Here is a 71,586-nt window from a genome sequence, read left to right on the forward strand (position 1 = left end):
ATTTTCTATTTTCTAGAGGGAAGAATTCTGATTAAGTTTTTAATGTGGGTAGTTATTGAGGGGATTCACCCAAGTTCATAACTAACATAATCATCTAGAGCAATATAATTGTCATAATGGAAACCTAATGAGGATTGCCTGTTAATGTCGACTGGAAAAAAATACGGTATTGAAAAAATGAATATTTCTCTCAAGTAAATGGATATTTGGCAAAAAATATTCTCACTATAAAGAAATGTCAAAAATCCGAAAGAATTATATTTCTGAAAAGCTTTGTTGGGGAAAAATAGAATGGTGTTTTTTCTTTCAATCTTGAGTAAGAGGTGAATTCACTCACAGACTCCCCATGCTCAAGATTGGGGAATAAACGTAGATTCCTCAATGGAATTGTATACTGCAAACACAAAAACTAAACCCCACCAATTGACATGGAAATCTTCGCCCAAATCTACCTTTAACGCAGAACTGAAGATTCTGCTGAATCAATTGTACTCAGAAATCCTTAAGAAATATTACTGTGCGGAGTAAATATCACGGCTATATTTACAAAAGAATGACAATCAAGAAAAAATGCCGCGGGGAAATGAGTAATCCCAGTGTACCCCAGTGTGCCAGGGTTAACAATCGATAACGAGGTCGTTAGGGATATCCTAACGAGCTCATAATTACGCATGATCTTTTCTGAGCGAAATAATTCATAAAACTATCTGTCACATTTTTTATGAAATTTTCCATGAGACAGGAAAACTTGGTCGTTTAGTGGCCAAGTGCCATTTTTTTTTTACTATTAACAAATGATTTCAAACAACTGAATGTTTAACTTTGCACAGTGAGAGAAAAAATTACTTCTGCCGAAAATTTATACGTTGCATGAAAGAGATCTATTATCGTATTGAATCGATCTAGTTGGAGGCGATGAAGAGAGTTTCCACCCATAAATGATCATTTCCGTTGTAGTAATTGTTTTCGTAAGACATTTGCATGTACACTTCTGGCGGACAAAACATGACTTTCTAGACTTGGTGCACAATATAGTATTCTTCTTAAATGTATTCGTTCTATGGTGTAATCCTGTGGGGTTCTCTCAGATCAAATGATTGTAGTACAATAAATTATTTTTTTTCCTGCCGACAGTTCGAATTCTTCTAGGGATATCTCTAATAGTCATGACAAAAATCTAATTTTTGTGAAAGATTTTAAATTTCTTTCTGTCAGGTAGGTTCATTTCCCTGAAGTATATTTCAGTAGTGAAGTGGTAAAAGGAGATAAGTCAATTTTGATTATTGACCAGTTTTCAATCAATATCTCGGAATCTAAGGGAGATGGCAAAATTTTTGTTAGAACCTTTTTTGTGGAGCCGATTGAGTGCTACAACAAATGTAATTACGAAAAAATCGATATCTCCCTTAGATTCCGAGATATTGATTGAAAACTGGACAATAGTCAAAATTGACTTATCTCCTTTTACCACTTCGCTACTGACTTGTTCCACATCATCAAATATTCGCAGATATAATTCGGGGAACAGATAATTTTTCGGCGGAATTGATTTTTCCTACCAGTGCAGAATGAGAACAGTTCCATTCAAATGCGAGAGCTTGAGTAAATGTCAAGAGAAGTATTTTAGGAGAGCCGCAATTTTCCGAACGATTTACTCTGAAAGTGCAATGGCTTTGTTCCTGGCACTCAATTTCCATGAGATTTGCACAACAAATGACTCCAAACGGCTTTTATCATCACCTTATTACTTCACGTGTTGAATTGATAATTGAATATTATTGATCCCACTATCTTTCAACCATTTTCCATCAGGGATTCTCTCTCTTCCCTTCCTTTACAGTAGACACCCGCTATAATCGCACGCCTGGGGCTGTAGGGGAAGTCGATTCGGCGCGACATTATTTCTGCACCCCCACCATTCCCCCGGTCTTTCCAAAATCTAATGTCAGAGTATTTTACATTTACGATCTCCCAGAAAGGCGGAACAATAGCGTATCTAAGAAATCATCGATGTGTTGACATTTGGGAATCGAGAGCGGCAGGGAGAGGGGAAAGTCTTCACGCTAGCAAAAAAGTGATCAAGGGAAAATAACAGGTGACTATAACAGTCGCGAATATAACGAGAGTCACACGGAAAAAACTCTCTAGAAAAATTCTAATGCTAACACGGGAAAAAACGCACAAATTGAAAATTTTATTGAGTAGCACGTGAATATTTCCCACTCTTATATGAAATTTTCAATTTGTGCGTAATACTCCGCGTGCCTCGGAATTGTCGAAAATTTTCCAAAAATTTTGTTGCATAACAACGAGGGGGGTATGTTTGGCAGCTCTGTGCGCTCGGGATTTTTTGCCACACTTGTCGCACTTGTTGATATGCAGGAAAACTTGAGGTAAATTTTAGACAAAGTTAAAGCACAAGGGGCATTCGGTTGGATTATTCCCCCCATCTGAATCGCCAACCATAGGAAGGCAGTATTTGAGGTTTTTGCGGAATAAGCAACGATATTTTTATTCAAATTTAAAGTATTGCTGAACAAAATGAGGAATGAGAGGAGGAAAATTATTTTTTCATCGATAAATTTGAGCAATTGAAAGTACAATTCAGTAGTGAAGTGGTCAATCAGTTTAACCCTGGTGGGAGATGAGGAATGGGGGGAAATTGGCCGAGAGTGGCCAATGTTGGCTGGCGCTGGGCGACTCTCGGCCCACTCTCGGGCATTCCTCATCTCCTACCAGGGAAGACGACTTAGCTCTCAGTTGAGTTTTTGTTGAATAACTCAGAATTTAAGAAAGATAGCGAAATTTTTGTTAAATCTTTTTCGATAGTCTTCACTCACTGAGAGAAAAATCTGAAGTTCGATTTGCAATAAGAAAATAGTTGAGGCAGTTTTGGTGAACGATACGATTTTTTTTGTATGCGGCACATAACATTATAGTAACTTCACAAGCGCAATTTTTGCAAATCAAAATGCAGTTAAGGATGTATTACACTCTTTTCGCCAAAATTTACGTTTTTTAAATTTTTCTGGTAAATTATTGATCGGATTGATGTGAAAAAATATACCGTTTTTGCGTTTTATCATTACTTAATGACTCACGAAATTTCATGATCGTGCAATCGTTTTTCTGCGTTTTTTCTAAAAATTTTCGGAAATTCACAAAACTTGAGAAAAAATGCAGGAAAAATGATTGCACTACCATGAAACTGCGTGAGTCAGTCAATAATGATAAAACCCAAACACGGTATACTATTTTGCGTCAATCCGATTAATAATTTGCCAGAAAAATGAAAAAAACGTGAATTTTGGCCGAAAGGGTGTAGTACATCCTTAAACTAACCAAAGTTCAAAAGTAACCACGACAAATCTATCGTGAGTAGAACTATAAAATAGTTGCAATGACTACATTCCATTGTACTAATCACTTCTCCGGCCATAGTTACCGTAACCCATGCGAAATTGTTGAGGACTTTTTGACTATAATTCGATGGTGATGGAATATAGTCAGAAGAATCATATTTTTCTCTCAGTGCTATTCTCTACAAAAACGATTTTTAGGAAAATTTTGCCAATTCCTTTAGAATGTGAGATATTCATCGAGAACTGGCACTAGAATGGACTTGACTTAAACCGTTTGACCACTTTACTACCGAATTATTGTAAATGAATGTGGTGTGATCTGAGGAAGTGACGTCAGCAGTGTTTTGAGGGATGAGACTGGAAGACGTCGACGGCGGTGATTGTTCATCGGAAATGCACGGTCCATCCATTCTCACCTTTTTTATTAGAGAGCCGTGATGTTCAGTATCCAGTTGCACGTTGTTATTAACAAAAATATGTTGTGACGTTCTCACACTTTACCGTATTATTTTGGACAATTCTTTACATTGTAGTCAATAATATCGAGATATTCTCCGTCAAATCTATCCATTTTAAAACTTGAGTTTCGTACACGTGAACTTGACCAGATTATTACCGATTTCATTCGGGTTTTCCTTTGTTTATCGATAATTCTGGTTACCATGCAACGAATTGGGAATTACCAAAAAATTGTCGAAATAATGCTACCCCCACTCCACCGCAAAACGTCAAATACTGCACTTCTAGTAAGTGGCAATTCGATTGACGGGAATAATCGTAGAAGTCCTCGGAAATTTTATCAGAAAAATACCTAGAAATTTAACGTTAACAGCACTAGAATTTTTTGTAGCCAGTGGATTGGGATTTTTTTCAGTGCCAGCACTAGAATTATTCTAAAGAATTTCCGATGAAGATGAAGTGTATCGAATTCTTATCGCCGACTAATTTAATTTGTTTCGCCAGTATAATAGAAAGTTGCTGTTTCACCTGTCGAAATCGCATCATTATCCAATGCATGTTATCGATTTGAATATTATTCTGAACCTCTATAATGGATATTCGGACGAATTAAGTACCGCTCATGATGAAATATTTCAGGGAAATTTATTAATGCCAGATAGGATTTCGAATAATCTATCGTAAACAAATTTTTTCACATCTTTCGCAAGGATAAAATCAACGTGATTGAAGTTTTTCCATCTTACAATCTCGTAATATAAAGTTCTATTTGGAGGTAATTTGCTGATGAGGGCGACGTCGTCTTCTAGGGTTGAAAGTGGATCATTCGGAGCTTTGAAGAATACCATTGGAGCCACGATGTTTGTCAAATTGTAAGCTGGAGCCTTCGTCTGTCCATAATACCGGAGATTAGTTTCGTCGTTTTTGTGATTGAAGTAATCGAATTCCCCTGAAATATATTTATTCATTCCACACTGAGAAAAAAGTATAATTCGGTTTATAAATTGTATAAAGGGACATCTAAACAAATTTTTAAAGTCGTCATTTAATCAATTCAGAACATTTTTTTTAGTTATCATGGGACAACCGATTTTCAAAAAAATTCAGAAATTAAAAAAACTAATCGATGAATTGAATTTTAATTAAGGACGATGGACAGGGCTTAATAATACCTATATTTGGAAAAAAAGATTCAATTCCATCCATTCCCTAGCGAACAATTGAAGAAAAACTTTGCCACACACATACATACGGACACGTTCTAAAAATTGCGTTTTCGGACTTTTGGATTATAATGGATCGATATAACACAAAAAAATCAGAACTTAAATTTGAACGATTATACTGCTTCTGTTCGGAAACAAAAACTTGGAAAATTTGAGCCTAAGAAATTTTAAAGAAAATGTCTCAATAGAATAAGACTTATATAACAATCATGTTCTATTGACTTTTTCTATTGAATATTTTCTATCGAACACTTCAATAGAATCTATTAAATTTCTTTATTAAATCGTTCTATTAAATATTTTCGTGTGTGATGTCTCTTTCCTGAAAATTGTTACTGAACTGTCCATTAAATTTCAATAATATGAAAGAAATTTGCGATTGAATTAAATATTTGATATGGGACTGTGAATTTTCCATTGAGTGAATAATTCTAATTTCCTAAAAGGGATTCCCAATTAACCAAATAATTGGCAAACTTCCTGCCTAAATTATTGATTAATAAAATAGTTCAGAATTTGAATATTTAAATTGATGATTGCTAAAATAATTAAAAATATAAGAGTGATATTAATAAATGACAGCTCCAAAATTTAATGGTAATTATGAATATGACTATCCCTGGATGAATTCTCACCAGTTCTTACGAATTGAAAATAATGGAAGAAAACTTTGGCAGAGCATCCCGCTGGAAAGAACTGGACAATTTTCAGCAGCAAATCCTAGAAGAGGAGAGAACAATTTTAATGTAAATGTATGTGAAGAAAAATTTCTGCAGGAATCGTTTTTTAATTAGCGAAATTCATATACTCTACCCGTGACATAGCCAACTGCTCACGATCCTTGCCGACGAACGTGTCAACAAAGAATAAGCAGAACTCCACCATGAAAGAGTTTGCTAAACATACTGATTCCACAAATGAATATATAAATTTGTTCCGAGGAACAATCTCGAACGCTTTGTGAGGTCCTTCCAAAAAATCAGCTGCCATGGACAAAAGTTTTCTCGTTAAATTCGGTGTTTTGAAGAACATAACTGGTGCCATGTGAACCACTAGATTCAGTTTGCTATTGAAGTCTGTCCGATTTGATAGTAATATTGTGCTGATTGTGGTTCCAAGGGATATGCCAATGTAGGACAATGACGATCGCTTTGTCACGTCGAGGACGTAGTCCATCATTGCCGGTAGATCTTTGATTGCGTACTCGTCCAGACTTATGAAATATACACACAGAAAAACCTAAACGTAAACCCTTCCTGAAGTGTATTTTGTGCTTGAAGTTGAAGCATAAATTACGATTGTCTCAAAATCGCCGTAAATTACGATTACATAAACGTCATTTACGATCTCGTATTCGTTAATTACGTTCAAAATCGCCGTAAATTAGGATTACATAAACGTCATTTACGATTTCGTATTCACAAATTACGGTTATATAAACGTAATTTACGAATTCATATTCGTTTTTTTTCGTATTCACAAATTACGGTTATATCAACGTAATTTACGACTTGATCTTCGTAAATTACGATGATTTTTTCTGTATTTTACGTTTAATTATCCGTAATTAACAGCGAAGAAAAAAAACGTTATTTCAAGCGTAAAATACGATGTTCTTTTCATGAATTACACATCAGTGAATCCTCAAATACGTTTCTAATTAAGATGGTAATTTTCGATTTCTTAAGCATAGCCAACTAATTTGGTCATTTTTTCTACAATGAAATGCTTTTTTACTTTTGTAATCGAACATCAGAGCTTTCATTTGAGCCCCATTTGACCCCAAGTTTCCGGACATTGTACCATGATTTTATTGCTTAACTTTGCAGGTCTTTAAATTCCAATATTGAACCATTATAAAATAGAGAAGGGTAGGGCAAAACGGACTCCTACGGCAAAACAGACCACTCACAGAAAATTGGTCATTTTTGTTTTTTTTTCTTTGTTCAAATCAGGAACACTGAATGTCTTGAATTAAAAATAAGTTTCAGGATCATAATCATTACAGGGATTTTATAGACAACAAGTGTCGTTTAACCGCAATTTGATCAGATTTGCTAATCATCTAAAACCACAAATGATTTTGAATTTTTGATTTTGCTTCCATTCGAAAGCAAAAACTATTAAAAAAATTAAAAAATTATCAATTTTATGTCAGTCGTCCGTTTTGCCCTGCGGTCCGTTTTGCCCTACCCTCCCCTATTTTTTAAATCTAAAAAAAATTGAAAGTCTACTTTTGAAGGAAGATTGATGAAATAATTTGAAAATTGCGATTTTTGCAAATTACGAGCATTTTTTATGATTATTTTTCTCACTCGGATTTCAGCTAATCAGAGCGCAGTATATTTGAGGCTGTCAAACGGTTTTATTTCGGAAATCTCCAAAAAATTTCCGACGGAAATTCACTAGTAGCTTTTCAAATGTTTCTCATCTTTCAACGCATTTCACGTTTAATATTCTGTGTGACAGATAAACAAAAAAGTGGGTTGTAAATGTATGGCTGTGTAAATGTATCCGGATGCTGTTCATTGCACTCTGCTTGGCCGAAATCAGAGTGGAAAAATAATGCGTCAAATACCACTCGTTCTTTAAAACTAATCTGATATTTTCCTCAAGCTTCCCTGCCTAGGAACGAGTGTGTCAAATTTTGTAGAAAAATCGCACTCGGGATTTTAAACGTGCAAAATTTCGAAGTTATCGGAAAATATCCGATAATTTTAAAGGACTAGTGGTATCACTACTTAATAATTTATAAACAATCAATTATTCACCATAAAAATCATGAGCTCGAAATTGTAACAAATTTATTCATAGTCAGAATTTTACCAGAAATAGATTTAATGCCTAAAAAAATGAGGTTTCCGAAAGTGTAAACAATTTCAATTATTTATTTATAAACAACCAATAAGATTTTCATGACGGAGCAAAACCATCAGACCTCATATTAGAGTCGGACCTCATATTAAATTACGTTTAGCAAACCGTAAATTACACTTAGGAAAATGTAATTTACGTTCAGGTTTGTCTGTGTGTAATACAATTGAACTCACGACTCGTGAAAGACAAACATTGGGCAAAAATATCAGATAGGTATACTCGATGATATTTGCTCCTCGGTCAAGACCATGGATTTGTCGTTTAAGAACAATAATGCACGCGCCATTCAACTCCCTCAATTGATTTGTACCCACCTAAAATCCCAAAATTTGGAATCTTCTGGTGACAATGTTCTATGCTTGCGACTGTACGCACTTCCTCTCAAATTCCCCAGCCAAACATCATACCCAGCATCTGCTAGTAGAAATGCTGCACACAAATTTATAGTATTTGCAATCCAATTATCGATAAAAAAACAATACCGTAATTTTTGTTTTCCGCGAATCGTTGGAATTTGATTCTGCCAATTACCAATATTTCGTTCGCGCTGTAATATAACAAACATGTCTGCAGTCCCTGTTAATCCGTGCTGCAAGTAAATTGGAGGTCCGCAGTGGGAACTATTGCGGGGGTGATTCGGGAGGATCCTAAATATTGATAACATGTAGCCATCCTCCGTTGTGACGCTGTGCCACTCCGCCCGTCGTCCATGCTCCTCAACGAGTCTCATCTATATTCCATCAATATTTTAATATCTAGATCTACACGGAGAGGAAAGCTGAATAAACAATACTAGAAAATCGAGGCAAATTTTAGTATAGGAAGGGTAATCGGGGAGAGAAATTGAGGTTCAATAAAAAATACCTTCTGCGCAGGATATCTTACTATTCGCTCGATTAAAAAAGCACATCTGGATGCAAAGATTAGTGTTTCCTGTACAGTAAAATTTCCCAAATGGCAACCAATGCATTCCGATATTATCCTGGGTGAATTTATATTAATCTATAGAATTATTACTGAAGGTAGAGGGGAAAAAAACAGACAGGGTAACAGAGAAATACTTCCAATATGGGATTCAAGTTGTAATGTTGAATTTATTCCAAATGGTTAAGAGTGGAAGGGGTCGATTCAGTTCACTGGTCAAATATGTATGTTTCCGTGCAATGTAGAATAGAGTATGACAATGATTGGGGGATAGATAGAAAAGGTGACAAGTACAAGATTCTAAAAAATTTGTCGTCCTTAACACTCCGTGGGTCGCGCAAAAGTTATGAATGCCCATAAATCGACACAATGGTAAATTTGAAAGATCTAGAAAAATTCTGAAAAAATCCAGAGTGATCTAGATCGTATACGGGACTTGAGAAGTCCCGTAAGATTTTTCATGTTCAGTTAGCCTTAATTATATATTCAAACTCAAAGTCGCCATGTTTTTCTGAAAATCCTCCTTATACACAGTACAGGGCCCGACGCTTCGGAATAAAAATTTGAAAATCTAACTACTTATGATATTTTTGGAGGAGATTTTCATTGATAGAGCTTCTGGACTCTAAATCGCTATATCTCAGGAATTACTCAACCCATCAGGCTTAAATTTAGCACAGATTTTCATTAGTTTCCTCTATGAGCCAAAATTTCAGCTTTTTTGTAATTACTTTTTGGGATATATTAACACACTTCTGGACAAACACACACACATTCACACATACGCACAGGCGTGGTCTAAAAAACATCATATCTCGACGTTTCATCCACCCTCAGTCACGTCCGAGCAAAATTAGAGAATCGAAAAAAATGCATTTTCAAAGCTTCCATTTGGAAGCAAAAATCGGAAAAAGTTCCGCGCGGCGTCCATAACGCAACTACACTGTTAGAAATTTCTTGAAATTTCCGTCACAACGTCATCTCAATTTTCGATGTTATGAGGTTGAATTCAATTTCAACTGAAAGTGTTCACTAAATTTCTCATTCATCTTGAAAATTCAAGAAAATTGGGTTTTTCATGTTAAACAATCATTGATTTTTCAATGAAATCTTGAATTTTCAAACTCATCGAGAAAACTAAACATATCGCATACAATTCAATTTGCAATAGATTGAAAATTAAGAAGAGTTGTTACCTGAATTTTCAAAATTTTCAAGGTTTTTCAGTGTCGTATGGACCCGAAAATCGAGGATTGCTTGAATATTCAAGAAATTGATTCGAACTGATTCGTCTATGAGTAAAAATATAGACATTTCATGTAACTTTGTTGTTGTTAAAAATTTTAAGCTTTTTCACTTGAAATTTCAAAAGTAATTTTCTAACAGTGTAACGGAGTGTTAAAAAATGAATTTTCGAACTCCACGAAACCAAACATATTTGATGAGATCATTTTTTTGTTTGAGCCATTAAAAAATTAAATTATTGCCCGTAGGGCTGAATATTGATCGGAGGTGTTTAGGGAGCATGACAAAAAAGTCTAATGACGTTAAAAAAGAGACTTTGAAAATTCCGCGTACCAACTGCCGGAAAAGTCTTGGGGCATGAGACTTCATTTTTCTCAGGGAAATATTCGATTTTAAACTTTTTAATGTACCAACAAACATGTGAGACTGCATCAAGACTCGATCAAGACCACAATTTGAACACGAGAACTCGATCACTGTACTATTTCATCATTTACTTACGAAATCGAGAACGTAAAAGTCCGTATTTTTCGCCTCTTTCTGATGTCGAACTCGCGATATCAAACTAACTGGCGGGAGCAACCACGTGAGCATAAAAAAAAAGATCACTGTTCCCTCTTTTTCGAACATTTTAAATGATTTCTATGCAGAAATGTTGAAGCAAATCTGAACGCCTACCACTTCGAACGCGAAGTTATAACTTCATCTGTCCTAGTTACTCAACCTTCTTATGTTATATTTCCATCGTCCGTTTTTTTACGAACATTTGTTTTCTCGGCAAAAAATCGAAGGCAATGGCAAATGTCAAAGTTGCATAAACATTTGTTTTCGTTTTTGTTAAGTTACGTTTTTAGTCAAGTATACACTCATTAACTCTCATTTGTCGATATACAGAGAACAAAAGGTTCCAATGGATAAGTAAACATAAAATACGGAAAAAATCATCGTAATCTACGAATACGAAATCGTAAATTACGTTTACTCGCTTCGTTCGGGCCCAATGACATAAATTCTTGTATGTCACATGGTGATAAAAGTATTATCTAACTCAAATGATTATAATCCTCGCCTTCAGCTCGGATTATAAAGTCATTCTATAATACTTTTATCACCTGATGACATAATATACTATTATGTAATCGTTAATTACGCTTATCTAATGGTAATTTACGGCGATTTTGAGCGTAATTTACACTTCAAATTCACATGTAAAATACGACTTTTTAAACGTAATTTACGTTTAGGTTTTTCTGTGTGGATCTTTTTTTCACTTCTTTTTCTGATTAATGAAAAAGAGAAAAAAAAAGTTGTTTCAACGATGAATGAGAAGAGAAAAAAAAGAAATAAAAAATAGAATCTTAAAAAAAGTTCAATAAAAATCCAATAAAATTTTCTAGAAAATGCGATGGATTTCTCTATTAAGGATGCTTAGCCATTTTCAGCAAATCTTATTTTTTCATGTTCAAGAATAATTATATAATTTTTTTGGCTGATAGCAGAACATATGAGACTAACTTCTTTGATGTTAGAAAAAAATTAATCGCAATAGTCTCGCCAGAAATAAATAAACTAATTTTTCCTTATACACGGGCTTTCATGGGACTTAGGTTGAAATTTAAAATTCACCTACTATAATACTCTAAAAATAGAAATAAAAATAGAAGGTAATGTGCAAAACTATACTGAATCGATTTTTACTAAACATCCTTAAATAACTTCATACGAGTGTTCTTCCGAATATACTGGAATAATTCAATCAATGTACAAGTATAAATCAATCCTTTCCTTCATTCACGTAATCCCTATCTATTATTATTATTGACTCATCGATCCTGAAATAGAATTTCCACCTAGAAGTAACATAAAAAATCCATTCCACAGCCATCGACAACTTCCAATAACGAGGAATGACAAAAAAAATTCATTCTCGTATCACGATCATCCTCAATGACGTTCGACACGTATCAGTGTGCGTGAATGGCTGATTGGGACGCGAGTCACGCGCTTGTGCATCTTGGATGGGGACCTGCGGTATTCCAAAGGCGCCAGATCCAATGCTCCGAGTATTCGCGCACTGGCACACGCGCTTGAGGAAGGGCCGAACCGGTAGCGGGTCGATGCCTGCGAGATATTCTGGTTCATGCGAATTATTCTCCCCTGGCAAGGCCGCGCCAGTCTGGCGTCGAATATGTTTCTTTATGTGGTTCGTTTTATTTTTTTTTTCCATCGGGAAAACAGGAAGAAAATTCCAAAACAAATGCAGGAGATTTCAATGATTTTTTTTTGGAATTTTCATTTTGAAATTTCAATTTTTTGCGGAGGATTCTTCTTTTTCCATGAGTATGCTAGGTAGCATACCTAGAACGTAGACATGAAGGTGTGCGTTCTAGGGGTTATTGTAGTAGAAAAGAAAATTTTCTCAAACAAGCCAATTTTTCGGGGGGCAACTGACTCCATGCACTGTTAGAAATTTTTTGAAATTTCATGGAAGATATTATAGTAATTCTCACGAGAGTGACATTGCATCGGATTTCGGAAAAAAATGGTTATAAAATTTCAAGTTTTAAGAAGAATTCACGGAAATCGGAAGCTTGGTCCCCTCAAGCTTATAACTAACATGATTATCTTCTAGAGCAAAATAATTGTCAAAATTGAAACCTAATGAGGATTGACTGGGAATAAGTCGACGGGAGAAATACGGTATTGAAGAAAAAAATGCTTCTCTCAAATGGACATTTGGCAAAATAATTTTTCGTCACTCGGCCCGATAAACGGCGCTTACTCGGGCTCTGTCGAGAGGGGGTAAAGAGAGTTTACCGCGGCACTTGAATAATCGGTGCTCCAAGGAGGGTAAATGAGACGCTCGGTGCTCCAAGGAGGGTAAATCTCACTTACCCATCCTAGGAGCGATAAAGTGGGCGTCACCATGTGCCCTGACGTTCCCCCCACTTGGGCATGCGCTCTGCGTTCGGGTAAACGTATAGTCGGATGAGCTGTACAGCGCCTCTAGCGGCCTTCTCTACAACTTAACCCACTAGTGGTAGCCATGTTGTTGTGTGTCATTGAGAAGATTTATCATTAGAAAAAAGTCACTCTCCGAGTTTTTGTTCAATTTAAAGTTGATATTTTTGTTCAAAAAACAACAATTTCTAAAATATCAGTATTTATAACGTCGACTTCTGTTCTTAATAAAAGAAGAAAAATTGAACAGCTGAGTATCTTCTTTTATCTTTGATATCTGTTCTTATTTTCTATTTTTTATGCAATTTTCTTTTCACAGGTCCAAAATTACCGTCATCAACCTACTGTTTTTGGATATTTTGGCGGACTTTACTAGTTATTTATTTTCGCATCAACTGATATTGATTTTATTTCGATTTATTTTTTTCTATTGCTTTTATTTTTTTCTTCAGTGGGGGGGGGCTTCGCCCCCCCCCAACCCCCCCCACCAGGGGGACTTCGTCCCCCTGGACCCCCTCCCGCGCCCACACCCGCGTCGGGCCTTCGTGACGAAAAATAGTATATGCCATTCGGGCGATAGCGTTGGTTTGTGAGTCGTGTGGAGTTTGCAACACTCGGCATGGCAAGCGTCCGACTCGGATCGCCTTCGGCGATCCTCGTCTCCTGCTTGCCACGCCTCTTGCTGCAACTCCACACTCCTCACAAACCGCCGCTTATCGCCCTCATGACATAATGTACTATTTCGTCATTCCGGCCGTAGGCAGCGATTTACGAATGCGTAGTGACGACAAAAAATATCATTCGACATACGGCCTAAAAAAATTTTTCTGACTCATATGATTGCAACTCTCGCCTTCGATTCGAGCTGTAAATACATTCGCCAGAAAAGTTTTTTGCGGTCTAATGACGAAACATACTATTTCTTCATAATGCCCGCACACGGCGTTTGCCGGACACGAAGTGCGATGAAAAGTTGTTTTCTGTCTCGTGTGATCACACTTGTCAGCAAATTTTTTTTTGGCCTTGTGACGAAAATAGCTATTTTCTCAATGTCCCACCGGTCAAGAAACACTTTTGCGTATTCGTATCAAAATATACTATTTTCACACCCCTGTATGGAGAGTTCATATTTTCCTCCCGCTCATCAAAAAGCAAAATCTTCAAAAAACGAACCTTCCTTTGCAGGCGTGTTAAAAAATCGCATGTGTCGCAATATACTATTGTGTTATACTATTATATTTTTCATCACGCTGTGTGTAAAGTGACATTTTACGCACCCTCCGCGTGCGCAAACCCCCACTTCCCACACATTGTGATGAAAAATAGGGTTCGATACTCGCGGGAAAAGTGTTTTTAGACTCATGGGATTTTATCACTCGCCTTCGGCTCGTGCTATAAACCTCCCACGAACCCAAAAACACTTTCCCGCAATCGTATTGAAATATACTATTTTCATCGGTTTTTTCTCTTTGAATTTATTTATCATATTGAAAATAATCCCGGTCCCCCTCCTACCTCTTCCAAATCTCATCCAACCATTCCCTATGGCTTCACAAAGATGTGGAACGCTATATAAATTTTCTTCTTTAATGTAAAAATGTGGAACGCTTCACGATTTTGCGTGTAACTAGTGCGTAAAGTTCTACTTTTTCCCACACACGTCTATCATCCGATTTTTTGTAATACTTGCATCAGTGCATTGTTCGAAACAGTAGTGGGGGTTTTGTGTACAAGTGCCTAAAGTTGAAAAGCGTGCGTAAATCAAATTTTGAGTGTGTAAAGCATCACTTTCCGCACGAGAATTCCCTTTATACACGAAAAGTGCATTTTTCAGGCAGGTATCACAACAAATATTTTGTATTGAATGAACTAATTAATTTACTAATGAATTACTTTCGAGACAATCGAGAGAAATTCTGCGAAGGTATTAAAAATAACAGACCACTGAATTTCAATTTTCACATATTTGTTCATATTTATTTCGTACATACTGTTCAGTTCAATTGTAAGCATAGTCTTGTAGGCATCAGAATCATTATCACCTGAGTGTGTTAAGTAATTGCAACATCTTGTGCATTTTCCACTATTAAAAATCTCAAGACAGATACTAAACATCAGACAAGACGAGACGAGACGAGTGCAGACATTATCATTCATTCAATTTGGCATTTGTTGAATTATGAAGATTAATCAATGAAATTACTGAGTCTCGATGCACTGGAATGGTTCAATACTCCTATCTAAATCGGCAGTTCACGGGTTCATGAAATTTCCCTGGGTTTGATGAGTCGGAGAAGTAGAAAATCGCACGATTCACTGAATGAAAATCGTGATTTTGGTTTTTCCCTTGGATTTTTCGGGCCTTTCAGCGATTGCTCCGTCGTGCTGTTGTCCTCAGCTGCTTCTCAATCTCAAATTGACGCATGTCCGCTCGCTGGAGGAAGTCCTGACGCTCCAGGAAACCGTCTCTACCTTTGTTGTGGGTCGTTATCTCTTCATCGAGATTTTCCTGTTTTTTGAAATTGTCCCAGTCGAGTTTTGATTTTTCTAGGGTTGAGATCTTTGTTTTTTTGCCAATTTGACCGAGGACGGAGGAAATACCACCGAGGCCACCTTTTTTGGCCCCTCCACCACGTCCTGAAGGCCTTGGAGCAGCCTCTGGAGTCGGCCGGGGCTTCTCTGAAGAGAGAAGGGACAGTCGAGCTTCTGCCGAGGTCGCTGACACTTCCTTTTCGATTTTTACTTCTTCCCCAGCGAACTCAAAGACTTTTGTTATTTTCACCTTCTCTTCGGGCTTCGGGCGAATTGGGGGAGTAGTTGCTCCACCATTTGTGGAATTCTGGGGCTTTGGTCTCGCTATTGTACCTGAAATATTTTTGAGTGGGTTAATTTCAACTGGGAGATAAGTCGACTTAAACCGTTGTACCACTTTGCTACTGATATAATAATAAATTGCTGTGAACCAAATAACTCATCGATTCTGCTGAAATATTTTTTTTATTTTTAGCGTGATTTGCCGCGAGGGGTTTGCGACTGGCCATCGCCCGAAGGCCTTCAGCCTGGTATTTACAGAGATACTTAGTTGAATGTTATGATAATGTACCGTGTACAATAGAGATCAAAACACAAAAAGAGGTAAATACAGATTTCTTGTACATTGGAAAGTATATGGGATGTGAGTGAAACAATTTGAAAGGTTTGATAAGAATGAAGAGAGAAAGTAGAGAACTATCTGTTGAAATAATTTACCTGTATCTTTCATGAAATCAGCCCACAGTGAATCAGCTCGTTGTTTCTCCTCCTCCTCAGTCAAAACCTTAGCCTCCTCCTTCTTCTCCTCAGTCTCCAGGATTTCTTCCTCAACCCCGCAACGTTTCCTCCGCTTAGAACCCTTTTTACACCTCCGACCACGTTTCTTCCCTTTCTGCGTCGTCAATTGTTCATTCTCGTTGTTCTCGTCTTCAGGACCACTCTCAGCATCACCTTCTGACTCCGCCTCGGACACAGCCTCATCAGCTCCATCGGGCACGTAATCTTCGTCGTCCTCGTCTGAATCAGAGGGCAACTGATGCTCTTCAGACATAACCTCGAGTTTAGTCCCCTTTTAGTCAACAAATTTGTTAATCCTCAATGTCACAAAATCCCACAGCAATCGGCTGATTACTGGTGATATCACTCACCCCTGATTTATCCCCTGAAGGCCCTACTTTCTTTTTAATTCAGAAAAGGGAGAGAATGGGAGAGAGTCCTTTGTGCGGGTGGCAAATGGTTGACTGGCGTTCACTCAATCTTTTCGTCACTGATGTTCTCGAAACTTCTTCTGTCACATGCTTGTGATATCAACAATTTCCCTGTGTTGCCTCTCTATTGATAATTCGGAAGTGATTCGGAGGGAAAATTGCGGAATATTGATGCAAATTGGTGGTCCACGTAAGAGGGCAATTTTTTTTTCTCGATGCAAAATCGTTCACTGGAATGTTACTAGGTAAGCAAGCCTAGGGATATGGGCAACCAATGGGATTGTCTACATAGGGTTTCTCAAACCATTTATGCTGATCGGTCACTTACCATTGGGGGTCATTTCCGGAAGATAATACATCGATTGTTGCTGTTACCATTAATGGTGATGCATAAATAGAATTATTTATTAGGAAATTGTAACGTACGTTGACAAGCAAAATTTGATCTTTGTTGCTTTTTACTGACGACCGCCAAGCCAATTAATATAATTTCATAATGATTATTATATCAGTAGCGAAGCGCTAAATCGGGTCAAGTCGAATTTGAGTATTGGCCAGTTTTTAACGAATATCTCGGAATCTAAAAGAGATAGAAAAATTTTCGTTAGAACCTTTTAGGTAGAGCTATTCAAGGGCTATAAAAAAGGTTATGAGAAAATTTTGGTATCTCTCTTAGATTCCCAGATATTTATCAAAAAGTGGCCAAAAGTCAAAATCGACTTGCTTACCGCTTCGCTACTGATATTATCATACGGCTGAAGAATATAATCACTGCGATCAGGGATCAGCTCAATCATCAATTTCAAAATAAGTTCAATTTAGCTTTTGTTAACTGATAACATTACCCAACAATTTTTAATCACTAAATTAATCATCAATCGAATATTCAAATTCCGAAATAATCTCTATCAACCAGTAATCGTGTCAGAAGTTCGACCATTACATGTCTAATTGAAAAATCCTTTTATGAAATTTATAATTATTTAGTCAATAGTTAATAGCAAATTTAAATCATGAATAATAATAATTATTTTTATATTTTCAAATTGCAAGTAAGAATAAAATCATAGTAATAGAAAGGTACAAATCCTAATTTTAATAATATTACAAATGTAATGATTTGTCGATTGCTTACTGACTAGGATAAATAGAATGTCTACTTTACCGGGTGTCGGGAATCGTTTCGTAAAGTTAGCGGCATGATTTTTTTTGTTGAACGTTGAACGTTAGAGCTGTCAATCTCATGCAAACATTTGTTATTGTTTAGAGTAATAAGCATCATTCTTATAAATTTTATATCGTATGAAATCAATTATTAATACTGGAGTTCTAATTTCAAAAGTTCTTACATTCGTTTTTTTAATGAAGGGGTAATCACAGTGCATAAACTTTGGAAATATTGGTAAACTTAACCTCTCCGAATGACGAAAATCAGCTCCGAAATGAGTGACGAAACAGTTGGAACTCTAGAAGAAGAGGCGTTGAAAAGGAAGGAGAGGCTTGCGGAGTTGAAGAGGAAGAAGGATAACTGCGAGCAAAAAAAAAGTGAAGAAGCGAGCAATTTACCAAAGTGAGTTCAACCTGAACAATTGTTTACTTGTCATCAGAGTTGGGTGTGAGGTATCCAAAGCTGGGAAGGCCGAAGTGAAAAAGTCGAATTTTGTCTTTCGCAATAGAATTAGAGAGTTTGTCCCTAATTTTTTATAATAATTTTGAATTTTTCTTGTTTATATTCTTACTCTGTTTTTTGAGGCCTTGCCAGGTTTTTATTAAGCTAGCAAGGCCACCGACAAAAATGCTCTGTTGCATTTTTTCAGCAAATTTGAAGTTTTAGCTATAATTTATAAAATATTAAATAATGAATAAATATATTTATTGAGTAATGAATTGAATAAAAAAGGGAGCAACTAGACGTTGTTTCCATTTTTAGTATGGAAAAATTCACAAATGCAAATAAAGTCAGCACGGGGGGGTCACAACATTCACAAAAATAATAATTAGAATTTACTGAATAGTTAACTGTAATGAATTAATTAAATATACGATGAAAAAACGGGACATAGTCTGAGAATTTGGAATCTCTGAATTGTAGAGGAAACCTTCAGAAAACCCTCCTGGAGTATGCAAAACTTTGAGAATTTGGAGAAAAGCCAATTAAATTTACAAATTTCCAAATTGAATTTACAAATTTCGCAATTTTCTCTGGCCAACAGACAAAAATTTATTATTCCTCTTGCATTTGTTCACCGATATAACGTGAAAAGTTCTGAAAATCAAATTCACTACACGATTATTTGATTTGTTCGGTAATTTTTCTCCAACATGACATTTTTTTCTTTAGACCAAGATTCAGGAGTTACAAACCTCAGGATGAGAACCTGAAGGAACATATCGTCGAGACACCTATCTCAGTTGAGTTGGAGAAGGAGAATCCTGAAGAGATTACGACATCTAAAGCTGTCATTGAAGAGCTCGTGAGTATTATAATAACATCACAGCTTTTATACTACGGAGGAAGGGAGCCAAATGGACACTTGGGTTTTTTTAATTTTCATAACTTAGAAATAAATTGGTTAATTGAGTTCATTCTAGGCCCATCACAAAGAGGCAGATTCATATTTTCTAAATATAAAAAAATTATCGAATTTCATTAAAAAGTCACTGAGTCATAAGAGTCAATTTGCCGTCCTGCCGCCAACGAAAAATTGATTGTTTATAAATTATTTATAGGAAATGCTCGTAATTTTCAAAAATTGCAATTTTTAAATTATTTCATCAATCTTTCTCCAAAAGTCAACTTCCTAATTTTCTTTCAGATTTTTAAAATGTTTTCTAACGGTTCAATATGAAGATTCAAATTCGGACCTGCAAAGATTAAATAATAAAATTATAGTAAAATGTTCGGAAATTTAGTCAAATGAGGCTCAAATGAAATCTCTGATGTTCCACTAGAAAAGTAGACAAGCATTTCATTGCTGAAAAAATAGCCAAAGTACTTGGATATCCTTAAGATAATTCAACCTTGTCTATTTCTTATTCTGTCTAGGACATTGGGAGTTTAGCACCAAGAAAACCTGACTGGGATTTGAAACGTGATGTATCAAAGAAACTAGACAAATTGGAAAGGCGAACACAAAAAGCCATTGCAGAACTAATAATCGAGAGGATAAAAAAGGACAAGGACGATATGGCAGGCATAGTCACCCTGACTGGGAATTCAAGTATTCAGGATAAATAGAAACAACTTGTAAATTTTAATTATAATCCTTAAAATTCTATTGCTTCTTTCAATGAATGAGTCAGTTTTCCTTAATAAATTCTATTGGTTTTTTATACAGTATATAACAGTGTATGAGGTTTGATTTTGTTTTATTATTAGAGTGGTTGTGACTGGTGGAATTCTCACTCTGTGAATCTGCCAGCAGTTCATTTGTCACACCAAAAAGATCAGTGCTTTAGAGGTAAACATAACCGCCTTAATCTTTCAAAAGTATTCAGCAATGTTCATTGCTAAACACTTCATGAAACCTTCGTGCCACTCAATACTACAATTATTTCAGTAGTGCAGTGGTCAACAGTAGAAGCCAATTTCGACTATTGACCAGTTTTCAATCAATATCTCGGAATCTAAGGGAGATAGCAAAATTGCTGTTATAACCTTGTTTGAAACGCAACTAAAATTCCAGAACATTCTGGTCGACCATCGGCCTACTTCGAAAATCTCCGGGACCCTTCGGGTCATCAGTCATAAGTCACCGAAACACGCGCGAATCAGTTTAGGCTTAGCCTCTCACCGTACAAGTCTATCTCGGGCAAATCACCTGTACAAGTTTTATATCGCACCTCACCGAGTACAGTAGCTTCTTGAACCTCACCTAGCTCACTAATAATCTAGTACATCACCGGTCTTTGTAAGATCACCGTTTTGTTCAGTACATCACCTCTGTTGATTAAATTCAGCCTAAAGTCAGTGACTCAACGAATTTACAGTGAAAGACAATCATCAATTTAATTAGACATTCAACTATTAAAATTTCCAACGAGTGTAAATAGTTTTGACAAAGTGGTTCGATCCCACAAAATAAAGTGTGGTTTTTAAATCCGGCTCATCAGTAATTTTCCCAACAACTCCCTCCACATTTTCATCCCACATCCACCCTAAATTTAGTCATTCACCAAACAAACCTTTTTTGTAGAGCCGATTAAGTGCTACAACAAATGTGATTCCAAAAATTTCGCTATCTCCCTTAGATTCGGAAATATTCCTCAAAAACTCACTGGGAGATGAGTCGACTTAAACCGTTTTACCACTTCGCAACTGATTTTTTCTTTACACTGTTAAAGTTTATGACCGAAATTTTCAGGACACTTCTTGGAGATTTTTACATTGTAATTCCACTGAAATTTCAAGAAATTTCGTAACTGAAAATTCAAAATTTTATGCAAAAATTAATGGAAACTGTAAATTCCAGTCCAATTATTTCATCAAAATTAATAGAAATCAGGAAAAGTTAAGTGCATATATTCTTGGATTTCCAATCTGTTGCAAATTTAGCATAATTTAGTACTGATATTCATGTTCGACAGGAAATTTAAGCAAGTTGAGAACTTTTCATCTTACACAAATACTGTTCACAAATTTGGAATTTCGTGAAATTTTCAGTGAAATCTTAGATTTTGTTTTTTCACCCTGAATGGAATTCAATATCACTCTCCTAAAAATTACAAGTCAACTGTCCATGAAATTTCAATTTTTTTCTAACAGTGCATTCAGGATTCTTTTAAAGTAGCTCCGTCCCCAACAATTCTTTTTCATCGACTGCAGTTAATTTATTGGGATATTTTTCAATGTTAAATTTTCAGAATAAATTATTGGTCATTTTTCACTGAATATAAAAAAAATTCTCAATTTTTATTATACTTAATGAGGAAAAAATAGATTTCAATGTTCATTTACAAACAAAATAACCTAATTTTTAAAAACTATAGAGCTACTTCAAATACGGAATAACGTCCTGGCACATGCGTCATGTTTTGAGCTTACATTCAGTAATAGAATCATCAACCGAGATAATTTCGAAACGAGTATGCACATTATTCTGTAAATCTCCTCCGGAGGGAGAGGAGGACGCAGGGGAAAATGTCAGAAAACGATTTCGCGGTGAATTTCAAGGGCTATGAAGAATGCACTTTAGTATATTTCTCTGACCCGGTAGATATTTTTCGTATACTTTTGTTAACCGCAAAGAATATTAACTGACATTTTCCTGTGGTCCTACTAATTTCAGAAAGATTTCCAAATTACTGAGGGAAATCAGAGCAAAATCAATTTACAGATTATATCACCAATACCTTTAGAGGGAAAAGGTCTCGAAAAAAATTGACTTTAAAAAAAAATAAAGCTTAAAAAAACTGTCGACAATCCTCTGAACTCTTTAATTTCAGAGATATTTCTAAAACATTGGAGCAAATGTTTCTGAAATGCATTGAAAATATGGTTAAAGTAAAGAGGTCTAGAGAAGAACATTAAAACAAAATTCTGGAGATAATTTTGTGGGTTACAAAAAATACCCCATAATACTTATCTCTAAACCTACTACTTTCAGAGTTATAATAGCACGCCTACCCAACACAGTATTGTGACGTCACTGGCCAATTTATCACTAAAAATGATCACATGGACGACTCATCATACGGATTTTCCATCACTTTGACAGTTAATCACATAGAAAATTTTTCACAATTATTCAATAAAAAATTGGCGGAATGAAACAGTATTTATAATGAATACTATATGTCATAATTGTGGATTATATTTATTAACAACAGCTTTGAATTTCCATTGCAATGACTGAATATCAAATGACTTCCGGAATTTTGTTTGTTGACATTAGACGTTTTGTTGAAAATTTCAATAATCTTTTTTTAATTGGTTCATTCAAAATAGGTTTTATCAACCATTATTAACAACTTCCTCGATTTGAGGAAACGAGAGGATTTTTCAATCTTCAGAAAGAATTGGCTTTCATTATAAGAATTAGAAGGAATTCAGAATTATGATAAGACCGCGAATTTATAACAGCATAAATTGGGTTTTTGATTAAATATTTCAGTCATGTCTTTTTCTACGATTTCATTTTACCGGTGAATTTTAATGTGATGAACTGTCAATATGATGAAATAAACTGTTCAGTTGTCCCGTAATTAAATAGGATGTGAATTATTCGGTGTTGATTAGTGGTAGAACCCAGAAGTATTTACAAAATAATCTCTGTGAACTTTTTCGGATTATCCCATTCTGTAACATTACTATAAAATTTCATCCTTATTATCTGAATGTTGTGAATAAATCTAGGACACCGGTCCAGATTTCGGGGGGAGCTGTCAGGAGCATAGCCCCCAGTGCGATTGGCAACGAAACGTGTAAACTAGACTGGCCAGAACCACCGAAGTCATGGTGGTGGGCGTTGTCCTCTGGGACGTGAATGTTGCGGTAGACCACTCTGTCCTCCAGGGGTTGAATCGGCCGGAAATTGTGAGTTAGCTTCACTCCTTCTGGACCCCGAACATTCCTGAATGCTGCGATCTGTAAATCGATTTTTCGAAAATAATTCTACGTTATTTACAAATTCAAGGGAAATTAGCACAAATAAAAAAAAAATATTTTTTCTATTTTCTGGTAGCTGCGAAAATTTCCTATAGATTATTTTTCCAACACAAAGTTCAGTCAATAGAACTGTACCATAGGACGTCACGTGGGACAACCTACATGGTTTTTCTATTTCTCTATTCTCGAAAATTCTCGCTATTTTTACCTGTTTGTGGGAGAGTGGCAGAGCTTCTTTGAAGTCGATCCACGTCACAACTTCCGAACAGGGTGGAGTTGTAAGGGAACCGTTGTACGTGAAGTAATCCTGAAGAACTGCTGGGTTTGGAAGGAGCAGTGACTCCAGAGCCATTGGATTGAGGTTTGTGGAAGAATCTACTGCTTCAATGAGCGGTAACGACTCAACGATTAATGCGTAGTTAGGGTTGTCTTCTTCACTTGCCTGGAACATTGAACATTGATTTATTCTCAAAAGAATTCTGCAAACATTTTTTTGCGCGAAAATTTTCTCTTTTGCGAATAGCAAGCACGTGTAAAGTATAATTGCGAAACCTAACGATTTCTTTGAGTAATTCTATGGAATTTCTGTTGGCACTTTATGCAACTTTTATTAGAATTCTAATGGAAGTCTAGTGGCTTTGTGCACTAACACAGAGAAAGGAAGTTTTGATTTTCAGCGACGTGTCACTGATTTCCAGAAATATGTCACTGATTTTCAGAAATATATCATATATTATTGAGGATACTGCACACTGGCTAGAATGAATCGGATTATCAGTGATTTCTACCACTGAAATTTGGTGATAGATTGCCACAAAAGAGAGATGGGTCCCTGAAAATTAATGACGATGTGACTGGAAATTAGTGGTGATCTTACTGCAAATTGGTGACCAAATAGACCTTTTCATTCTAGAAATCTAGGGGAAATATTTATTTCGTTCATTCAACGAAAAAATCTCCGAAAAAACCATGGAAAATTCTGATAAATATTGAACTTTACAATAATATACACTTGAGCGCTCAAAAACCATGATTTATATGTAAATTCGATAAAGTGTCCGCAAATCCTAGGGGAATTAACATGGGAAAAAAGTGTCCGCAAATCTAGTGACTCTTAGAATGAAAAGGTCTATTACTGAATTTCAGTTTTGTACACACTGTATGAACAATTGCAAATTTTTAATAATTGGGGATAAATTGAAAATCAGTGACATGTTTTTGGACATAACATGAGAAATACAGTAGAAAACATTTTACAGTAGAAAAAATTTTGCTTCAGCAATTCCATTAAAAAATCTCAAGACACTGATTTACTTGAACAAATCGAAATTTATCAACTTTTTCTGTCAAATATCTATACAAAAATCAGACAAATTTATGTAGTTTTGAATGAAAATTGACAAAAAGAACTATGTGTTGACATTGTGATGGAAATTTCGGTAATACTCTTATCAAATTGCAATACAATTTCTTATAAACAGCGCTAGTTTCTTCTTTTAACCCTAGTCTGGTCACCGAACGCGACCCTGCGATTCTGGTCGCCTCCGCGGGGATTCCCCGCCGTGTTATTCAGGCTCTAGCGTTGCCGAATTCATTCTACACTGCCCGGGCGCGTTTAGCGAGTTTTCGGCAACGTCGCGTGATGGGCAATTTCATTTAATATGAGAAAAAATGATTCATCTGCCCGAAATAATTTCTTTTCTTTAGGAATTTCGGGAAATATGTTGATCTAAAAACTACTGTAATTCTTTCTTTTCAATTTTTTTTTCAATTTTTCTGGTTAGCCAGTCAATTGTAATCCTATTCTAAAAAGAGCATACACTTAAGGGGTAACGGAAGCGGTCGCCAAAGTTTATTTTTTTCCACTCATTTTTCTGCGATTACATCCAATATAAATGGCTGAAATTTTCACCAAGTATTAAGTGGAGTGTAAGCGTTCTTCTTCATCTATTATTTTTCAGCATCAGCTGTGTCGTTAAGTTTTCTGCAATTTTTTTTGCAAAAAATTTGAAAAGTAATAGATGGAGAAGAACCCTCAGACTCCCCTCAATACTTGATGAAAATTTCAGCCATTTATATTGGGCACAATCGGAGCAAAATGGGTTGAAAAAACAAACTTTGGCGACCGCTTCCATTACCCCTTAAGGTCGATATCTCGCTAGTCTGTTACGCTTATTCCTCATTGGTTCCAGTCGTCTGAGGCGGCAAATTTAATTCATGATTAATTTAATTTTGAAATTTTCAATTATGATTGTTACAATTACAGCGCGCTGTAGCTTCTCATTGAAGAAAAACGACGCGTGGCGGGGTTTCCCTCATATGGTGACCAATCTAGGGTTAAATTTTCTCATACGCGAAATCTCTCATTAATTCATTCATTATTCACGTGATTATCAATTTTGAAAAGGAATGTCAAACATTACTTATTATTTAACAGATTACTCACGTAATAATCAATGTTAGGAACAAATGTGAATATGTCTTTCGTAAGAAAACAAATTGCTCACTATGAAAATATTCTAAAAATTGATAAGATCATCACGTTTCACCTGCATAATTCCACTGTTAAGTTTTCATTTCCATTTGAAATATTCCTCAATGTTCATTACCTCGAAGAAATAAGCAAGGACAGTCAATCCATCTGGATGATGAATAGCTTGTTGAAAAGATCCATAAATCTTCTTGTAAAACACAGCATGAAGTTCCATGGCGAAAGAGTGATTATTGATCAAATCTTCGGATCCTTCGTGATCATTCTCTCCCCAGTGGAAGTGAAGCTGCTCGAATACGTATTCGTGAGAACCCAGTGGTCCACCAAAAATCGATGGGCGTTCGGTCTTGTTCATTTTCAGCATTACTGTAATGACAAAATCAGATTATCTCAATTAATTCAGAATTTGGTCATGAATGCAGATGTATGATTCTTACTATCACATCTATAAGGATGTGATGAAATCAAGAAATCATCAGAATCTACTAGAAGAACTGGAAATCGCAAGAAATCAAAAGAAATTATGATTTTTAACTCCTGTTGCGAAAACACAGAAATCATTTAAAAAATCACAGGAAATCATGCCACTGGAAATCACTGAGCCACCCGATTGAGGAGTGACCAACCCCTCAACTGGATCAGAAGATAGATAAAGGGCCGGTCGCATCAAGGCCAGTTAAGAAAATCCTCGGTCAAGTACAAGAATAAATAAAAATAATCTGCCGATCAATTTTCAATGAAAGTTCATCGAAGGTATTTCGCCAAGAAACTTGTTGTATCGATGTATCATCAGTATTTGCCAATAATACCAGTAATTAAGTAGCGAAGCGCTAAAACAGTTTAAGTCGATTTTAATTATTGGTCAGTTTTCACTGAATATCTCGGAATCTAAGGAAGATAGAAGAGTTGTGCTTGTGACCTTTTTTCTAGTCTTCACTTCGATATACAAAAAAGGCACACGTATGGAAAAATTCAACAGAAAACCTAGAGAATACGCTAAAAAATTACATTGGAATTCTATAGGAATTATATGGGGGTTTCTATAGGATTTCTATTGGAATTCCATAGGAATTCTATTGGGTTTTTATAGGAATTCTTTGGAAAATTTTCTATTGGAATTTTCAATTGGATATTCAATAAGAAAAAGTCAATAGATTTCGAATTTCTGTTTGAATTTTTCTTTGGAGATTTTTTCTATAAGAATGCTCGGGCATCAATTTTCTACGTTTTTTTCCACTCGGATTCTGTAGTGCAAAACAGAACAAAATCCAGTGGAAAAAACTTGGAAATTTTGTGCCCAATAATTTTAATAGAAAAAATCTCAAGAGAAAAATTCGAAGAGAAATTCGAAATCTATTGACTTTTTCTGATAGAATCAGCGCAAAAAACTAATTGAATTTTCCAATAGAATTCCAATAGAAATCTTATAGAAACCCCATAGAATTCCTACAGAATCCCAAAAGAGTTTTCTAGCGAATTCACTAGGTTTTCTATTGAATTTTTTCATACGTGCAATTACGAAAATTTCATTGTCTCTTAGATTGTGAGATATTTCTCAAAAACTCAGCTGAAGCCTAAATCGATCATTTGTATTCAGTCAATATTCACGACCGAATGGCTAAATGAAAGCAATCTACGTCGAATTCCTGAAATTGTCTAACTGCGGAATAAATTTACTGCAACCGCCCCTAATTAGGAAATGAATTTATTCTCCAAAGCTGATCTCAAAATTGAGTTGACTTGTCTTGTTTTACTATTTCACTACTGCATTAAACTTTTTACGACGTTTGAATTCAAGTTCGCTTTTGTTTGTTTGTTGTTTTTATTCCGAAACAATTATTTCATTGTCATGGCCTTGGTAATATTACCGTAACCGATAAAAACTCGTAGAGAAATATTTGAAAAATTCAGGGCTGAAAACGGTACAGTTTCATTGAATTTCCAATTGAATAATTAATGAATTATGGAAGCTCATCTTCTCGTTGCACGTTTGAATTGATTTAGTGAATTACCGGTGTGCCCGTTGTTCTCTATGTAGCAGCCCCGTAGGGACTCGAGGCCGAAGAATTTTAGTTCCGGAAAACTGACGTTTCTGACGATGTGCTCCTGGATATTAATTGGAGACTGATGTTTCCCCACGCATCCGTTGTAGTCCTCTCCCCAATGTTGTGGCCCTAAATCATAAAATTTTTTGTTCAATTCATTATAGTTAACTCCAACTTGCAGCAGCGTATGGAAAGAATTTAGAAGGTCAAGAGAAAAATCTAGCGGATTTTCTAGAAAATTCTATGAGGGTTCTATTGAAATTCAAGTTTTTTGGCCCGATTCTATCCACAGACGTAAGAAGTTTGGATTTTCAGGGAGATGTCACCGATTTTCAGGAGTCTATCACCAATTAGTGTCCAGCACCACCAATAATTGGTAAAATGACCCTGATGATTAATGTTTTTATTATTGAAATTAGATAATAGATTTGAAAAAATGATCTGGAAACCAATAAAATAGTTGATTTTTCAGTTCAGTTCTGTAAAAATTCATGTCATTTTGTTTCTGAATATTCATGTTACACTGAAAATTTAATCCAGTTGTGAAATTTCCATCTCACTCCCACTAAAAACTCATGAATTTATGTGAATTGTACTTAAACTTGAGATTTCATAACCATTTTTTCCCGAAATCCGATTCAATGTCACTCCCATGAGATTTACTACAATATCTTTCCCGAAATTTCAAAAAATTTCTAACAGTGGAAATTAATTCTATCCATCTTTGTTTACAAACAGAGATATCAGGATTTTGAGCTGATGGCATACGTTCCCCTTTACCCCCCTTTCCCTACTCCAATATTTTAACTCTGAATGTAAACTTACCATGGAGTCCGTCGTATGCGAAATTGGCAAAGGCCAGAGAAGCATCTGAAACCAGAAGTAGAAATTGAATTAAATATCATATTATTCAAAAATGAATTGAGTAGTTTCGTCACCCATGCGATCACCTCTTAAATGAGTAGTTTTGAGAGAAAAGTTCCAAGCTTTCTTTGTAGGACAACCCCAATGCTCAATAAAAGTATTGAACTGGGAACTCTAATTTTTTCCGAATTTTTAAGCTTCAAGAAACATCTCAACCTATAAAAAAACGAAAACGGGTGGCGCCGCGCTCATTGAGCGAGTGATCGAGAGTTAAAAAATAGATGAAACATCTTCGGTCAGCAGTCTATTTTGTCAAGATTTATGCTGGACTTATGAATATTTTCAGTTTATTTTAGTTTGGAAAAATTCATTCTCAAGATCTCTTACCATCTGAATTAAAAAAAAAATGATTATTTAAATTCAAAACGGATGAATAATAATAATAATAATAATAATAGTAAATAATAAGAGTATTATAACAGTAAATAACACTCTTTTTTTTCATTGATGAAAAAATCGTGATCAACAATTTTTTATTCGTGTGTTCGCCGAGAAAAATTAAAATTTTTTCTCAAATCTAGACACAATAAGAGCGAATATCAACTGTTTTTTAATGGATAAATAAATACATAACGATCATCAATAATATGCGTAAACCATTAATCAATTCATGCGCTTTCCTAGAATCCTAGAATCTCTTGTTAATGAGATGATAAAGCCTCCCATCTCGGCATCATTTATAAATTTCCCGGAAAATTTCCCCCAATGGAAAATCTCTTGACATCGAATTAATAATTGATTCATCACGTGACTATTGAACCATGAAAATCGACGTACACGAAGAGAATGAGAATATTAGATTGTCTGGAGTCACGTTCACCCGCGATCGGCTGATTTATCACCGATGCATGCGAGCAGATGACGAGTCATGTGATTTATCAATTAAAAGATTAAGTGACTCGTGCTGTCCGTAACGATCATCCTTCCTCTCATTAAATTTCGCGTAATACGGTGAGTCACAATGCACTAGCCATTTTATGTTCCTGATCATTTAAAGCAGCTCTACCCTTCTTCCGCTTTTAATTTTCTGACTAAATCGCATGAGAACAATTTTTAAAAATTAGGTTTAATCAAGATCATTCAAATTCAATTTTATAAAATTGTGATTTTTTCTATAATATTTTATTCTCTTAAATAAATAATGAAAATTGTTTACAGAACGGTCGATAATTTTCGTAATGAAATTTAAAAAAATTGCGATTCCGAATGTTATCGAATTTCCGGCAATTCTTCGCGGTTTTTAATAATGTTTGAATGTATCGTAAGGATACAGCTACTTAAAGCTCACATAAATTATCAAGGACCAAGTTTTTATAGTTCCGGACGGATCATACTCTAAATTGAAAAATTATCTGTTCACGGATGAAACAAGTTTATAGAAAAATCTAGCGCATTCGATGGAAGATTCTATTCGATTTCTATTAACAATCCTATTAGTTTTTCTGTTTCTCATTCTATTCGGAAATTTCACAGTTTTCCGCCCTTTTTTAGTAATAAAATTCTTCATTAGGATAGATTTTATAGAGGAAACGATTTTAATGGGAAATTATATTTTCATGAAAACAATTGCTCCATTCCACTAACAATTTAATGAACCATTATATTTTTTCTAAATATCTCGAATGTCAGATCATTGTTTCTAGACAATTTCATGGGCTATAAAAATGCATTCCCACATTCTACTCTAAACTTACTAATTTCAGTCAATGTTGAGAGGAAATGGCGAACCATTATCCTAACCAAAGAAATGTCCAAGGGAAGTTCTCCTTGACATGATCTTCTAATATTAAGGTATATCCCTAGAAAACAAGTTTTTCGTAAATAATGTGTATAATATTCCCCAGCCATTGAAAAAAATGTTATGTCACGGCGACCGATAAACCGCGTTTCTAACCTCGCTCCGCTCGGTTCAAACGCGNTAGTACATTAGAGTACAAGGGCACAAATTTCGTTTTCGACGAATGTGAAGTTTACAGGCCGAGCCGAAGGCGAGGTCTGTATTCACATTCGTTGAAATCGAAGTTTATGCCCGAGTGGTCTATATTATTTTATGCCACATCGTGTAGAAGTCAAGTGTGAAGCACGCTGCGCGAAGCGCAGGGTGCGATAAATTTGACTTATTGCACGGCGTGCCATAAAAAATATTATAGACCACTCGGGCACAAACTTCGTTTTCAACGAATGTGAAGGTTACAGACCTCGCCTTCGGCTCGGCCTGTAACCTTCACATTCGTTGAAAACGAAGTTTGTGCCCGAGTGGTCTATAATATTTTTTATGGCACGCCGTGCAATAAGTAGAGTTTATCGTACTTAGTATAGACCACTCGGGTATAAACTTCGTTTTCAACGAATGTGAATACAGACCGCGCCTTCGGCTCGGCCTGTAACCTTCACATTCGTCGAAAACGAACTTAGTGCCCTAGTGCTCTAATGTACTATTAATTAGCTGTACTACACAGTTTAGGAGATAATAATAGTACATTAGAGTACAAGGGCACAAATTTCGTTTTCGACGAATGTGAAGTTTACAGGCCGAGCCGAAGGCGAGGTCTGTATTCACATTCGTTGAAAACGAAGTTTATACCCGAGTGGTCTATACTATTTTATGCCACATCGTGCAGAAGTCGAGTTTGAAGCGCGCTGCGCGAAGTAATAAGTACGATAAACTCGACTTATTGCACGGCGTGCCATAAATAATGAAATGCGGCCAATATTATGCGTCCCCATCTTATGAGAAAGCAATTCTTACGATGTTCTTACAAAACCAATCCGTTATGGATTGATAAATTTCGAATGCGGTGAATTTTTTGTAAAATTTCGGATTTCATAATTTCTACGTTATTTAATTCTAAAAAATGGAAATTTCGGGACAGCATTCCTTATTTGACTGGAAAAATTAATTTACAAATAATGTCTTCTTTGATTGAAACACATTTTAGAAAATAATAAATAATGGAATGCGCCTAATATTATGCGTCCCCCCAGACTCGATCTTTCCATCTTATGAGGAAGCAATTCTTACGATGCTCTTAAAAAACTAATCCGTGATAGATTGATAAATTCCGAATGCCGTAATTTTTTCGTAAAATTTCGGATTTCATAGTTTCTGCGTTATTTAATTCTAAAAAATGGAAATTTCGGGACAGCATTCCTTCTTTGATTGAAACAGTCGTTGTCGCCTGCATCAATACCACACGAGAATTGAAAAACTCAATAACTTATGAGAATGCAATAAATTAAGTCATTTAGAATGTTTTCCGAAAATCCATAGTAACTAAATTTTGGGCGGTATTGTCTCGGGATATACCTTAATAGCAATAAGCATCGGAAAAAATTCATTCACATGTAATTAGTTCCGGTCACATTCAACAGCTTTATTAATGATTTACTTGTTGACCCCTCAATTATTCGACTATTAAAGTCTTCGCCATTTATTTAGAATTACGTATTGAGCTATAATCTCGCCGACAGCGATAAATGTGTGGTAATATCTTGAGTAACTTTTTTTGTTTCTCTTATTTCTGCGGTCTTCCAATTTTGAAGAATTTCTCGTTGCTACTGAATTACGCAACCATCAATCCCAAAAAAATTGTTACGTGATATCATTGACCTTGTCTTCGAATTCATACATAATTTCCCCATTAATCAGAAGGAAAGAAGATTTAATAGAATGTTTTCATTTTTATCCATGTTTTGGGATCATAACTTATGAATAACCACGAAAACCGTCGAAATCCATCACGCCTGACGTAGTCGCACGTCACCGCCTCGAAGATTGACTCTGCAGTCAAGTTTTGAGAAAACAGGATATATATGTAAAAACATACGTGCAGATTATCTCGCGAATATCGGTTAACTGGAGAGGTTCAAGGGAATCCATCACTCAAGAATTCCTTGCTGCAGCCCTTAAAATTCTTCATTGAAAAAGTCATCAATGAACTCTTCAATGAAAACTTTTTCAATGATAATGAGTTATTTCAAGAGAAATTATCAGGAGACATTTCTTATAGAGAATTTCTTCAGTCGGAGAAATTAACGTTTAGCTACAAACTCTCGTTTCTGAGATAATTGCAAAATCAACAAAAATGTTATGTTCAACTTGGTGCATGTTGCCATACCACGTCAAGCTTGGTGGTGTCAGTAATTGGGGAAAGGGAGGGGTTTCAGGAGAAATTATCAAGAGACATTTTGACTCCTTATGACAGCCAAGGTCTTCCCTATATATGTTAAACTAAATCTGATGTAATTTTCCCCTGCGTCTGAATCCACTCAACTTCATGGGGAATGAAGATACACACGGAAAGAAAATTTCTAGAGAAATGATTGCGCACAACCGGGGAAAATGATTGAGCACAGCAAAAACAAATGGTTGAATTTTCCGCACCTTCTGTAGACATTTTTCAGACACTAAAAAACGTCTGAATAAAATTAAAGTTTGTCTGAATTTCAAACATGAATTAAGCTGTTTGGACACCTGTTTGTCTGAAATTCAGACATATTTTCATTTTATTCAGACATTTTTTAATGTCTGAAAAATGCCTATAAAAGGTGTGTGAAATTCAGACATTCGTTTTTGCTATGAGGGCACCATAATTTTTTGGTACTATAGGGTAAACAGGTCAATTTCCGGACGGGGGCTTGTGTGTGGACCATTTCAACTTTTCAACTGGATTGAATATTCAATAAATGAAATGAAAATTGCACTAATCATTCCACCTTTCCATAATAGTGCTCGTGCATAATCATGTGATCAATTATTTTTTCTATTGATCGACATTTAATAAACAAAAAAAATATGGCCGAGTCGTCCGGAAATTAGGGGCTTCGGCTGCATTCAACTATTTCTCAATTTATTTATTCTTGGTTTCGTTATTTCCACTTCAAATAATTCTTTTCTGCTCATTAAAATGTATTTGAAGGTATGAAAGCCATCACATCCCTATTTAGCTCATTCTTTTATTTTAAATCCTACATGAAACTCGAATTTCCCTTAACCGTCCAACAATCGGCCTGTTCACCCTACCATAATTTTTCTCATGCAGCACGATATTTTTTTTAAAGATTCAAATTGCTTCACTTTTGTGGTGCTATCACATGAATTTTTCTCGGTCATTTTTCTCCGTGCAATCATACTTCTCGACTTGGAAAAATGATCAAACTCATGTGAAAGTTATTATTTTAATTACTTAATAAACAGGATTATAAAAAATGATTTGTCGAAAATTACAAGACAGAAAGAAAAACCCGTAGCTTAGGAAACAAAAATTGGTTTGTGCTATTCGTTAAAAGATTTTCATTTAAAATGGTGATTCATTCTATTAGTTAATATTCATTGGAAAGATTCACTTATTATGAGAACAATTCAAAAGTTAAAATCTTGTTAAAAATAACAATTACTCGTGGAAGAAGGAAAGGAAAAAAAATAATATTAATAAGGAAAAACATTACGACCCGGACATCTATGTGAGGATCCATAATATTATATGTGACGTCTCAAAGAGGTTTAAATTTAATAGTAGCAGGCTAAGAAAATAATTAACAATGAATTTGCGATGTGGTCACGGATTTTTAGTATTACCGAAGGAATAACGCTCTCGAAAATTGAATAAAAATTCGAGCGATCGCACGAAGTGACTGCAAAAGATGACACTGATGACAAATAATTATCCCTTGATTATTAAAATCAAGTAATTATACCGCAGCAAGCGACACCACGATTACATCTGTGAATAGACCCTCGGGTCAAGCAAAAGTCGCGGAGGTGACGACCGTATCAGGACAAGTTTTCCCTCGTCCTTCCGCGAATACGGTACAGGGTTGGGGGTGGGAGGCGAACAAATCGCAAAAACCCGAACAAGTACACGAAAAGAAAAAAAAATTGCTGTCTGACGTAAAAATCTCAAAGTCAGGAATAGCCATATTCATAAATCATAACTACCGTTAAATTTTAACACTGTCATTTAGTTAGCATCACTCTTAAATTTTTAATTATTTTAGTAATTATCAATTTAAATATTCAAATTCTGAACTATTTTATTAATCAATAATTAGGTAGGACGATTGCCGATTATTTGGTCAATTGGTGATCTCTTCTAAGAAATTAGAATTATTTACTTAAGGATTGACGTAAGCATCTTTTTTACAAGAGTAAATTTTTTTATGGTCAAATGCCATGAAACTTCGGCAAAACGTTATTTGAACTATCATAAAATGATCGATCTATCGCTCAGCTCTTCGTCATATTGTCAATATCGATTTTTTTGGTTTTGTCTGTTTTAGTTGATATCGACAATATGACAAAGAGCTAAGCGATAGATCGATCATCTTATAATGGTTCAAGTAACGTTTTGCCAAAGTTTCATGGCATTTGACCATAAAAAAATTTACTCTTGTGAAAAACTCCCGCCAAAATTGCTTACGTCAATCCTTAATGGAAAATTCACAGTCGCATGTCAGGGGAGAGACAGGCAAAATGAGACGTTTCGTGGTCTTCTCTCGTGGGGGTTCTCGTTCAATTATAAATGAAGATATTGACAATTAGAAAAGATCTGAACACATCCCATTTTGCCCGACCCTCCCCTATTCAATATTTGATTCATCATCAATCGCAAATTTAAATTATTAATATACTATTTTTATATTTCGATGAGAATATTTAAACCTTTATCAATGTAAGTCGCAAATTCCTTTAATATTGATGAAATTTGATATTGATAGCCATCCCTGCTCAAAATACAAGAAAAAACTTATGATTGATTGAAAAAAATGTCAAATAACAAATAAAAAACCCAACAAAAACTTGTGAATAATTCATCCTCACAATGACAAGTGGCTGGAAGGAGGAGCGGAAGAGCTAAATTGGTCGAACACCAACTATTTCATAATTATTAACTATGTCTCCCCTCCTCCCTCCACTGCGGTCATCTGTAGCTTCCCTCAGCGATTTTTCATTGCTGAAATTGGATCTCTGTTTTTTTTCATCGGTTTTCTTATTAATTAAATGAATTCAGTGAATTTTTCTTCGATTCATAATCGTAGAGGACTTCATTGGCTGGAAGATCTGTTGACATTTGTCCTTAAATTTCTCATTGCGGAGAACGGTTACGTAATGGAGTAGATTTTATGGTTTTCTATCAAAAATTCAAGAATTGTGATATAATCTGGGATAAGTTATGGTACCATGTGCATAATTCTCACATTAATTATTTGAAATAACCTTTTATGAGTTATGTTAAGAGCCAATATTCAGTATTTACAATTTCCCACATCCAGTATATCTTGAAAGAATTTTATTGGACGATTTTGTATATATTATACGGAATCGTTCGGCCGTAGCTAGCAAATATTTCTTTCGAATATTCTTGCCTATTTTCTGTGGAACATGCAACAGAACTAGCAATCTAGAAGAATCTAAAGGATCATTTTTTCGTCAAACTTCCCAATTTCAAAATCTTTTGAAAGTAATAGGGTAGCACGCATGAAAAAATTCAATAGAAAACCTAGCGAGTTCGGTAGAAAATTCCATTGTAATTCTGTAGGAGTTCTATGGAGTTTATATAGGATTTCTATTGGAATTCTATTGAAAAATTCCATTTGTGTTTTGCGCCGACTCTATTGGATATTCGATAAGAATTTTCTCTTGAGATTTTTTCTATAAGAATGCTTGGGCATCAATTTTCTAAGTGTTTTCCACTGGATTTTGGAAAAAACCTGGAAAATTTGTGCCCAATAATTTTGAATAGGAAAAATCTCAGGAGAAAAATTCCAATAGTAATTCGAAATCTATTGATTTTTGCTTATCGAATATCCAATCGAATCAGCGCAGAAAACAAAGAATTTTCTAGCGAATTCGCTAGGTTTTCTATTGATATTTTTCATACGTGAGTGTCCCTGATCGCATACAGGAAATGCTTTTCACCTCGTATGAGAAATTGAGCCAGCCTGAATGTATGCAAATCCCAAAATTCAAAAGTTTTTCAACACCACCATTTATCAAAATATTATTTTCCTAGCTTCCATAAAAGAAATATATCTCTAATAAGTATGTAAGGTATACAAGAGATATATCATCAGCATTATATGGATTAATTTTAGATAGAACTCGGTAGAACACCTGTACCCTAATGATAATTACTCTCCGTTAAAAAAATTTGGCTAAAATTTCCGACGCACTACTTGGATATTCACAATTTGATGACAAAATAATGGAAATTGTGAATTTCAGGTGATTTCTTGATTTAATACAGGAAGTACTTTTTATCTCGCATGAAAAATTGAGCCATTCTGAGTGTATGAGATCTCAAAATTCAAAACTTTTTTGACACTACCATTTGTCAAAACATTATTTTTGTAGTTTCCATAATAAGACGATATTCCAAATGAGTATGTAAGGTATACAAGGTATCAATCATCAGAATGATATCCATTAATTTTAGAAAATAATGGAAAGGCCAGGCCCTCTCCTGATTAATGATAATTAGACTCTTAATGATAATTATTCACTGTTTGAATTTGTTGGCTGAAATTTCCTGTGAACTCAGTGGAAATTCGTAATTTGATGAGCGAATAAAGCAATTTTAGGTTAATTATTTCAAATAAATTAATGGAAATGAGAAAAATTCAGGTTAAGACATTTTTTAATTCTCAAATTATCGCTTATTCAGGTTAATTTACTACTGAATATTCATGTTTTGGTTAAGAATCCATGGAAATTGGGGAATGCTCGTCTTCCTGCCGGGCAGGAATTTGAAATTCCATTGAATTTTCAGGAAAATTTGAAGTTTTTTATGTCAGCTCTCTCGAAAATCACTATTAAACTGTCCACGAATGAGGACTTAAGGATATCCAAGTACTTTGGCTACTTTTCTTTAGTGAAATGCTTTTGTACTTTTGTAGTCGACCATCAGCACTTTCGTTTGAGCCCCGTTTGACGCTAAGTTTCCGGAAATTTTATAATTTTTTTTATCATTTAAACTTTGCAGGTCTCAATTCAAATCTCGATGAACCGTTAGAAAACATTTAAAAAATAAAAAAAATTGAAAGTTTACTTCTGGAGGAAGATTGATGAAATTCATTTTAAAAATTCAATTTTGGAAAATACGGGCATTTTCTGTGAATAATTTATAAACATATCAATTGACCACTATAAAAATCATTTGTTGGGAATCGTAACAAATTTATTCATATTCAGAATTTCACCAGAAATCGATTTCATGCCTAAACAAATAAGGTTTTCGAAAATTTAAACAATTTCAATTATTTATTCATAAAGATGAAGCGCGAGAACGACACTCCATTTTTTCGAGCGCTGACAATATTTTTTCATATGCATAAGTAAAATTTTTACACTTGACTAAAAATTTTGTACATTATTTCCCGAATGTCCAGTTCATCTCATTATTCCTCAAATATCTTTCAAATTAGTACTTCAACGGAAATAAGCAAGTTCATTTTTGTGGTAATTTTTCGCACCTACAAAAATCTTTTAATAAATTTCCATAAACAAAGAACTTCATGATTCAATTACAAGAAATATCACCGACCCAGAAATAATGAATCGTATTAATTGCCTCGAGATGGATATCCTCTTCAAATAATTCGAGCGAATACCTATCCTTGAGACAAAACAATTCAAGAGTCTATTTCGCTCACTCTTGTCATTTCTCGTAATAAAAATTTATATAATTCGTAATTCCACCCACATGTCAGCATGTATAGGAAGGAAAAAAATTGCGATATTACAATAATCGCGATATTTCAGGTATCCTTCACCTAGTTGGCGAAACCCCTCGTATCATCAAGGATAATGGGAAAACGCGTCTTCCATAACTACACTAATGATATCTCCCCAGCGATCGAGCTAAAAAATTCAGAAAAACGGATTTGTTTGCCTTTTCTATCTGCTTTTCATCATTACATGTTTTGCACGCTCCAGTTGAGTCGCGTGACTGCAATAGTCATCGTTTATTCACCACAAGCTTCAAACCGAACCAAATTATTTTCAAATACTTTTAACGTACGAATTTATCTTTACTGCGTTCTGTTTGCCATTTCAGTTTGAATGTTCTGAATTAGGATTTGGGTGACGAGCACACCTGCAGTGCGTCATTATCCTCGTTCTTTTTATTATTCGAGTTATTGAATGGGATGTGAACATATGGAGACTGACGGATGAAGAGGACAAACAAGTTGACAGAATTTTTGATGAATAACACCGGAACTGATGGGTATAGGAGAGAACACCGGAATATTTTTTTGTCGGGAATTTCGGGAACTAGAAAATAAAATTAATTTTATTTTAAAGATGTTTAGCCGTTTTCAGCAAATCTAATTTTTTCATGTTCAAGGAAAATTCTATAATTTTTTTGACTGATAGCAGAGCATATGGAACTTCTTTGATATTAAAAAAAATTCATCGCAATAGTCTCGCCAGACATTATTAAACAAATTTTTCCGTCTACACGGGCTCTTATGGGATTTATGTGGAAATTTATAATTCACCTACTATAAGACTCTAAAAATAGCAATAAGAATAGAAGGTAATGTGCAAAACTATACTCAATCGAATGGCCAGAAAAAAAATTGGGGTACCCGCGCAAAAAGAGGAAATATTTGAAACATTCTATCCAATATAAGCGCATTTTAGCGCATGCGTTTAGTGTAGTTTGCCCACTCCATTTCTAAATAATAAACGTGGGTTTGTGGATTGAAATTTTGATCAAGATAAAGGGAATGACTCTAGAATAACTCTTTAATAACTCATTACCTTATTCTCTTTAATAAGGGAATAATTCTTTAATAACTTCATCTCTCAGTTGAAAAAAAATCAATTTTTTTTGAATACTTGCGATTTTCGATAGACATCCTTAATTTTATAATTGTATATTTGCAAAATAGTTTATATATGTCCATAGTTTGTATATATCTGTTTACCGTTGCCACACAGATATGCCAGTAATTATTGCATTTAATGTAAAACGTAAAAATGCTATTTTCGGAGCAAATTTTACGAACTGTTTCCTCCTATTTTCTCCTAAATATATTAGTTATGGAGATGTTTGCCAGAGAGTCTGAATGGAATTGTTTCTTAATTTTTATTCTTCACTAGCTGTGTAGTCAGATGTTGTTCAAGGAGGATTAAACCATTGATATTGAAGGACTTATTCTATTTTTTTTTTAACCCAAGAATTTTTTAGATTTTTCTTAAGACAAATGGAAATTCTTTAATTGTTTTTTTTTAAGAATATTCCATAATTTTTCAAGAAATTTTCGGAATATTTAGGAACTTTTTCGGAATTTCTAGAACCACTGAGAATTTTCTCGATATTTTGCCATTTTTCTGACAACTCTGCAAGTTTCCAAAAAATTGAAGAAATCTCCAAAACGCTGTAGATTTTTCTATCGTGCATTCCCTTGTACGCAACTCAGCGCAATAATTTATAACGATAACAATCTCATTTGAACGGACTCGAAGACAATGCAACAGACGTATTATTTGTAAGATTGAATAAGAAACCACAAAAAAATATTTTGACGTTTTTCTCTAAAGCCACTAGTTTCAGAGATATTTTCAAAATTTCTCTGTATCAGTCTTTCAATTAGAGCCGCAGGAATTGTACTCTCGCTGCAAATTAGTGAATCGATATGAAAGTTCATTCTATTTTTAACTTCAAATCTCTCAAGTCACGTAATACCATATCATTGTAACCCTCATTATTATCAAGACCATAAAAAGTTGAAATTAGAGCAAAAGTTTAAGAGTTATTTTGGTTTATTACAGGATTAAGTGGATATTCAAAATGATTCAATATTTCCCAATATATTTGTTGCATAAGTTTCATAATAAAATAATGGGATAAGTCCGACAGATTTTATCGCTTCATTGTTGATATTTAAGGGGAACTGGAGGAGAAAATTCTATGAATTTTGAAGATAAAGGGGTATTCCCAGGGTTATCTCGTCCATTGTCATTTTAGCCGATCAGAGTGCGGCATTCGGGGTTACGTGACACTTTCCACGAAAATATCCGGATTATCTGGCATACTCGTAAAAAACAATTGATAGGCTGCAGAGAGATTATCGTAAGGGTAGGTAATCAGTTCATGAATTATTAGTCTCAAATACAGCTCTCTTTAGAATTTTTGTTATGCATTTCCACAATTTTTTTTCAATGAACTCGCATATTTATTTCTAGGAAATCTGTCAATAATAGTTAATAAAGAGATTAACCGTACTCTGATCACCAAACGTGACCCTGCGACTTGGTCACCTCTACGGGGATTCCCCGCCGTGTTATTTCGGCTTTAGCGTTGCCGAATTCACTCTACACTGCCCGGGCGCGTTTAGCGAGTTTCCGGCAACGTCGCGTCATAGAAAACTTCATTTAAGGTACTTCCTCAGTCCCTTATACCTGGTAGAAATTTCGCAATGTACTGAAGACGCAAAATTTTGATCATATGTTGTTGAACACATTCAAAAACAATTCCCAAAATTTCAAGTATTTTTTCCACGCGAATTTTTGAGATATCCATCGTCAAACATTCAATTTTTGTCTTTTTTAAGTTTTTATCGATGCATATCTCAAAAATTCGCGTGGAAAAACTACTTGAAATTTTGGGAATCGTTTTCTCATGTACTCAACAACATATGATCCAAATTTTAGGTCTTCAGTTCTTTACGAAATTTTCACCAATTATAACTCACTGAGGAAGTACCTTAACTTGCACGGAGAAAAATGTTCAGTAAAAATTACGAAACTTACAGTTCGCTCACCGATTACGGAATCGATTCAGAAAATCTAAGTGATGGTGTCGTAATTTTGCACAGGAAATTGAGATAAAAATTACGGAACGCTCTGGAAAAATTCGGTGGCTTTAGGTAAAAATTACGTCACAGTTCCGTAAAATTTCCTACAACCACATATGCGCTCCGGAATGACGGAAAAGATACGTAATTACATTTATTGTAGAGCTTAATGGGCTCTACAAAAAAGTTTGCAAAAAAATTTTGCTATCTCCCTTAGATTCCGAGATATTCGTCGAAAACTGGCCAGTAGTCAAAATTGATTTGCACCGTTTTACCACGTCGTTACTGAATTCTTTACTCTCGTCAAAACTGACATTTATATAAGAAATTATCAATGATGAATAATTTTTTTTTCCGGCATTTTAAATTTATTTTTACTCACTACACTCGACGATTTACGTGGAGTTTGAATACACTACTTTAATAACGTAAGTCAATTATTTATGAGGTCAATAAAATCGTTGAACCCCAATAATCATGCCTCTGATCGAGTCACATGGGGAAAACAGTGGCAAAATAAACATACTGAAGTGAGATATCTCTCGCCAATGCATCACACGAACTGCATGATGAATCTTGACTCAGTTATCACTGCATTTCGAGAGTCATTGTCTTTCCCTCGTACTCTTCACCTTTGTTGGGTCCACTACTGTTTCATTAAATGACTCATGCTTATCTGGAATCTTATTTGTCATGGACGAAGCGTAACAGCAACGGTAAGTGAGGATTCAACGACCTATCAGGATTTTCTACTCTCTTCAATTTTGAAGAGTGGCTCTGTTTTTGTTGGGTTGAATAAACGAAGAAATTATTTTATCATGAGAGTGAATTCATGTCGATTTCACACGTTTTGTCGTGATAAGCAACGAAATAATTTTTTGTTGTTACATGTCGATTGAACGTAGTATTTTTGTTAATTATTTTTATGCGATTTCTAAAAGAAATTCCATTAAAAATTCTCCTTTCATTTTGCACTGACTTCCACAAAAAATTATGTAACATCCGTGCAACTGTCTAATACATATTTTTCATGTAAAAAAGTAAATGAACTTTCGTTTTTCTATAGAAATTCTTGGTCATAAATTTTCTATTTTTCCTGAAATTTTTTTTGTTTCTCAATGCAAAAATGTAGAAAAACGATGTGGAAAATTAAAAACCAAGAATTTTCATGGGAAAAATTCCAGCAGAATAAAAAATATAAGAAAATCAACATCTATCGATTTTTTTCTATCAAATATCCATTTCAAAAAACGGTACAAAAAGGAAAGTTAACTTTTGATTGACATTTCAATAGGAATTCTTGAAGAAACTGCAAATTTTTTCAATTTGTTTTTTTATGCATGTGGAGATGTTAAATAACGGCAATTAGACAATAATGAGATCTTTATCAGTTATAGGCAATTAAGAATGTTTGCGTTATAACATCATAATACCAATGTTATGGCTTTTCGAGATAAAACAAAATACTCGTCAAAAATTCTTCATCCCATATTCGTACTCCTTCATTTTTAAATTATTTGCATTTTGAAATTATTTGAATGAGTCAATTTCACACGGTTTGTCGTAATAAACAACAAATAATGTTTTGTTGTTACATGTCGATTGAACGTAACATTTTTGTTAAATATTTTGATGCGATTTCTAAAAAAAAAATCTATTAAAAATTGTCCTTTCATTTTGCAGTGACTTCCACCGAAAAATATGTAACATCCCGTGCAACTTTCTAATAAATATTTTTTATCTATTAGATTCATCTAAAGAATAGAAGAAAATCGACATCTATTGATTTGTTTTCTATCAAATATCCATTTAAAAAAACGGGACAAAAAGGAAAGGTACCTTTTGATTGACACTTCAATAGGAATTTTGAAAGACACTGAAATTTTTTTCTATTTGTTTTTTTTATGCATGTGGAGATGTTAAATAATGGCAATTAGACAATAATGAGAACTTAATAAGTTATAGGTAATTAAGAATGTCTGCGTTATAACATCATAATACAGACGTTGTGGCTTATCGAGATAAAAAAAACTCATCAAAAACACGTACTCGTCCTTACTTTTATTCAATGAAAAAAAACATGCAACAGCCCAATTGAGTAATTTCTGAGAAAAAAACGCAAAGAACATCCCAATTCACAAATTGAACAATAGTCCCAGAGTTGTAATTGACACCTTCCTCTCGCGTCACATAATAATGACGAATAATAATAAAACTCGCGTGCATAGTCAATAATTTTTTTATATGTAATAAGAAAACGAGAATACGATCTTTTCGCCAAGGTGAACTTGACTTTCAAAGGAACAAAAAAGAAGTTATAACGGTTCAAATCAACTAGAAATCTCTAGTTCCCATTGTCTCTCACTGGACTGAGATGCACTCAAGTACGATGTCCCGTTGACACGCTAACTACGTGCACAGTATACAACTCGTGGATGTCAACTTCCGGTCAACCGTGTACGAATGGGACTGCGATCAGTTGATTTATCTACCGGTCGTTCACAACCATGGAAACAATAGGATTTCTTTATATAAAAGACTGGACAGGAATTTTCCGTACGGGTTGCATACTATGGAGCTTCTAGTCGGAAAGAAATTGAAAGAATTAAAACTTGAAAAGTGAAATTTTTAGGCTTTCTTTGGTGTAACAAATGTCAAAGAAACAAATATCTGAGGCCCGGTAGCACCAAGTCCAGTTACGGGGATACGTCGGTGAAATTTAAGTCTTCACTTGCACGGTATATGGAAATAACGAGGAAAAATCGCAGACCCGATCGATTTTGCCCCGTATAACCACGAAAAACTTAATTTTTTCCTGTTTTTACCTGCAAAATGCTCCTGGCGCCGTAATTTTCATACGATTTCAGCTTTTTTTAAATGTGCGTTACACTCCAAAGAATAAACTCGAGCATATTCCGTCACAGATAACAAACTCTTCAATGGAACCCAGGGCCCAGTGAAGACTTAAATTTCACCGACGTATCCCCTTAACGGGTAACAATGCCAACCGAATGCCACCGTTTCCTCGAAATTTTCAAACAAATTTCCTGCTCAAAGTTATTAATATTATTTGAACCCAAAGAACATTTATCTTCATCATCACCTCCTGGAGATTAATGTGCTTTGATTTGTAAAAAAAAAGATAACTTTCGGCAGAAAATTTCCTCAAAAATTTGGAAAATTAGCGGCATTCTGTTATCCCTTAACTCTAGATTGCCATATGAGGGAAACCTCGCCGCGCGTTGTTTTTCTTCAATTACAATTGACTGGCTAACCGCAGAAAATATTAAAAAATTGACTTTGTCAATTGAAGTGTCTAAAGAATTATAGCAGTTTTTAGAACAACATATTTCCCGAGATTTGTAAAAAAAAAAACAAATTATTTCGAACAGATGAATTATTGTTTCCCATGTTAAATGAAAACCGAACGCGCGCTACAGCGCGCTGTAATTGTAATAATCATGATTGAAAATCTCAAAATTAAATTAATCATGAATTAAATTTGCCGCCTCAGACGACGAACCAATGAGGAATAAGTGTGCCAAATTTGCGAGATACCGATAGTTATCGACTTTAAGGGTGCCAAGTGAATTTGAAAAAAGATTTAAAAAAAAAAATTTCTTTCCCTCCACCATTGGAGAAATATATATTCATCTATCTGACGAAATTTCAAACCCGCAACCGGAACTAGACATCGAGAAAATAAATGCGGAAAATCCTCTATTTTGCGTGACGAACCTCGAGAAAGCATGGGATGAAATGGGTAAGGGGGGGTTGAAATATCTCTCTTATTCACCCCGGTACCCCATTTTTTTTATCGCCATCACATTTGACACATCATTCCCCATATCTTCAAATTTTTTCAAATTTTCCTTGAGTTCCTAGGGGGGTGAAACGTTCAATTTAATCAAAACTTCATAAGAGGCCGTGCATAAGACTGATTTTGTTTATTTAATTTCTCGGTACCCATAAGTTCTAAAATTTTAAAATTGTCACCGATGGTCACCATCTGTCGAATACTATTAATAAAACAATTATAACTTTGTTGGTGAATGTCAATTTTCAAGGTCATCGACAAACTCACTTGGTACCTTTAAGTGTATGTTCTTTTTAGAATAGGATTGCCCATCACGCGACGTTGCCGGAAACTCGCTAAACGCGACCGGGCAGTGTAGAGTGAATTCGGCAACGCTAGAGCCTAAATAACATGCTGGTGAATACCCGCGGAGGTGAACAGACTAGGGTTAAGAAAATCCTCAGTTAATCCTCAGTATATCGCAAGCCAAGACCCCTAAAAATGACTCCCTACACTGACAGAGAAATTTCCAAATATGTAGCCCATATTTACTTGAGAGAAGTCAATTATTTTCAATGACTTACATTTCAGAATGTTTGCGTCTCACAGAACTCGAATAAATTCGCATTTATCGCTATCGTTCCGCGTTACATCATGAATATTTTACATATCGAAACATTGGAAGGGCATAAAAAATCATGAAAACAATAGATACTTGAAGATTCACGATGCTTCTACGCAATTTGAGTGAGTGGATTTGCAACGAAATCGTACTTGAGAACAAGAATATTGTAAAGCATGAGACCTTTCCGGGGCCACGTGAGTTGAGATGCCTAGAAGAATTAAGCGATTGAAGAAAAATAACTTGTCTCAAGGAAGTATGCTTCAGACATTGGATTTTTTTTTCTCAGAGTATGGATGTCCAGAAAAAATTCGAAATGACTCAATTTATTGCATTCCCACAAGTTATTGAGTCTTTCTATCCTCGTATGTTGTTGAAGCAAACAATAACTGTGTGAATCAAATAAGAATTTATTCGTTATTTAATTGTTTGAATTGAATAAGCAATGCTTTCATGAAATTTCCATTTTTTACAGTTGAATATCACCGCAAAAAATTCACCGCGTTCGGAATTTATCAAGCTTTCACGGATCAGTTTTTTACACACACAAACTGTTTTCTCATAACATGTAAAAATCGAGTTCGAGGGGGACTCATAACCCCCCTCTGGCCTATGCCTCGCGTGTTAGAAGCAAGCATTTCATTATTTATTATCTCCTAAACTGTATAGTCTAGCTAGTTAGCATTTGCTTCAATAGCTGGGGACTATTATAAACATTATCGATGAAAAAAGTAGGGACAATCATAAGAAAAACGTTTTTTTAGGGCTATACCTTCATATTCATGAAACTGATCGATTTTAGGTGGTGGACATTTATCTGAAGTTGATGAACGTCTGTCAACGGACAATTCAGTAGCGAAGCGGTAAACCGGGTTATGTCATTTTTGACTTTTGGCCAGTTTTTGATGAATATCTCAGAATTTAAGAGAGATAGCAAAATTTTTCTAATGATCATTTTTATAACCCGCAATTGACTCCACAAAAAAGGCTATTACAAAAAAATTTCTATCTCTTTTAGATTCCGAGATATTCGTCAAAAACTGGCCAATAGTCAAAATCGACTTAACCCGGTTCATCGCTTCGCTACTGGATTAGTATCACTTTTAAGAATGGAAAAATATTGACTGTAGATTGCTAATTGATAACTTTGGGCATAAAAGTCTATTCAACGGACGCTTTCAATCACGCATTGAAAAAATTCATAGGAAACGCATTCGTTTGACCATTTTATTAGAATTCTATCCGTTTTTTGTGCCGATTTCTATTAAAAATTATGCAACTTCAGCCTATGACAAAACTTTGGGTGTTTTTCAGTAGCCAGAAAGAATTCAATGGATGTCGATTTCTATATATATATAATTTGTTCTGCGGGGATTGTTTCGGTAATAATTCTTGAGCATGAAAAACTTATAAAATTTACCCTTGAAAATTTATGTGAAAAACATCTCATATAGAAAAATAGAAATCTAATTTTTCTGTACTGCTTCTCCCGATTTCTCGTCTGGGAATTGGTATTACATACTTCCCAAACCCGAAAACTTGAAAATCACTACAGAAAAATATTGTTCGTAGGCTGTTGCGATGGGGTTTTTTTCCTCGTGTGGTTGGCCAGTCCTCGCCTACCGCTCGGAGGCCAACGCCACACGAGAAAAAAACCCCATCGCAACAGGCCGGAAAAATACTATTTTTCGAATCAAATATCGATTAGAAAATCTTGAATAGAAATAGGTTCAAAAAATTTGAAATTTCTAATAGAGTTGCAATGCAGTTATAATAAAGCTCCAATAAAATTTTGATGGATTTCTAATGAGAATGTAATATAATTTATATTTAATTTAAATCAAGGTTCTCAATTAAATTCTTTCACACTCCATTAATGATGTGATTTCGTCTATTTTAATTAAATTTCACTTGAAAATATCATTAGAAACTTAAAAGAAATTGTAATTTATGTTGTCCTGAGAGGATTTTATGTCTCAGAATAATCGAGGAAAAAGCATTTAATTTCTCACTTTTGTTCAATTTGAAATAAATCGCCCCTCTTCATTAATTTTCGCGTGTTATAGCTCTTTGAAATATTCCGCGAGTTCTATTCCTGTAAACACATTCAAACGTGTTACGCCGAGAAAATATGCTCCTTCTGGTAGAAATATGGTGCTTTATGACTTGGGCTCTGTCTCGTCTCCCGGAACCCTTACCTTTGTTATTGTAACCCGGAGGGAAGACGACGGGTTGAGTCGTTGATTCGATTAATTCTATTTGATTGTATCAGAGATTTGATAGATCAGAATCTCATTAATTGAAATTCAGGGAATTGAGGATATGCCTAGGTAATTTAGAGGATTATGATGATAGCCTCTGCTCACATGCCTCCAACTTGTTAAGTATTTCAGACGATAGAGGACATAATCAGTGAGAAATTGTAGTAATTGTTTGTCCTCACAAATTTCTGGTGTACACTTTTCATCATTAGGGAATTCGTTTTATTTTTAGATGTTGGAACAATTCATTGAGTATTGAAAGTGCAATTTATTTTTATTTTTTTTAATCTGAAGTTTCGGATTTAAGTAAACATTTTTTCAATCATAAGTGTTTGAAAGATTGCTCATTAGTTAACAATTAATTATCACAAGTTGAGGATTTCAAGGGCATGTATAAATCATGGAATTAGGAAAAACTGAGCTCCATACAGTGGATTTGGAGCGTCCCAAGTATGAAATTTACCAATTGCAATAATCAACAATTGTCAACTGAATTGTGTTAAAAAATATGATAAAATTCATAGATAATCAGTGTCATTAGAATAAAATTGTTGGAGAAATCACTTGTTTTTTCAACACTTCCTTCAGAAAAATAAAGTGAAACTTATCTAAATTTTTGAAAATCTTATATTTTTCTGTCATTAGAGTGATTTATGAGAAAATTTTGAAGATTGAAAAGTTTGAAATGATTTCTATAAATGGATTTTCAATTCATTTAATAAATTTTCCTTCGAAAGTTCCGTTTCTGAATTTTTTCTATGTTATAAAATTGTTTCCTAGTTGTTAAAAAAAAGGGATTTGATTAACGCGTACGAACAAATTCAGTAGCAAAGCGGTAAAACGATTCACGTCGATTTACCTCTTAGTTTTCGAAGAATATCTCCGAATCTAAGGGAGATAGCGAAATTTTGTTAAGAACCTTTGTTTATAGCTCTCAATGCGCACTAAAAAAAGGTTACGACAAAAATTTTCCTATCTGCCTTAGATTCCGAGTTATTAATTGAAAACTGACTAATAATCTAAATCGACTTGAACTGTTTTACCACTTCGTTACCGAATTCAATGATTTTTTCATTTCATACATCATGATTCTGCATAATATATATATTTATTTATTTTTTGTCTGTCATTACAAAATTAAAAAAAAACTTTGGGACAATTCTTACAGAAAAAAAATAGTAACGAAAAAAATTACATAGGAAAACCATCAGCTGTTAAGCGTTTTCTGTCAAACGGCTATTAACAACCACACAGCGAAATTCGGTAGTTTTTAATGGAAATTGCCAACAAAATAGAATCCTAATGGAAGGCCAATAGAATTTTGTAGCGAATACACAAATTTTTTTTATGAATTTTTCGACCTTCGAAGTTTTTTGAATAATTAAATGATTGCAAAATGTCGGTGACTTAGGATCAGATGGGGCTTAAATAGAAACTCCAATGTTCGTTTACAAATGTTGAAAAGGATGTCAATAAAAAAAAAATCCTGGAATACCCAGATATCCCTATTGTTTCGTGCAATAGTGGAAAATAGAAGCAGATTAATTAAAAACGGATTCCCAAATTATTCTTTTAATATCTGGAGAGGTTGTGGGTTAAAAAAATTGTCTGAAGGGGTGTTTCGTAGACAAATCCATCAGTTTCAGAGATGTTCACCCAATAATCTGTGCAGGATTCCCTCAATTCATCATTTTTTCTACCTGTAAGGTTTTCTATTTTATTTAAATTGTGCTGTATCATCGATTTTTGGACGAAATCTGATTTCTTTTCCATAAAATCTACTAAAAGTTCATGAATATCTCCTACAGACATATTTCAGGAATAATGTATGCTGAATTTTATCAATTTATGTCTATTTCTCACCGTTCGGCTTTTCCTTTTCATAAACCTACATCCGTGATGATCGCTTTTAGGATAAAATATTGAGAATTTTTTCCATAGTCCATAAAATTTCTCACAAAAGAAAAATTTAGTGATAAATTTCGTTAAACCCATCTATTTCTATCCAATCTGTAGAAAATTTCAGGATTCTCTATTCACGCATTTTTAAGAATATCCAAGTACTTTGGCTACGTTTTCTCCAGTGAAATGCTTTTTTACTTTTGTAGTTGAACATCAGAGCTTTCATTTGAGCCCCATTTGACCCTAAGTTTCCGGACATTTTACAATTACTTCATTATTTAAACTTTGCAAGTCTGAATTTGAATCTCAACATTGAATCGTTAGAAACATTTTAATAAACCGAAAAAAAATTAGAAAGTTTACTATTGGCGAAATTTCGGTGGAATCACGTAAAAATTACAATTTTTGAAAATTATGAGCATTTTTAATAATTTATAAACAATCAATTTTCCACCTTACAAATCATTTGTTCGAAATCGTAACGTATTCATATTCAGAATTGTACCAGAAATCGATGTCATGTCTAAACGAATAAGGTTTCCGAAAGTTTAAACAATTTCAATTATTTATTTTAAAACGGAAATTTTTACAAAAATGATAATTCTATGCAAGATGTAGTTTGAATAACGCTGAATGTTCATGATTTAAAAAAAAATTTCTCACGCAATTTAATACACTAATTAATCGATAGAATCTAATGAACATTTTGAAAAAAAAGTTTAAATCGGATGAAAATTTTGGTGCGAGGAGCATTTTAAAGCCAAAAATACGAAAAACGATGTTTTCGTTTGACATACGAGGTAAAATGAGTTTCACCCAACATGCCCCGCACTTTTTTTAGGTACCCCATGATATAACAAAAATCGCTGGATAAATATTTTTATCAATCGAAAACTGTCAAATTCGCAGACAAAAAATTTGCAATACCGAAAACAAAATCGAAGACAACGCTTTCTCACGTGCGAAAATCGAAATGAATACAAAATCCGTTAATTCAGCTAGTAATAGTTAGAAGCACTGAACGTTCTCTCAAACAACTTGTTGATGACATTATCGTATACTCACGAGATAATAAAACTGCAGCAAAAACCAGGTGAACTTCCATGTCGTTAATAATTCACTGAGCGATGTCTTCTGTTCGAACCACTAGTGCAGAATGTATCCAAAAAATTTTGAACTATCGTTTTGTACCCGCTCGAAACTGCTGTAGCGCACGAATGAAATAACCGATAGAAAAAGAATCCCCTCACTCAAGAGCGTCAGGCAAAGAAATGGCCAATGAATCCTCCTACTCTCTTTCGCATTCCCTCCTTCGACCTCTCTCGGCTACCACTTGGATCCTACCAGTTATCATATTTCTTCCACTATCTATTCGTGAAGGCATTCTTCTGATGTCCGTGAAATATTGCAGTATACCACTCCACTCCGGAAACTAAATATTATTCACGATTTGTTTCAGATTTTACTTCAATTTTTGCATTGATCGAGTGGAAATTAATTAATTAATTAATTAATTCATTCATTCATTCATTAACTAATTGATCTTCTCTATTTTATTTTTCATTTTCGCTAAATGGGAATTTCAATTCATCACTTTGAATTCCACTTCAAGTCCGCAATAACAATTTTCATTTGCGAAGACGAGTTTTGGATAAAATTAATTTCCTGAACTATTTTGATTGAAAAGAGGGGATTATTTCAAACCTTAATGATTCACACTGATTCACTTCGCACGCTCATTTCACAACTGTTGGAACATGAAAAGTCGAAAGGATACTGGATACTAAAGCGGAAGTGTTTGAACATGGGAAAAAATAGTGATTCAACACTCGAGTGACTATGACACAATTTGACTATTTATCGTTATTTCTTTCTCGATATCAAGTCTGATTGGCTTGAAAAAGTGGCGGAGGTAATGAAAAAACAATGGACAACACCCGAAGGATTGTTTTTACTGGGCTTCTAGAATGGTCTAAAAACTGTCATAAGAAATTAGATATTCAAATTTTTTGCGAATGGAAGATAAGAGTTTCAAGTCCATTATTCCCGCCGGTAAGATGGAAATTTCAGGGCAGAATCCCTGATATACCGACAATTCTCAGTAGATTAAGAAAATTTTATCACTCTTCCGTCGTTTCTACTGAAAATTTCCGCAGCTGTTCTGCGCGTTTTTTCAAATAGAGATGTCCAATGGAAAATATTTTGTGGGCAAAGCGAATAGATGTGAATGTTGAGATCCTTCTTATAGAAATTTCTCGACTTCAATTTTTTACTTTTTTTGGTCGATTTTTTAAATGAGAGATGTAAAGAATGCACAATAAAAAAGACTTGGAAGATTTATCCTGAAAAATTATGTAGAAAAGATCTATAGAAATTTTTTATAAAATATTTTTCATTGAACATATCATATTTTCTACATTAAAAAAGAATTCTAGAATATTTCAAAGAAATCTGCGAAAAGTTAAAGAACATTTTCAATATAAGTTCAACAAATTTTTGTAATGGATGCGCTAGGTTTTTCTGGACGATATTCAATCATAATGAACAATAATTCATATTGCTGGCATCATTAACTAAGTCCAAATGACTTCACTAGACGAAATTTATTTCGGAGAGTGCGGAATATCACTGTTTTCTCTGGATTCTTCTCGCAAAATTGAATGGAATTTTCACAAACCTCTCAATAAAATTCAAGATTACTGTAAAATAGTGGATCACTGGTTTTACAAAAAATCCTTGAAATGTTCGTAGTATCACAGAAAATATTACTGGTGTTACGGAATTAAATACTATGACTCTAAGAAATTTTCTTGAATATGCACGAATTTTACCGAATAGGCAATTAATTTTGCAGATATCCAATTTTTTTGATTATTGGGAGATTGAGAATTTTTGTTTAGATTTAAAGATAAAAGTCCTCGTTCTTTTCGTGTAAATTCAATTGATCTATTCGTCCGTTCAGCCGTCCGCCCGTCTGTCTATCCACCCCTTCCTCCCCCCGTCTGTCTGTCCACCCCTCCCACCGTCTGTCGGCCCGTCCGTCTGTTCGTCGCGTCCATCCGTCGCATCGGTCCGTCTGTCCGTGCGACTATTTGAATATTTCTGATTTACCCTGATTTTTATTCGAAAGTTTCGAAAAAATTTACTGTTTTCAGCGAATCGCGAATTCTCAATCCAAAACAAAATTAATTGGAATTTCAGTGGAATTCTTCCCCAATAAAAATTGCATAGATAAATAATTTTGCATATTTGAAATTTTGTCATCGAAATTCTATGGAAAAAAGATCTGTTGGGGGAGCAGAGATAATCCTTATATTTCGGTCAGTAATTTCTGTCCTGCAAGCTTATTTACTTGAATCTAAAAATGTAAATTTCATGAAAACATTTCTCATTTCAGTAGTGAAGTGGTCAAATGGTTTAAGTCAATTCCATCCTAGCGTCAGTTCTCGATGAATATCTCAAATTCTAAAGGAGGTAGCAAAATTTTCCGAAAAATCTTTTTTGTAAAGCAAAGTGAAGACTATCGAAAAATATCTTACAAAAATTTCGCTATCCTCTTAAATTCAGAGTTATCCAACAAAAACTGAACTGGGAGCTAAGTCGACTTGAACCGATTGACCACTTCACTACTGATTTCATTCAAACAATTAATTACCAAATAATTTCTTCAAACAGTTATTGTTGCCTGCGTCAACAATATGAGAATAGAAAAACTCAATAACTTATGAGAATGCAATAAATGAATTCAATTTAATTAATTAAATTAATTCACCTTTTGAAATAGTATTTTCATCACGCACGCTCCGCGTGCCTAAAAGTCCAATTTCCGTCACATTGTGATGAAAAATATTGTTCGTAACTCGTGAAAAAATGTTTTTTAGCTCGTGGGATTATATCACTCGCCTTCGGCTCCTGATATAAACCTCCCACTCGCCAAAAAACACTTTTTTGCACTCGTTACGAAATATACTTTTTTTTCCTTGATCCTTAAATTTTTCCCTACACAACATATTCTGTTTCTTTCCCCATTCCTTTAAGCACCACAAAAAAATCGCAATCTTTATGCAAAATACATGTAATAGCCTTCGGGCTGAAGCTGTACTAATTATTCTTAAGTCCAAGCTCATTGTGATACTCTTACTCAATGTACTTGATTGTTATAGATGTTAATAAAGATCTTTAAAATGTTAATTTTATTAATTCAACTAGAATTAATTTTTTCCGGAAATCCATAGGCACTAACTTTCGGGTGCAATTGTCCTGCGATAGGGGAGGATGGGGTAAAATGGACACTTTGGACTTTTTTAAAATTACTCATAACTCAGAAACAAATTCATCAATTGAGCTCAGTTTAGGCTCATTACAAAGGGAAAGAAATGTTCGTTGCATTGAAAAAAAAACTATTGAATTTCATCAACATTTCAAGCTGTTATTAACATTTGAAAAAAAGTCAAAAGTGTCCATTTTACCCCAACCTCCCCTATACCTTAACCGCCAAATTTGACCTAAATCCAGACAAATCAAGAGACAACTGAAAATTCCTCCCTTACCGACCCGACTCGCAAAAGGCGCCAACCTGAACAGCAGCTCAGTAACGGCCGCTCTTTCCCCCCAATGAGCGGCTCCGAAATTCCCCTGTAACCACTCACGACTCACCTCCCCACTGCACCAACTACCTTTCTTGAAAACGTACGTCTACCGTCCCAGCAAAACGCAGTTCACCCAAAAACTGCTGCAGTCTGGATGTTTTCATCAGTGTTACCGAGCAGTGTGTCATATATAAACCTCCTTTAATCGAAAAAACTCCAAAACCCCGTGGAAAAAGCCCCCGGAGTCTCGACTCCCTCATCCAACTGCAACCCAAAAACCCAGTCGTCCCGAAATTCTCACTCTCACGGGTCCCAAAAATCGGAATTGAAAATTGTAATCAGTGCCAAGTGCTCGAATGTTCCTCTCTGTGACCAACAAAAGAAGTAAACAAAACAATTATTAATTACTAATCAACATCACCCTGATCTAATCAGTGACCTCTAAACAACTAGAATCTCTTTTCCGAATAAAAAAAAAAAATTCCCAAAAAAAATCGGTTTTTTTCGTCGGGAGAAGAAGAAAGGAGAATAAAAGGAGCGGGAGTGCAGGGAAAAAGAGCGGTTTAGTGTTTGTCCGATAGAGAGAGACATACAAAACCTCACTGAGACAGTGTTAGCCTGCCCCCCCTCCCCCCTGCCCCTCCGTCGCCCCCCTCAACACACACTATTTACCATGTATTGAAGTGAGAAGGATATATTAAGGTTTTAGAGGGAGTGAAAACGCTCTTTGGAGCTGTACTGGTACTTCCAGAGTGCTATCCGACGTCAAAATGTCGCTGAAAACGCCAACGCGGAGGGAGTAATTGTTCGGTATTTGTTGATTATTTATTAGTTCAACGGTTTTAATTTCACGTGAATTTTTGGAGTTGAGTTGCTCCGAAATTCCGTTGATATTGAAGTGAAATTGGGATTGGAGCAGAATTTCTATCGGGGGATTGGAATTATTTTTTGAGAGGTGGAGTGTTCGGGCATCTTGTATACATCCACTGGAGTTTAATTTAATTTTTTTTGTTTAAGTGCCACGACACGAGTCTCGACAGCATGAATTTGTTGGTGAGACAATTGTTGAGGATCGGGAATTGTTGATTAATCGTCTGGTCTTTTTTCTTTTGGGTTTTGGGGAATGGGTTTGGGATGGGGACGATTTCGAAGGACCAACGGAGAGGTTTCTTTCGTCTCTTATTTTTTTAGGGGTTTAACACGTTTTTTCAAGGCTTCAGGGGAATTTATGACTGGGGAATGGTGCGGGGTCTCGGTTTTTTTCTCTGGAAAAAGGGGCAAAAGCTCGGGATTGCGGAGGGCAGACACACCGGGGGATCGATTCCTATCGGGTTTACTTTTTTATTTTTCCTCTTCAGGGATTTTTTAAATGGTTTTTTGCCCGAGGTTTCGACGTCTTTGTTCGTCGACGAGGGGGAGATAGAGACGATTATGGACACGAATGTGGATGGGGTAAATTGTTGGGTTTGCCGTGGGTTAATTGGACGGGAAAAATCGATGGAAAATTGTCGTGAGGGGAACATTAACCCCGAAATATCGACGCTTCGTTGCATCTGAGGTTTTCCTGGGGAGAACAAAGACGTCGGGGGGTTCTCAGGGATTTTGCTTCTTCTTGGGGGGATTGGGCTGCGGTGGGGAATCGCCGGTTGATTTTACCTGCGGCTGCTGGATTTTTTTTAGCTTTTGGGGCTGGGGGACGTGGGGAGAGGTTTTGTTGATTGTAGGGTTGAGATTTTTTTAGATAGCGAATGGAGGATTGGTTTTTAGATAGTCGATTTTTTGGGAAGTCAAACGTGAAGGACAGAACGAGACGATTTTTTATAAGAGGCTTTGGGCAGTCAATGAAATTGGGAATTTTCTGGATAAGGAAGGATTTTCGGGGAGAATTTCAGGGGCTGTCTTGTTGAACATTTCGTGAGCTACATGAAAGGTCTTTTGACATTTTTCATTGCAACCACTCAATTTCGAGATTTATTGTAAATTCAGACAATTGGGAGAAGATGATGTTTTCATATCAATCATTGAGCCATTCTCGTTCATTAGGGGAGGGTGGGGTAAAATGGACACTTTAGACTTTTTTAAAATTATTCATAACTTAGAAACAAATTTATCAATTGAGCTCAGTTTAGGGTCGTCACAAAGGGAAATAATTGTTCTTTGTATTAAAAAAAATATATATTAAATTTTATCAATATTTCAACCCATCATTAATATTTCAAAAAAAGTCAAAAGTGTCCGTTTTACACCAACCTGCCCTAAATAAATAATTGAAATCATCTTGATGTTGAAAACATTTTGTGAGCTACAAAAAAGATCTTTTGAAATGTTTGGTTTGAGTTGATGGAAAATGTTCAATTTTTACATCGATCACCAACTTACCCCTTTGAAATGGCGAATTATCTTAATGAAAAGGGGTTATGGAATTTATTCAGGCGTTGCCAGTTTCAAAAAAATCCTTTTGACTATTTTTTTGAAACTGTTTGTTTTCGGCTTGATCGAGAAATAATTGAGAAATCACCAGGAATGATGAAATCTAAACCTAAATCTAAATCTAACCCTTCGCCATCAACTCATCCTTGTTCAAGAATGGGGATTCCGTGTGCACCAAGCAAGGTCTTTTGACAATTCTCTTTTGAACTACTCAATTCCAAGATAAATTTCCAATTGAGACAATCGACAAAGGATTATGTTTTTGTATCAATTATTGAGTCATCCTTGCTCATGAAATCATCTTAGTGCTCACAAAATTTTGCGAGCTACAAAAAGATCTCTCGATTTTTTTCTGTTGAAAATTGTGTGAGCCGTAGAAAATGTTTCTCCATATTTATTCTGAAACTAATCGTCTTTTATCGATGTGAAGTATCATCAAATTATTTCGATAGCAAGTGGTTCTGAAATTTATCTAGCTCCAATAACCCGATATTGATTATTTTCCTGAAATCATTTGTTTTTGGGAAATACTTAAGAATACGCCATGAATGATGAAATCTAACGTTTTGAAATGATCCACATGCTTCTATCATCAACTCATGCTTGTTCAACATTAAATCATGGGGGATTATGTCGATATCAAATGGTTTTGGAATGTGTCTAGCTCTGAAAAACATCTCTTGACCCTTTTTGCTGAAACTAGACTGTAAAGAATTCTTCAATAGAATAAAGAATTTTTCAAGTTTGGATTCCCGGAAATTTCAAGGAATTTCATCTTCACAATTTTTAGGAAATTCACAATTTTCCTGAAAAAATGGAAACTGTGAGTTCCAGTTCAATTATTCCACGGAAATTAATAGAAATTACGGCAATTCAGGGGAATATATTGTTGAATTGTCAATGAAGGATATTCAAGTATTTTTTCCAATCTGGTACAGACCACACTATAGATTCAACTATTTTCAATCATGAAATTTGTCAATTAAATTGCTTGAGAATAATTTGAAAAAATCGTGAATATTCAGCGTTTTTTAAATTACATTTTGCACAGAATTATTAATTTGTTAAACATTCGTTATTTATAAATAAATAATTGAAATTGTTCAAATTTTTGGCAACTCATTTTTTAAGGTATGAAATAGATTTCTGGTAAAATTCTGAATATGATTGGATTTATTACGATTCGAAGAAATAATTTTTATGGGGGCAAAACGATTGTTTATAAATTATTCATAAAAATTGCAATTTAAAAATTATTCCATTAATCTTCCTTCAAAAGTAAACGGTTTAATTTCTTTTCAGATTTAAAAAATGTTTTCTAACGGTTCAATATCGAGATGCAAATTCACACCTGCAAAGTTTAAATAATAAAATAATTGTAAAATGTCCCGAAACTCAGGGCCAAATGGAGCTCAAATGAAAGCTCTAATGTTGGCCTACAAACGTAAAAAAGCATTTTACTGGAGAAAAAATAGCCAAAGTACTTGGATAATAAATAAAAAAAAAGTACTTGGATATCCTTAATTGCGCAGTGTAGTTTTCAATATAAAGGGCATGAGATAATTTTTATGAAATCTTGATCATTTATTACGATTTACCGTTTTGCTATAAAATTCATCCCTCTTCGAAATTCTCAATTGACTCCTACCCTCAATCTAGCACTTATTTATATTTTATTTGAATTTATGTAATTATTGAGTGCATCGGTATGGGCTTCATTTCATTTTCATAATTTTATTTTTACAGTTGGATTGGATCATTCGAAATAATTGAGAGACGTTAAAAACATTCAGGGGGAAGTGTGTTGAGACCACGAAGGAATAAAATGGTGTCGACTCGTCAGTCGAGTAACATGGGCAGTGGAAGCAGCTCTGGGAGGGTCAGTGAGCCCGTTGAGGCTGGACCATCACGTAGACATCACACTCAGGTTAACACTGGCTCTGCTGGTAGTGCTCACTCGTCCCCTGAACCAGCACCAGTTCAGAATATCAATCTTCTCAATCTCCCACCTGAATTACTCGACAAAATTATCTCTTCGTTTGATCTCAATACTGTGGCACAACTGCGTTTGGTGAGTCACAAAATTTTATTAATTCAATTTATTGATTGATTTTTACCTAATTATAAACTGTTTCCACATGACCATAACCATAAACTCAAAGAAGTCATAATATTTCTAATTTGTTTTGGAAATATGGATGATGTCACGAGGCAGTTTTATAGGAAATTTTGTGGTCTAGATAAAATATATTTAGATTTTTTAATCCGAATTCAACAGTTTCAGAAGCATTTGAGAGATTTATAAAGTCGACAAGCTTAGGAAGTTTTTTTGGAGCATTCGTATAAATATTTTCGGAGTGAAAAGATCCACAAAAAATATCAAAAAGCTACCTTTGTAAGGAATTTAAAGAGCTAGGAAAAAGTTTTATTGGTAGTTTGCTCCAAACCTACAAGTTTTTTAATTATTTGCAAAAACATTGTCATAAATGTTTCAAATTCTCAGGAAACGAATTTACTGTTTGTGAAATGTTAATCAACCTCGAAAGCAAAAGGTTTTGAGAGAAGTGTAATTAGGCATTTTCTGTAGCCCACGAATTCCCCCCCAAAAAATCTCAATAGTTTTCTATTTTTTCACTAGCTCCAGAATTACTTGCAAAATTAATCCTCGAATACTAAATTTTCCTCATCAACAGAATCCATAAATACTCTTGGATCGTTGGTAATACTTTCAAAGTGGAGAGGCTCACCAAAAAAAAATAGAAAACCTTTCTTGTAGAAAATTTAAAAAACTGCAGAAAAGTTCGAGTGACGGTTTCCTCTAAACCTACTAGTTTTTAAATTATTTGTAAAATCATTATCATAAAAGTTTCCAATTCTGAAAAAACGAATGTCCCTCCAAAAATTCTCTCTCAATGGTTTTTTATTTTTTCACTAGCTCCAGAATTACCTGTAAAATGAATGCTCGAATGCTAAATTTTTCTCGTCAATAGAATCCATCATACCACAGAGTCGTTAATAATTAATCAATTAAATTATTCATTGTTCCAGGTTTGTCGTCAATTCAACATGGTATGTGGCTTTCGACTCAACACGACATTCCAGCGTCTGCAGTCGCAGATGCTGTCGCGTTTTCAGTCGATAAAAGCTCAGATGCCACGTCGAGAGTCAGCCAGACGCAATCATCCACTCGCCTGTGAGTGCGACATCATCGAGACACTCCACATGAGACTCACTCTCCTTCAAATGAGCTTTGGAAAGCACATCGAGAGAAAGCACTGCTGCTTCTTCCCAGGAGAGGTGGGTTGAGGTGTCCATGCCTGCCAGTACCTCTGAAATCGAATAATTCGTTCTCCCTTTATTTTCAGATTCTGGACGAAGTTTATCGTATTCTGCATTACATCAAGATAACAGCCAAGCTAACAAAGCCTTATAAAGTTACTGACGAACTTTTTGATTTAACTACGATGGCTATGGAGTACTTTAAAGAAAAGATTGAACCTACTTTACCAGAGATTTCGTACTTTGGGCCTGATTTTCTGGATCTTGCTGGTACTTTTTCATGTAAGTGCAGTAAAAAATATTAACATGATTTTATCGTTGATGATAAATTATTTTGACATTTTTAATAATCAGAAGTTCTTTTCAAAAACCTATTCTCATGGATTCATAATGTAAGAGGAATTACTCCGACATTTTTCAAGCTCGAAAGTCAATTCGAATGTAGTATAAATTGTTCTCTTAATTGCAATTGAAATAATTCTTCAATATAGTTATGCCTTGCACAAAAATTGATGAAACATTGTTTTATGCTAAAAATTTAACTAAACATACTAAATCTTACCTCCAATGAAGTGTTAATGATGAAGAAAATTGATTCAAGGCCTTCTTAGGCTCAAAGTTCTTTTCAAGAAACTAAATCGTCCAAATCGTTGTTCAATTAATCAATAATCTTAACAAACACATGATTTTATTATTCATGGTATATTATTCAGGCATTTTGAATCATCAGAAGTCCTTTTTAAGAAATTATTTTCATAGGTTCATCATTCAAAAGGAATTATTCAGACATTTTTCAAGCTCCAAAGTTTATCCGAACGAATTATGAATTTTTCTCTCATAGAGTAATGATGGAAAATTAATTATTTAAATATTTTTATGTTCAAAAATCCCATTAAAAACACTACATCTTACCTCCAATGTGTTAATGATGAACAAAAAAATTAATTCTAAGCTTTTTCGGAATTTTAAATCGTTGTAATCATTCTAAATTAATCCATCATCTTAAAAAAAAATAACTTGAAATCGTATGGGAAGAACCTTAAATGAGAAAAATCTCTGCAAAATCCTGTAAATTATATAAATGATTAAAAAATCCCCATTTTATAATTTCAGCATCAAGCAGTGTTTCCAAACCCTTCATCTGTCTGGACTCAGCCCCCCTGAGTGGTGACAGTAACAAAGACAGTGGCAGTGGTGGTGAATGTTCCCCCAGCCACAGACCCGAGGATCCAGGTCTCATGGGCAATAACGTGCCACCACCACAGTCCAACATGTTCTTACGTAAACGCATCCGCAAGATCAAACAGGGCATGAAGAGGTACAATAGCCAGCTCTCGATGATGCGCAGAGATCTGAGGAATTGCAAGGTTAAAATCGCTGACCAGCAGAAGCAGATTGTTGAGTATGCCAATCGTCTTGATGATCACGATAAGAAGAATGAGGAAACATCACGCAAATTCAGCACTTTACTCCAGGTATTTACTAAGGTACAATGTTTATTTTTAGGTTTCAATTTTTTGTTTTTAATTCTATGAATTAATTCTCAAGTCTCGAGCTTTCGTGATGAATCGTTATCGTTTTTCCTCGCAAATGAACTCATAACATATTTAAAAATAGAGACATATCAGCTTTCCTTCTCAATGAACAGTAATGGGAGTAATACAAATATACAGATCACTTCAAAGTTTTCTGGAATTAATTGAAATAATTTAATTCTGTTGTAGAGGAATGAAAAAAGATGAGTGCAACAATTTTAAACAGATTATTTTGTAAATTCTGAGATCTGTAGCTGTAGGAAAAAATATTGAGACACTTTTCTCTTGTATTTTTCTTCCAATCTCTTTCTCTCAAAAATATTTAAATATTTTTTACATTTAATTGGCAAAAAATTTAACAATACCGAAAATCCGATTTTGAAGAAATAAATGTTTCTCTCAAGTAAATTAATATTTGCTAAAAATAATTTTTTTCCCGTTGTGTTGGCTACTTTTTTCTATGAAATTGATCGTGCCTGTTCTCTCACATTCGCAAATTCTGAAACCAATTTCTTCCCCCTCAGGAACTCAACAAATGCAAGACAGAGTTGCAATACTGGCGATCAAAGTCCCCAGCGATATCAGTGTGCAATGGTTGCGGTCAATCGATGCCAATGCCAGCCGAGGATTTCCAGGCACTGGCAAATCAGGGCGTACTCTCTGACTCATTCACCGATGCCCTAAATTTCATCCCGATAGCTGACACAGAAAGTCCAACAGAGTCCTGCAATCCCCAGCCCCACACGTCATCGCAAACAACAACGGAAATGGCGCCCCCCAGAACTCCACTATCGAGTCTCTCCTCAAAACGAAAATTATCATCTGAGGAGCCCCCCACCGGTGACATCATCAAAAAACCAAGACGTACGATCAAGTCACGTCAGGCCAAGCGCTCAAAAATCTAAATCAATGGTACAAAAGAAATGAAAAAAATTACGAAATGAATGGAAAAAACACAAAGTATCTATTTACCAATTTTTTCCTATTTTCATTTTTTTTTTAATAAAGAATAATTGAGCCCACGTTATTCAATTCAGGTTCAGGAAGAATGGTAAAACTGTGTGAAAAAAGTACAAAATTATTTCCCCCTTTGTTAATAATTAAACCAAAGGGGTAACTCATTCTTTCGGCTCAGAAAAATAATAAATAATTAAACAAAAAATTCTAAATAATTCCTGATCGTCCATTAGCAATTGGGAATTAACAAAAAAATTATGAAAATAATGTTGTGGGTCACACGTGTTCAGTATGAACCTTTAGATGATTTATTTTGAGAGTTTCAATCAATATTTTGTGGGAGAGTGGTGAAAACAGAATATTTACATTGTTGATTTCAAAAATATCTCCGAAACCAGTGGGTTTGGAGAAACGTGTCAGAAGACCTTTTTTGTAGCTCAATAAATTCTCTATAAAAAGGTTGTATGAAGAATTTGTCTAGACCTCGTTCCTTCGGAGATATTTTCGAAGTAATCGGTACATTAATTTCGAACTGATTTATTGCATAATTTCGTCGATATCTCAGAAACTATTGGGCTCTGAGAAAAATATCAAGAAATGTCTCTTGAAATTACCAAAACTTCACTAATTTCCGAGATATTTGCGGAATGATCTCGTTGATTCCACCGCGCCACTAATTCAATTTCTTTCTCTTTTTCCAATGAACTGAAACAAGAAAATACTGTAATGAATAACTTTAAAAAAAATACTTAGGAGACAATACCGAGGGAAAGACACTTGCCATGCTGGTGAATGGTGCCCACCGAGTGCCGATACACCACTCGAGGGTGAGACAAATCCAGAATAATTTTTCTTTAACTAGCAAAACCCAATTTCCCCCCGAATAAACTCAGAATAAAATACAATAGAAATTGTCTGAAATTCCTCAGGAATTTCTCATAACATTTTCTTTCATTTTTCACTCATAATAAATTATGTTAAATGGTACCTGAAGGATTGAGAGAGGGGGGAAGAGGGGAGGGAAGAGAAAGGAAAAGAGAAGATTTAAAAAAAAACACAAATGGAGAACACGAAAACTGGTTCAGCTGCAGGTACTCCGTTGTAATACGCACCATAACAAAACCATATCAATTATTCTCCTCATTCAAAACTTCATAGAAACGTGTTTTTTTTTTATTCTGGTTCTAATTGCCACAGTAAAAAAATGGAATGAATAGATTAATTAATTAATTATAGTTGATAGTTAAACACAAGGCCTTTCTCCGAAGGATTAGAACATTGAAGTGCAGAAATTAAAATGACCTCAAATGAAATAATGAAATGAAAATCAGCTTTCATAATTAATTCAAATCTATTTTATTTTATTTTTGATTAATCAACTTTTTGTTGCCCTTGTTTATCCTCGAAGTAAGGGGAATCAATGAATTTTCAAATAACAGGAAATAACGATGAAAAGGAGTGTGGTTAGTAATATTGTGAATTATTCATAATTCTAGATATTAAAAGAAAAATTAAAATTAAAAAAATAACTGATAATAAGTGAATGATACTTTATTACGGAATGATAATCCAATAATGAGAAAATTGATTGAGAAAATATATATATGTTGAGTGGAGGTTGTAGTGGAAAATTTTCCCCCATTGATTAACTGAATTTATTTGGGGAGTTTCTGCGTTGGAGAAATATTAATCAATCGATTATTGATAATTTAAGGAATTATTTTAGTATTTTGGGTATAAACTTGAATTTTTGATGTTTATATGTGGAATATTAAGTACATTTTTAGTTTATTATCATTTTTTTTGAGTGGAAGAAAATTATGTGGAGAGTTGGAAAGGAACAGGAAGACTTTTTGTAAACGTCTGGACAACTAATGGGTTCAGAGCAAAATTGTATTGGACGACTGACAGAAATTTCGGGGTCATTTTTTCATAAAACTACTTCTTTTCGAGATATTTGGGGAATAGTGAGGAGAGAATTTCCAGACTTACAAATTTGGAAATTGGTTTTCGATTTCTGTGGATTATTTTATGAATATCTCTGGATAGTAGGGTTAGAAAAAGATGTCAAAAGATATTTGTTGTAGGGAATTCAGTGAGAATTTATTTCTAAAACGCCTTATTATTAAAATATTCACTAAATAATGGACAGAAAGAACGTAATAATTTCCAGACTTACGAATTTGGAAATTGATGATCGATTTCTTTGGATGATTCTGCAAATATCTATGGAATTAGTAGATTAAGAGGACGATGTCGGAAAATATTTTATATAGATCATTGAATTCTCTATATAAAATCATTAGCAAAGCGGTAAAACGATTCAAGTCAATTTAGACCTCAGCTGAGTTTTTGAGCAATATCTCCGAATCTAAAGGAGATAACAAAAGTTTCGGAATGACCTTTTTGTGTGAAGCGAATTGAGAGCTACAAAAAATATCTTGACAAAAATGTTGCTATCTCCCTTAGATCCCGAGACATTCATTGAAAACTTCCACCTAAAACCCGTCATTGAAATATTTACAGAATCGTGAACCGCGCAATTTGAAAATTAACTTTGAATTGATCGTCTTCATTATCTCGCAAATATCTCTCAAAATAGTAGGTTTAGGGCAAAATATCAGAAGAACTTGTCCATAGTTTATAAAATTCTCTGTAAAAAACGTTTCGTCGTTTCTGTCAATCTAAAAATATGTGAGAAAAGCCTTTTTGTCGCCTGTTCCACCGTTTCTCCACTAAAGTATCACAAGATGATTAATTGATGGGCGACAGAGGGGAGCGATAGGGGTGAATGTGGTTGGAGACAATTATTGAACAGTAAATAAGAATTTGTGATTGAATGTAACGGGAAAAAATCGGAGGCTTCTCTGGCTTCGTTTAGTTTTCTCGTAACATTAAATCACAAAATTCAATCAAAAGTTCATTATATCTAGGAGTACGGATTTTTGATTTCCATGTGGAGCTTTATCGTTATAAAAATCGCTGAAAGTGACCTTTACACGGTTAAATTCACGGTTGCGTGGAATAATTAACCAATTCTCTTTCTTTGAATGAACTTTTTGGTAGAACTGCAGGGATGAGATCCGCATCATCACCTTAATGACAAAAATTGAAATTTCAAGTCACGTGTCGGCGCCTGAAATTAAAGATTTTAATTCTGGGTATCGATTTACTGAAATCATCAACGAATTTTCGAATAAATTAAATTTTTTTTTAAATTGTAAAAATAATAAATAAATGGATTGTAAATTTTCGGTTTCTGGCACGATCCGTCCCCGAGTGATAAGAGAGAAAAAACAATATTCAGAGATGCGGAAATGTGTGCAACAATATGGTTTAAATACGTAGTAAATAATGATGATGAAGCATGATGCAATCTCATCCCCACAAAAACAAAGGAAAATATTGAATGCAATAACTTTGGAGCATTGAAATTGTGAATAAAAATTTCTTGATTGAGTACATTTGCATTGCGAATTTTATGTACGATACGCCGAATGAGTTATACTGGGAAAAGTGATAAGACTCGCCGAATCGATGGCCGATGACGATCCGAATGGCATTGAGCCCCCGATGATATAAACTAATTATATTGTCTTGATTGTTTAACTTGTATTCGGAAAAGATAAAAACAATTGTAAATATATATATTAGATACATCCGTATAATAAACATAATTTAACATAAAATCGAATTCTATTCCCATTCTCCCGTTCAAAATGATAATTATTATGAAGATTAGATTCTTCATCTGTTAGTGAAATTTCAGAAAATTGGAAATAGTTCACTACGGAAGTTGCAAAGAAAGCAAAACATAAAAAAAAACAAAAAAAAAGATTTTTATTGAGAATTCATTCAGCCTGGAAAGAAGTTCAAGAGTTTATCAATAAAATCACTTATTCTCGAGATAAATGCGTTTCTCGACACTCAAAAATTTTGAAAAAATTAGAGTTCCTAGTTCAATCCTTTTATTAAGCGCTTCCGTTGTCCGTTTTTTTCTCGGGCAATTTGTTTAGCTAAAAAAAGAAAAGAAGCATCGAACGGCCAGAAAAGCGGCGCCGTGCCGCCCGGCGCGAGTGAGTCACTGTCGGCCCCTCGAGCGACAGTGTTGCTACATTCACTGCCACACTATGAAATGCGCGCATAGGGTAAGCGCCAATGTGGCAACAGCTCGCTCGGTTTAACGCAGCGGCGCTACGTTAACCGTGCGGCGGATGAAGGCTACATTTTTTCGTTAAAAAAAGAAATATATGAACATTTTTAACGAAAATTTTGAATATTTCTCATTGTAATTCGACCCTTGGTTACACAATTTGGTTTTCATAAATTCTGTCATTGATCAATCAGTGAAAATAGACATCTTTCAACATCAAGTAAAACCTCTTCTCCTAATGTTCTATTCGAGAGAGAATCCAGAACTTTTCTCGGCTGAAAAGGGTGTCAAAATTGGAATACTTAAATTTTCGTAAATTTTAAAAACCAGTAAATTCTCAAAACAGCTGCCATCGCTCTAAACAATATTATTTTCTATATCCTCATTTATATTCTCATTTTTCTCAAATTTTTCAGTCTAATTCATGAGAAAGTAACCAACATCTTACGGAAAATCAAAAGATGCAGAAGATGAAAAAAAGAGTATTTTTTCCCATGAAAAACATCGTCTTTTTATTCAAAGAAGCAATCAGAAGTCGTATTTTCAATGAAATTCAACTAATAAAAATTTCAAAAATCAATACTGCTGAGAAAAAACATGAAACCAAATATTCATCTTTCGCTTCATCAAAAAATGAATGAAAATTAATTTTTTTTTCATAAAATTTGTTTTTTAATCAAAGCAAAATGTATGAAAAATTCAGTTGAATGCCAAAAATCACTGAAATTCCAAGAGAACACGGTAAAAATCAATGATCCAAGGCTAAAAAAATATTCATTTTCGACATTCGATGGCCGCACGTGGCTCCCCGTGCATTTGACAGCTCAGCTTCGTAATTCATGTCACGTTTCGCCATTTTCCCGCGCATTTCCCACTCCTCGTGTTATGACGGACTGCGCGGCCCAATGGGTCGCTCTCGTTACCATCGGGCGCTCTTCCACGTCCTCGAATCGATGCTCTCCATTCCCATTCACTCTCATGCCTGCAGCGCCTGCCCCTTCCTCCCAACAAAAATGGACGTTCACGTATATTGCGAAACCCTCATAATCCGCCCGTATTTACCAATATTGTGACTCGCAATTCAATCACATGTGTCATCCCACTTTCGATACCACAATTCAACACTTAAAATCCTCGGATAAGGAGCCTGCCTCTCACCTCCTGTGGAATTACCCATGGAAATTTATTGAGGAGAGATAAGAGTGAAGACGCTGGCTCGGATGTCACTGTTAACCTCAACACGAGTCTCGCGTGCTGAGGAGACTGTTTCGACTTTTTTACGACGAAGTCGTCTGATTTTTCTTGGAATTGTCATATAAATTCGTGCTGGGTCCTTTAAAAATGGCCGAGGTGTCCAACAAAGATTACGAGATTCGTAAGTTTACTTATGACTTAAGGTCGCTCTATTGTTTTGAGAAGTTGAAGATTACTCAATACTATTAGAAATTAATTGACAATACAATTAGAAAATAATAATTAATAATAATTATTATTATTAATTATCATTCAAAGTATAATTAATACAATCGTTGATTTATGGGTTTTTTTATGAAAAACAATCATAGGAAAATGTAGCGAATTCGATAGAAAATATTATAGAATTTCTACTGAGCTTTTTAAAGTGGAGTTTATCAACAGAATCGGCTAAAAACTAATCGAACTTTCGATTACGGAATTCATAAGTTTATTGTGAATTAAGGTAGCTCCATTGTGTTGAGAATTTGGAGATTATTCAATGCTATTAGGAATTAATTAAAAATATAACTGAATTTTGTAATCATTATTTTGTGCTGAAAATAATTTTGGAGCAAGTTTTATTATTTCACGTACGGAAAATTTCATAGGAAAATTGGCTAGTTTTCTGGAATACTGGTGTATCCCAAGGGGCTTTAGAGTATTCTTGTTAGGCTCAGAGAATTCTGGGGAATTTCGTAGTTGAGGAAAAAGTGAATATTATATTTTCTAGCAGGAAAACTGTATATCCTAACTAATCCTAGTGAATATTATAAGTGAATATTATGTTTCTATTGAGCTTCTTAGCGGAATTTATCAATAGAATCGGCCAAAAACTAATCGAACTTTCGATTATCAGATTCATAAGTTTATTGTGAATTAAGGTAACTCTATTGTTTTAAGAAATTGAAGATTACTCAATAGTATTAGGAATTAATTGATAATATAATTAGATTTTGTAATCACCATTTCGTGCCCCCTCGAATACTCGTTTTTGATTTCACAAAATGATTTTGGAGCAAGTTTTATTATTTTACATACGGAAAAATTTCATAGGAACATGTAGCGAATTCGATAGAAAATTTTATTTATGGGATTTCTATTCAACTTCTTAATGCGTAATTTATCAATAGAATCATCCAAAAACTTATTGAACTTCCTTGGAATTGAGATTTGAATTGGAGCAAAGGTCGTTTAAAAATGGCCGAAGTGTCCCACAAAGATTACGAAATTCGTAATTTCATTATGAATTAAGATAGCTCTATTTTTTGGAGAATTTGGAGATTATTCCATTCCATTAGGAATTAATTAAAAATATATTTAGATTTTGTAATCATTATTTTAAGCTTCATCGAATGCCTGTTTTTAATTCTACAAAATGATTTTGGAGCAAGTTTATTATTTCGCGCACGAAATAATTTCATAGGATTTCTATTGAACTTCTATTGAAAATTGTATTAGTTTTTAGCCGATTCTGCCTGGCGCAGTAGAGTTGCTTCACATGCGAGAGGTTTCGGGTTTGATTCCCGGTCGGGTAGGATGATGACGATCTAACCAGTCAAAGCCTTGATCAAGCAGGCCCTACAATAGATCTTGATAGATTTAGGTGGCATAGAGCACTTCGTGCGCCTAGTTGCTCCATTCTAGAGTTATATGCGTGAAGTCAGGGCGTTACGTACGCCCAGCCACCTTACTCTAGAATGCCTCCTTAACCTTTACCTTAGCCGATTCTACTCAACGATTTCTACAGCTGCGCTGCACGTTTTTCCCAATAGAAAATAGAAAATGTTCATTAAAAACTATTTTTTAATTTGAAAACATATTTGAAATATCCGGCAGAACTTTCATCTCTCTATACACTTGTTCCTATTGAGACATTTTCTATGGGAATTCCGCAACTTGAGTTTTTCAAGTTGTTTTCACTCTGATTTTCTTCTATTTTCATTGAAGAAATCAAACAAAAAAGCTTAAATAATTTAAGCCGAGTAATTCTTACTAAAAATATTAGAATAAGTTATATAGAAAAATCGAATTCTAATGATGTTTTCTATAAAATATTTCTTTATTGAACATTTTCATTGCAAAAAAACATACTGATAAGCTGTGAAAATTATCAGTAGAATCGGGTATAAACTAATAGAACTCCAGTCAATCAATAGACATCCAACACCAAACTGTTGTCATTATCTATTGAAAAAAAGTTGATGTTTTCAATTCTCTATTCCCAACTCATTACTTTTTTTTCCATTTTTTGGAACAAACAGTTTAAAATTGCGCGAATTCGGTCTACTACTCGTGGTTATTCGTCCGAGATAATTTCCGTTATTCTCTACAATCTGTTTTTTGCATGTCAAATTGAAGAAAAAATATGAATCATTGACAATAACGCAACAACGATTTTTTCCATAATTTGCCACTGTTTTTCAATAATTCTAGTGAAAGTGTTTATTTATTTTACTCATTACAAATTATAGGGAAAGTGTGATGGGTTCAATGCGTAGGTAGCTTAAATACCGAATTATCCGTTTAGCGAGATGTTCCAATGTTGTCTTTGAAGCTTCTGCGATAAGATAAGGATTTACAGTTTGAAGAAGATAGCATTTATGAATGAGATGAGATGTCATGACGACATTCCTGAAATTGTTTGCTCAGTTTTTAATTGGAAAATCACTCTAAAAAGAATATGAGATTCAATAGACGCTCAATTCATAATTAATTAATTTTCAATTACTGGTTAATTGATACAATAGTTTAGCGTTGAAGTGTGGAAACTTTTATGATGAGACGTGTCATCGGATATTATATCAGAATTAAATAGAATTGGAAATAGTTTCATTGGACTTATTTAGGTCTTCAGAAAAATGTTGTGTTTTGATTTTCACTTATGGAAAATTATTCTCACACTTCTATTTAAGAGTAGATTTTAATGATCGTGGATTTGATTATTAAAATCAGTGATTCTTTATTTTTCGACTTTTTTGATAGGGTCAGGGAGAAGTGTCAACAGTGGAACTGGGTCTGATGGCGACATGAAGCTAGAGCCATCGAGTCCCACAGAGAGATACGCCTTTTCCAGGTGCAGCAGTACTGGATCCATAAATACACCATCATCATCTGCCCACAATACTGGTAATTTAGATTTCTACGTTAATTATTTTATGAAC

General features: G+C 34.6%; 6 protein-coding genes across 11 annotated transcripts in view; 3 read left to right on the top strand and 3 right to left on the bottom strand.

Moving 5' to 3' along the window:
- Positions 1 to 4,456: 4,456 nt before the first annotated feature.
- On the bottom strand, positions 4,457 to 8,654 carry LOC114841740 (gastric triacylglycerol lipase-like). The gene is made up of 4 exons (XM_029126838.1): positions 8,456 to 8,654; positions 8,239 to 8,353; positions 5,861 to 6,260; positions 4,457 to 4,795 (listed from the first exon to the last, which is right to left on the bottom strand). The coding sequence occupies exons 1-4, from the start codon at positions 8,652 to 8,654 to the stop codon at positions 4,457 to 4,459; spliced, it is 1,053 nt and encodes a 350-aa protein (XP_028982671.1).
- A 6,349-nt stretch (positions 8,655 to 15,003) lies between these two features.
- LOC107048765 (craniofacial development protein 1) lies at positions 15,004 to 17,019 on the bottom strand. Of its 2 annotated transcripts, XM_015272125.1 has the most exons (3): positions 16,735 to 17,019; positions 16,304 to 16,655; positions 15,004 to 15,919 (listed from the first exon to the last, which is right to left on the bottom strand). In XM_015272125.1, exons 2-3 carry the CDS (start codon positions 16,635 to 16,637, stop codon positions 15,420 to 15,422), a joined length of 834 nt encoding a protein of 277 aa, XP_015127611.1. In that variant the 5' UTR covers positions 16,638 to 16,655; positions 16,735 to 17,019; the 3' UTR covers positions 15,004 to 15,419. The 2 variants fall into 2 exon arrangements, with proteins under 2 accessions (XP_015127611.1, XP_015127610.1); XM_015272124.1 differs by having other exon boundaries at positions 16,304 to 17,019.
- A 979-nt stretch (positions 17,020 to 17,998) lies between these two features.
- Positions 17,999 to 20,134, top strand: LOC107048768 (coiled-coil domain-containing protein 12). The gene is made up of 4 exons (XM_015272129.1): positions 17,999 to 18,062; positions 18,163 to 18,364; positions 19,136 to 19,268; positions 19,841 to 20,134. The coding sequence occupies exons 2-4, from the start codon at positions 18,216 to 18,218 to the stop codon at positions 20,030 to 20,032; spliced, it is 474 nt and encodes a 157-aa protein (XP_015127615.1). The 5' UTR covers positions 17,999 to 18,062; positions 18,163 to 18,215; the 3' UTR covers positions 20,033 to 20,134.
- A 1,553-nt stretch (positions 20,135 to 21,687) lies between these two features.
- LOC107048762 (carbonic anhydrase 15) lies at positions 21,688 to 51,390 on the bottom strand. The gene is made up of 6 exons (XM_015272121.1): positions 51,312 to 51,390; positions 28,763 to 28,807; positions 27,905 to 28,066; positions 26,011 to 26,258; positions 23,610 to 23,843; positions 21,688 to 23,380 (listed from the first exon to the last, which is right to left on the bottom strand). The coding sequence occupies exons 1-6, from the start codon at positions 51,349 to 51,351 to the stop codon at positions 23,123 to 23,125; spliced, it is 987 nt and encodes a 328-aa protein (XP_015127607.1). The 5' UTR covers positions 51,352 to 51,390; the 3' UTR covers positions 21,688 to 23,122.
- A 3,532-nt stretch (positions 51,391 to 54,922) lies between these two features.
- LOC107048823 (F-box only protein 28) lies at positions 54,923 to 66,498 on the top strand. Of its 5 annotated transcripts, none has more exons than XM_015272249.1 (6): positions 54,923 to 54,935; positions 59,012 to 59,336; positions 60,314 to 60,562; positions 60,631 to 60,826; positions 61,658 to 62,031; positions 62,604 to 66,498. In XM_015272249.1, exons 2-6 carry the CDS (start codon positions 59,091 to 59,093, stop codon positions 62,982 to 62,984), a joined length of 1,446 nt encoding a protein of 481 aa, XP_015127735.1. In that variant the 5' UTR covers positions 54,923 to 54,935; positions 59,012 to 59,090; the 3' UTR covers positions 62,985 to 66,498. The 5 variants fall into 5 exon arrangements, with proteins under 5 accessions (XP_015127735.1, XP_015127731.1, XP_015127736.1 ...); XM_015272245.1 differs by lacking the exon at positions 54,923 to 54,935 and adding an exon at positions 54,946 to 55,219; XM_015272250.1 differs by lacking the exon at positions 54,923 to 54,935 and adding an exon at positions 54,946 to 55,219 and having other exon boundaries at positions 61,658 to 62,019.
- A 1,670-nt stretch (positions 66,499 to 68,168) lies between these two features.
- The window catches only part of LOC107048761 (max-like protein X), a 6,215-nt gene continuing 2,797 nt past the window's right edge, over positions 68,169 to 71,586 (top strand). Inside the window, exons 1-2 of the mRNA XM_015272120.2 lie at positions 68,169 to 68,564; positions 71,408 to 71,551. Coding sequence (XP_015127606.1) covers positions 68,531 to 68,564; positions 71,408 to 71,551 — 178 coding nt within the window. The 5' untranslated portion in view covers positions 68,169 to 68,530. The remainder of the gene's footprint in view (positions 68,565 to 71,407; positions 71,552 to 71,586) is intronic.

Source organism: Diachasma alloeum, unplaced genomic scaffold (assembly GCF_001412515.2).
Source record: "Diachasma alloeum isolate Michigan unplaced genomic scaffold, Dall2.0 Dall_scaffold_00197, whole genome shotgun sequence".
Lineage (NCBI taxonomy): Eukaryota > Metazoa > Arthropoda > Insecta > Hymenoptera > Braconidae > Diachasma > Diachasma alloeum.

What these genes read in the sequence shown, in the direction of transcription:
- LOC114841740 (XM_029126838.1), bottom strand. Translation starts at nt 8,654, where the DNA reads ATGAGACTCGTTGAGGAGCATGGACGACGGGCGGAGTGGCACAGCGTC. An exon ending in ACAGCGCGAACGAAATATTG is followed by an intron (nt 8,354 to 8,455) that starts GTAATTGGCAGA and finishes ATTTGTGTGCAG; the next exon opens with CATTTCTACTAGCAGATGCT. An exon ending in TCCAAATTTTGGGATTTTAG is followed by an intron (nt 6,261 to 8,238) that starts GTGGGTACAAAT and finishes ATATTTCATAAG; the next exon opens with TCTGGACGAGTACGCAATCA.
- LOC107048765 (XM_015272125.1), bottom strand. Translation starts at nt 16,637, where the DNA reads ATGTCTGAAGAGCATCAGTTGCCCTCTGATTCAGACGAGGACGACGAA. An exon ending in TGATTTCATGAAAGATACAG is followed by an intron (nt 15,920 to 16,303) that starts GTAAATTATTTC and finishes AAAATATTTCAG; the next exon opens with GTACAATAGCGAGACCAAAG.
- LOC107048768 (XM_015272129.1), top strand. Translation starts at nt 18,216, where the DNA reads ATGACGAAAATCAGCTCCGAAATGAGTGACGAAACAGTTGGAACTCTA. An exon ending in GAAGCGAGCAATTTACCAAA is followed by an intron (nt 18,365 to 19,135) that starts GTGAGTTCAACC and finishes TTTTTTCTTTAG; the next exon opens with ACCAAGATTCAGGAGTTACA. An exon ending in AAGCTGTCATTGAAGAGCTC is followed by an intron (nt 19,269 to 19,840) that starts GTGAGTATTATA and finishes TATTCTGTCTAG; the next exon opens with GACATTGGGAGTTTAGCACC.
- LOC107048762 (XM_015272121.1), bottom strand. Translation starts at nt 51,351, where the DNA reads ATGGAAGTTCACCTGGTTTTTGCTGCAGTTTTATTATCTC. An exon ending in CGCATACGACGGACTCCATG is followed by an intron (nt 28,067 to 28,762) that starts GTAAGTTTACAT and finishes TTTATGATTTAG; the next exon opens with GGCCACAACATTGGGGAGAG. An exon ending in AGAGAACAACGGGCACACCG is followed by an intron (nt 26,259 to 27,904) that starts GTAATTCACTAA and finishes TTGTCATTACAG; the next exon opens with TAATGCTGAAAATGAACAAG.
- LOC107048823 (XM_015272249.1), top strand. Translation starts at nt 59,091, where the DNA reads ATGGTGTCGACTCGTCAGTCGAGTAACATGGGCAGTGGAAGCAGCTCT. An exon ending in GCTGCTTCTTCCCAGGAGAG is followed by an intron (nt 60,563 to 60,630) that starts GTGGGTTGAGGT and finishes CTTTATTTTCAG; the next exon opens with ATTCTGGACGAAGTTTATCG. An exon ending in TCTTGCTGGTACTTTTTCAT is followed by an intron (nt 60,827 to 61,657) that starts GTAAGTGCAGTA and finishes TTATAATTTCAG; the next exon opens with CATCAAGCAGTGTTTCCAAA.